The sequence below is a fragment of the Lissotriton vulgaris genome, chromosome 7, assembly GCF_964263255.1.
Source record: "Lissotriton vulgaris chromosome 7, aLisVul1.2, whole genome shotgun sequence".
NCBI classification, from domain to species: Eukaryota; Metazoa; Chordata; class Amphibia; order Caudata; family Salamandridae; genus Lissotriton; species Lissotriton vulgaris.
In genome coordinates, this window is record NC_141695.1 from 1056152953 (window position 1) to 1056225041 (window position 72089).

Consider the following 72089-nt stretch of genomic DNA (forward strand, 5'->3'; position numbering starts at 1 on the left):
CACCCACACAGCTGAGCATAAAACCAGCCCCTTCACTGACCACAATCCTTTGCAACACTCCAGAAGAGAAGGCCATACACCACATCTGACAGGAGAGGCAAAAGAACACAGCACACACACCACCACCACCACCACTACCACCATCACAACCACCAACACACCAGCACCAACAATCCCCCACCACACAACACACCTCACACCACACCCACCGCACACACCCCTGCACCCACAAACACTTCATACACCACGCACCATGGCAGCACAGAAAATGCCAACATTCACACAGGGTGAGTTGACAGTCATGGTCGATGAGATAGTGAGAGCGGAACCACAACTGTTTGGTGCCTGGTCCAACAGACACCATTAGCCACAAGGACACAAATGTGGGAAAGGATAGTTCAAAGGGTCAATGCAGTAGGGATCACCCCGCGAGTCAAGAAGGAGATCATGAAGCGGTGACATGATCTCAAGAGGGTTGTCAAAGAGAGGAGAGGCAAGAACAGGGAGCTGGCTGAGAGGACTGGCGGTGGCCCTCCCATTCCACCAAAAACATTCACACCATGGGAGGAGAAGGTGCTTTCCATACTGCATCCTGAGAGTCTCACAGGAGTAGCCGGGGGAATGGAGGCTGGTAAGTACAAATCAATGTCAACAAACACACTGATAAGTACTGCCTTGCACAACCCAAACACCATTGCATTGTCCACCCTCACCTAACAGGTAGCTATCCATCTTGTTTGAGGGCCTGTTTGGGGGAGGGAGGCCTGTACTACTACTACTCCCACAATGCCCCCTGACCCACGCACCAGCAGCATGGAGGTTTCCCCCACCCAGAAGCATGTGACAGCCATTGCATTGTCCACCCTCACCTAACAGGTTGCTAGCCATCTTGCATGAGAGTTCTGTTTGGGGGAGGGAGGCCTGCACTACTACTCCCACCATGCCGCCTGTCCCACAGCCTACCAAGATGGAGCCCTCCCCCACCCAGGAGCATGTGGCAGCCATTGCAGCACACCAAACAAACTAACAGGTAGGTATCCATCTTGCATGGGAGGTCTGTGTGGGGGAAGGGAGGGCTGCACCAGTACTCCCACCATGCCCCCTGTCCCACACACCAGCAGCATGGATGCCTCCCCACCCAGGAGTGTGTGTCAGCCATTGCATTTTCCACCCTCACCTAACAGGTAGGTATCCATCTTGCATGAGAGTTCTGTTTGTGGGAGGAAGGCCTGTACTACTATTCCCACCATGCCCCATGTCCCACAGCCTACCAAGATGGAGCCCTACCCCACCCAGGAGCATGTGGCAGCCATTGCAGCACACCAAACAAACTAACAGGTAGGTATCCATCTTGCATGGGAGGTCTGTGTGGGGGAGGGAGCCCTGCACCAGTACTCCCCCAATGCCCCCTGTCCCACACACCAGCAGTATGGATGCCTCCCCCACCCAGAAGTGTGTGTCAGCCATTGCATTGCCCACCCTCACCTAACAGGTAGGTATCCATCTTGCATGAGAGTTCTGTTTGGGGGAGGGAGGCCTGTACTACTCCTCCTACCATGCCCCCTGTCCCACAGCCTACCAAGATGGGGCCCTCCCCCACCCAGGAGCATGTGGCAGCCATTGCAGCACACCAAAGAAACTAACAGGTAGGTATCCATCTTGCCTGGGAGGTCTGTGTGGGGGAGGGAGGCCTGTACCACAACTCCCACCAGGCCCCCTGTCCCACAGCCTATCAAGATGGAGCCCTCCCCCCACACGACCCAGGAGCATGTGTCAGCCATTGCATTGTCCACCCTCACCTAACAGGTAGATATCCATCTTTCCTGGGAGGTCTGTGGTGGGGGGGAGGCCTGTACCACAACACACAGCCGCAGTTGCATGCAATGCATCAATACATTACATGTACCAGTTATTGATGTTCCTCTCCATCATGTAATTACCGCCAGTAATGTCATTACTAGTAATAGTGAAGATCTCTCAATTGTGTAGTGTACAGACAGTTGATTACATGCAGCTAACAGAATACTTGCACAGAGACCAACACTGACTATTCACAATCTAATCCATAGGTGATGAAGAACTTGCTGCTGATGACAACAACGACCAGCAGAGCCAGTCTCCACCCCAGGTACATGGACTCTCGGATGTTGACTCCCAGGATAGTTTGGACGATGAGCTCCAGGCCGGCTCATCTGGTGTGTCAAGGCCCAACAGGTCCCAGGACCCCATTCTCCCCACCACCACATCTTCTGCACCAACAACTGCACAGCAGACCCCTGCAGTCACGGTCTGTGCCTCCACTGCTGCCACTTTGGCCACCACCACCACCAGCACCCTCCCTGTCCCAGGGGATGACAAGGACACAACACCAACTGTGGAGGGCAGGCAGAGTGTGTGAGGACCCACCGTGGCGAGGCAACAGGTCCGTGGCTGCAGGGCAGGTGGGAGGGCCAGGGTCCCCCCCAGACCTCAGGAGGTTGGCACACCATCCCTGGACCACTTCACCAAAGTCATCGGTGCATTTGACCAGGTCCAGGGACGACGTGGCCGGTCAGATGAACTTTTATGTGAGCTCATCCTGCTGATGGGGTCCATCGACACACGCATTGGTCAAATGGTGGACCTCATGGCCCAGCAAGTGGCGTTGCTGAGGGAAAGGCCTGCATCACAACCAACACCTCCGTCCCCTTCTGTTGTGCTGCAGGATGACAGTGCACCATCCTCCCCTGCGCCAACAGAGAGGGGCGAGTCCTCAGACGCCACTGGCCATTCAGCAGGCTAGCCAACGCCAAAAAGATCAAAGGGGCATCCAAAGAAGAGCCTGGGAGTCTCCAGAGGCAAAGCACCAGCCACACGCCAGTCACGGAGCCAGCTCTGAAGGCAACCCTCTTCCCCACTGCATTGACTGTTTGGACTGTCCTTCCCCACACTGCCTTGGCAATGGCACTTGTCTGTTGGACTTAGTCACCACATCCATGTGGTGTCTACTCTTGCATCTCATCTACCATGACTGTCAAATCACTGCCCACTCACCACCTTCATGTAAATATTCCCGCACCCCTCACATGTCCACTTTGCAAATAAAAAACCTGACGCACCAGATCTTGTGCTGTATCGTTTTTAGTGCAATATTTACAGTTTTGAAAATGTCCATGATGTGTCTAAATGATGTACAGTCTGTAGGGCAGGGTTATTCTGAAGCACCTAGGGAGACACAACAGAACAACAGTCACTGGTGTCATTGTGGCATCACAGACATAACACTACACAAAACATACACATGAGACTACAGGCATACAAGACTATATGTCAATGCCACCTTTCCCACACACAGGTGACTGAACATGTGCCTGTCTGTACCATCCGCAGATAGCCCTGCACAACAACAACAACTACAACAGACAATGTACAAGTCATACATCTTTACACACCTTCAAGTGAAGTAGCTGTTGATGAGCTGTTGACACATGTCAACTCCTTCCTCCTCCCCACTTTCCTCATCACTGGACTCATGGCCCTGAACAGGCGGGGGTCTTGGGTCCTCATCATCGTCCAGGAGCAGGGGGATCCCCTTGTGAATGGCCAGGTTGTGCAGCATTCAGCATGCCACAACGATCTTGCAGACCTTCCCAGGCGAATATGCAAGTGTTCCTACTGTCCTGTCAAGGCAGCGGAATCTTGACTTGAGTAGTCCAAAAGTCCGCTCAATGACACGTCTGGTCCTGCTATGGGCCTCATTGTACCAGATGTCAGTCGGGGTCCTGGGATTCCGTAGTGGGCTTAGCAGCCATGGCCGACTGGGATATGCAGAGTCACCTAGGACAGACAAAGACACATTGCAATGTTGCACAGGCAGCGGGCAGCAGGGCACACACACAGCACACCATACCACTAGGCATACTCACCCACAATCCAAGCACGCTCGGGTACCAGATTTGCCATCATCCGGGGCACAATGCTGTTCCTCAGGATGTAAGAATCATGGGCAGAGCCGGGGAATCTTGCACACACATGTGATATGGTCATGTCCACAAGGCCCACCACCTGCACATTGATCGAATGATAATGTTTTCGATTTCTGAAAATGTGCTCACTCGCCTGTGGTGGCACCAGACCTACAGGGGTGCAATCGATGGCACCAACAACATGTGGGATGTGCCCAATGGGATAGAAGTCACCCTTCACACCGGCCAATTCTGCTCCCCTAGGGAAATGTATGTATCTATCCTCAAATAACATCATGGCTGCAAGTACATCCCTCAGCACCAAGCTGAACATGGGTTGCGACATCCCTGCAGCACTGGCCACAGTCTCCTGGAAGGAACCAGTTGCAAAAAAGTAGAGGCTGCCATCACTTTGTATGTGGGTGTGAATGCTGTTGGGTAGTGGTGACGAGGCTGCAGGTGGGGCTCCAACAGATCACAAAGGGTCTTCAGTGTCGGTCGGTCGAGGTGAAACTTTCGAATGATCGCTACACCCTCCATGTCCTCCAGCACTGTCAGGTGACGTATGAGATTAGGCCTCCTCCTAGTTGAGATGTAAATGGACAAATGTCAGTGACAGCCATCCTGAGATGGACACTGCACATACATGTAAGGATGTGACGGTAAAGCAAAGACTGCCATGAGATATGCGTGGCACACCATGTCACATGGGTGGACATATAAGACACACCGAAGGCACACCTATCCATTAGCAATACACAAGTGCCACAAACAACACATTGGTCAATGTGAATGCACACATACAGAAACACACATTACACATTAGTACGCCTTGTACCGTACCATCCAACAACATGTGTAAAATGATCATGACTGTCTCATTCCCATCTGCTGTACCTGTCACACATCAATACATTGATGTAACTTGGCACACATCCAAAACACAATGATCAGCATAGCTGTAAAAATGTTCCTAGTGTGCATGAGCTGAAATGAAAGCACAAGTAAGTGACAACACCATACAGTGGGACAAGCATTTCCAAGGCCAGCACTGACACACACATTGATTCCTAACACATTATTCACACCAGCTTAACACTGTGTAGCATCAGCAACCATCAAATGCCTAAGTGACATGGGAGGGACCACAGACCAATGTGCCTCACACATAACGTGCGTCCACCTGTGTATCATATGTGATAATGCCATTGTGTGCCCTATCATGTGCTCTTAACCAGGTTGCTTCTGTCTACTGATGCAATGTTCACGATGGACATTGCCATTGCATGTGCCTCAAATCGCGGTAGCTACCGCCTGGCCCTGGCGGTGCGACACCAGCACCACCCCTTTCACAAGTTCGGTAGCCATTGGCATATGGACATGTTTAGATGGCAGTGGGCATGCTCTGCCGCCCAAGTCACGGTAGCTACCGCATGGCCCCGCTGGTGCATCATCTCCATGGAGCATTGCCTCCAGCCAATGGGAGCGACGATCGCGGTGGCATGATGCAGTTTTGAAAATCGCGGTGTTAGACCTGACATCATTGGCCTGAGTCTCTCCTCCATTTTTTTCTGTTTGCCTCCTCTGTTTTCGATGTTTTTTCTGGTATATTGCTTTGGGCACTGTGCCACTGCTGATCAGTGCCACAGTGCAAGTGCTCCCTATGTAAAATTGCTGTATTAATTGAATTCCATGTTTGGCTTATTTGGTTTACTGTCAGTCCCTAGTCTAGTGCACCAGGAGTGCCAGGGCTTGTAAATACAAATGTTGCTCGTGGGCTTGCAGCACATGTTGTGCCACCCACAAGAGCGGCATGGTAAAAGTATGACTAAAGGTCTGCCATTGCTAGACCTACGTGCAGTCTGGTACTGCCACGCTGACTGCGCAAGTACACCTACTTGCCAGTCCCCAAACCTTCCCTTAACTTCATGTTAGTCACCCCTATGGTAGGCCTGCGGGCAGGGTGCATTGTAAGTATAAGGTAGGACAAGCCTGACCAAGTTGGCATGTCCTAATAGTGAATTACAGCCATATTCGTTTTTCACTATTGTGAGGTTACCTGCTCTCCATTAGTTAGAATGGGCTGCCGGGGTTATTAATGCTATAATCCTAGCTGGCTCGGGGAGCATGGTGCAATGTCGAGTTTGGTATCCCTGAACTCGGGGTTTAATAACGCATCCGTTTGTGTGGATTGTTTTGGACTCTGGGTTTGAAAATAGCACTTTTAGAAAGTGGCTATTTTCTTGACTAACTATTTCTGGTTTCTGCTGGTTTGGTGTGTGTGTGACAGGGGCTGGGTGGCTCCAGAGTTCTGAATGAGTCAGTGTGGGGTGAGTGGTGCATTTGCATTGAGAGTAGGGGGAGAGTAGTTCCTGATAGCCTGCCCTGCCTGATACATGCTGGCTCCACCTCCTGCCGGGCGACTGATACCTCTGCTCCTGCCAGTGACAATACTGGCTCCACCTCCTGCTGGGCGTCTGAGGACCCAGCCCTGCACAGTGAATAGGCAAGGTGCCTCTACCTGGCTACACCCACAACAAACCCAGGATGAGGGGAATTCCCCGGCATGGACAAAGGGATCAAAGCCAAAAAGGGGTATATGAGAAGGACCCCTGAACCTTAAATTTAGATCACTTCTGACAAGGAACCCTGAACCAAGGACAAGACGCCTGCTGATCCAAGGACTTGCCTACCCCTTCTGCCAGAGTGCTGTTTGCTGGGGGGAATCCTGCAGTTGCTTCTTTATTTTTGCCAAGGAACCAGGAGAGAGGAACTGTGTGTGTACTCTCAAACTTTGCTAAAGAAAATCTCCAAGGGCTGGAAGAGTGCCAGCCTCCTGTTGAAGTCACAGGGCTAAAGGACTTCATTTATTTGCTAAAAGTGCTTGTTGCGGGAACCTGAAAATCCAGCACCTCGGAAAGAATCCAGCAATCTCGACGCCGATGGACGCCGCAGAATCCAGCTCGACATCTTGAGTAATGGCTCCAGTGTCCCACTTCCTCGATGCCGGCCGCAGGGCCCGATCGACGCCAGTAGCGGCGCCAGTAAGTAGTAAGTTCGGCTCTAGCTCCAAGTGACCCTGTGTCTGCACCGCCGCTGATCGCATCGACTCCGAGCCCCCTCGACGCCGTGAGCGCTGCTCACTCTTGCAACATCATCATTGACATTGACGACGACGCCATATCCTGCTTCGCCTCATGAGCGCTGCTCCTGCCTGACATCTGTCGACGCCGTTGCAGATCGCCCCAGCTCCGAGGCTCGATCGACGCCGAAGACGCGACGCCGGACATCTCAATGCCGCTGATCATCGTGTGCTTCGCTTTTCCAAGGTACTGTGTTGTGGGGGTCTGTGCGACTCTGGGCTCGACGTAGCGCTCCTCGCGGTCGACGCCGAACCTTTGGATTAACTTTGCCTCGACGTCGTGTGACTCCCATGTGGGTTACATTGTTGCCAAGAACTGTGTTTTAAAGAAGAAGAGTTGCTTTTGTTACTAAAGACTTTGTGCTAAGAAGAAACTACACTTGAACTATTATTTTTCCTTCCAAGAGTATTTATTAAGATTGTGGTATATTTTTGTCGTTATTTAGTCTTGTGCGAAGCCTTATATAAAAATCCCTATTTTTATAATACTACTGTGTCGTGTCCATTTGTAGTGTATTCACTTTATTACTGTATGTGGTCATAAATGTTTAACGCACTGCCTCTGAGATAAGCCTGTCTGCTTTGCCAAGCTACCAAGGGGGTGAGCCGGGGCTATCTAAGTGTGTGATCCCCTTACCCTGACTAGAGGAGCTGTGTCCCTATTTGTCAGAAGTGTATACCTCTGCCAACTAGAGACAGCCAAGTCTAACCTTGGTGGGTCAGCGGTGAGGATTTGAACTTTGCATTTATGACCCATGTGCTTGTGATTAGTGTGCGCTACATAGTGAAAGCAGACCGTAGTACAGCCACAATCTATTTTGGTAGGATTCTATTTTTGTTCTCCGCTTTTCTGAAGCTTGATTTGTTTTTAACACTGCCAGTTTTGACCATGAGTGATGCCGGAGTCACTACCCCTGTTGTTGTTGAGGAGGAGTTTGATAGAAATAAGATAACGAAGTACAGCAGAAAGCAATTGGATCATTTTTGCAAGCAGTTGAAAGTCCCTACCAAAAGCTGCAGAAACAAAGAGGAAGTTATCAAATCTTTGGAAGCCTGGTTAGAGGCCAGTAGTCCCACTGATTCGGTGGTGGTACCGCCAGTGTAAGGGGATGAGGAGGTGCCAGTGAATGGGCCCGTGTCCTCTCCCGGTAGCAGTGTTTCCTCTAAAGGTCTTTCCCCTGGAGAAAGAGAAGAAAGGGAGAAGGAGCGAGCATACAACATGGAAATGGCAAAACTTAAGATAAATGGGCAGTTGGAGATAGAAAATGGAAGAGGTAGGAGAGAAGCTGACATGGAGATCAAAATGTTGGAGTTTGAAAGAGAAAAGTTAGCTTTGGAGCATGACACAAGGTTGAGGGAGATAGAGCTCCAAGCTAAAAGTTTAGAATTGAATCCCTCTGGTGGCAGCATCCCATCTTTCCTGCAGAAAGTAGGTTTTATTTTCCCAAAGATGTGATCAAAGATTATCATAAAAATGAAGATATTGGCCAATGGTTTAAAGCGTATGAGTTAGCATTGTTGGCCCACCGGGTCCCTGAGAAGGATTGGGGAACGGGGTTGTGGGGTCGCTTTGTGAATGAGGGGAGAGACACCCTGTTAGATATTCCTGTGGAGGGCAGGATGTCGTATACTCATATGAAAGATGCTTTAATGTTGAGGTACGGCCTAACCCCAGAAAAGTACAGACAAGCCTTTAGAGAATGTAAGAAATTGCCTGGTACGACGTGGGTTGAATATGTGTCATTTTTTTGCAGAGCCATGGATGGTTGGGTAAAGGGCAGCAAAGTGGAAAGTTATGAAGCTCTTTATGATTTGTTTGCTTGGGAGCATTTGTCTAATAACTGTTTTCCAGAGCTGCACCAGCACCTTATTGATAGCAAGATATCTAACCCTAGAAAACTTGTTGAGGAGGCGGACCGCTGGGTCAGTACCAGGGTCCACAAGGGTCCAGTGGGAGACTCAGCCAAAGTTGGGCAGGGTCCCCAGCAGAAGAGTGGGGGGGACAAGGGTAAACAGAGGGAGTTCCAGAAAGGGCCCCAAAGTAATCCCCAAGGGAACCAAGGGAAAGGTTCCCAGCCTCCCCCTGTGAAGAAGCCAGGGGCCCGACAGGTAAACCTGTTCATAGGGGCCCAATGACCTGCTATGTTTGTAAGCAGGTAGGACATCGTTTTTATGATCCTCAGTGTCCCATGAGGGACTCTAATGCACCACTACGTGCGCCCCCCGTCAGTTGGCGAGTGTAGCCCTGGGAGGGGAGGAGATGGTTGCCCCTGGTGGGAGGGGTCCCGCAGAAATGTCCCTGGTCTCGCTAGGAGACATGGAAATGGTCCCTCCACCCCCTCTGCTTAGTAACACTAATAAATATAGGCAGTGGGTGACCATTAATGGCCATAGAGTGGAAGCTCTCAGAGACACCGGAGCGAGTGTGACAGCTGTCAAGTGTCACTTGGTGTCCAGAGAGCAGGTGGTTCCCCACGCATTCTACCCTGTGATAGCTGCTGACAACTCCCAAAAAGAGTGTGAGGTAGCTCAGGTTCTCTTTGAGTGGGGGGAAGTTTCAGGTACTCTTCAAGTTGCTGTAAGGCCCGCCATGCCTGTTGATTGTCTCCTGGGCAATGATTTGGAAGACTCCCCTTGGGCTAAGGTGGAGCGAGAGACACATTTGAAAATGTTGGGTGTGCCAGAGTGGGTGTGTGCAACCACTCGTTTGATGACAGCAAGTAAGGGTGTTGCTGGGGTCCCGGAGCCTGAAAGTATGGCCCAGAACCAAGCTGTAAAGAGAAGAGGCAGGAGGCACAGGAAACCGGCCCCCACCCTTCCCGTGGTCCAGGAGGAGGTAGACCCTGAGCGGGATGCCCTGGAGCCCACAGGGGAACAAGTTGCTGAACTGGGAGACCTGCCCGAGCTGACCCACTGGCAGCAGGATGGTGGTCCCTCCAGGGAAGAATTTTGTGCAGAACAGAAAGTGTGCCCTTCTCTTGTGGGTATGAGGCAGCAGGCCTCAGCCCAAACCGCAGGTGATCAGTCAGGGACACATTTTGTCTACTGGGAGAATGACCTCCTGTATAGCGAGCCTAAGGCTGCTGAGTCTGGGTCAGCCCATGTGCTGGTGGTACCCCAGCGCTTCAGAGCCTTCCTACTGGGTTTGGCTCATGACGTTCCGTTAGCTGGACATCTGGGGCAGGACAAGACCTATGACAGGCTTGTCCCCCATTTTTATTGGCTTCAGATGAGAAGGGATGTAGACATCCATTGTAAGACCTGTCACACTTGCCAGGCAAGTGGGAAAAGCGGAAGGAAGCAGAAGGCTCCCCTCCAACCTTTTCCAGTCGTCAGTACCCCCTTTGACCGGGTGGGGATTGACATTGTTGGGCCCCTGGACCCCAAGACAGCCCTGGGCAACAGGTTCATCCTGGTCTTGGTGGACCATGCCACACGGTACCCGGAAGCCATCCCTCTCCGAACAGTGACGGCCCCTGTGGTGGGACGGGCACTGATGGGTGTTTTCTCCCGCATGGGGTTCCCCAGAGAGGTGGTGTCAGACCGGGGCACCAACTTCATTTCCAATTATATGAAGTCTCTGTGGAAGGAGTGTGGGGTAGCCTACAAGTTCACCACTCTTTACCACCCTCAAGGTAATGGGCTGGTTGAGAGATTCAACCGGACCCTTAAAGGCATGATCATGGGTCTTGAAGAACCAATGAGGCGTAAATGGGACGTCCTCTTGCCATGCCTGCTATTTGCTTACCGTGAGGTGCCAAAGAAGTCTCTAGGGTTCAGCCCCTTTGAGCTTTTGTATGGTTACCCGGTAAGAGGACCTTTGAGTCTGGTCAAAGAAGTCTGGGAGCAATCTCCCAGGAAACCTCCCCAGGATGTATACAGTTACATGCTGGCCTTTAGGAACCAGACTCGGCGCTTCAGAGATCTTGCTCAGGCAAATCTGGAGGCCAGCCAGGAAGAGATGAAGCAGTGGTACGACCGGAATGCCACTCTGGTCGAACTTCAGCCTGGTCAAGAAGTTTGGGTCATGTCCCCTGTGGAACCTTGTGCACTCAAGGACAGGTGGACTGGACCGTTTAAGGTTGTGGAGAAGAAAAGCGATGTCACCTACTTGGTGGACTTAAAATCTCCCAGGAACCCTTTGAGGGTCCTGCATGTCAACCGTTTAAAGCCCCACTTAGAAAGGTCCGAGGTGGGCATCCTCCTAGCTACAGATGCTGGAAAGGAGGAGGAAAGTGAGCCTCTTCCTGACCTCCTGTATGCAAAAGAGCAAGATGGGTCAGTGGATGGTGTTGTCCTCTCTGACACACTGACCCTTGAGCAGCAGCAAGATTGTCGCCAACTGCTGGGACAATTCCCTGATCTGTTCTTCTTCGATTCCTGGTGTCAGTCAGTCAATCAGTCAATCACTTTTATTCGATTTTTGAAAATCATAAAAAGACACAGGATACAGTTCATAAAATACACAAAGTATAAAAAGACAATATCAAAAATATGTACATAATGAATCATAAATCATATCATCAAGGAGAATATTTTTAAAGTGACATGTGCATAAACAATATATACAATCCAAATGTTTAAAAAGACTATTAAAACATTTTAAAACATCATGATATCTGATATCTGTTATCTGTTATAGATACACTTAAGGTATTTCGTTTATAATTAATCCATTGTTACCTTTACTGCGCATTTTGTTGGTACGTACTCCTGCTACTAAAAAGTTAGCAACATGAAAAGTGATTTGTGCATTGTGCAAAAGTTGCAGAAATAGGAGCGCAGGCCTAACCTGTAAAAAGCCAGCCTCTCTAAGGATGGGAACAAGGTATTTTCTTCTGATTTTAGCGTAGTGATCGCAAAACATAATAAAATGTAATGTATCCTGAGTTGAAAAGTGATCACAATCGCATGGCTTATTGTTATCAGGAGTATCCCATCTGTAGTATGTGCCCAACAGAAAATGTATTAAATTCAAACAAAATCTAATTAAAAGAAAGCGGTGAAATGGTTTATTAACAAATACCAGATATGGTTCTGGACCTGGGACAGTTTTAAGCGCAAAATTTCTTCTCACCATTGTTTTATTTAATTCTATTTCCTCCCGCTCTACTGTAAAAAGATTTATCAGTGATACCTTTATCGTTTTGACATCCTCCTTTTGGATGCCCTCAGGGGAGTTAAAAAGATCAATACGTCCCACCTTGGTTAACATTGTTTTTATGTACGTCAACCATGGGATCTTTAAGGCTCCATCCATATTTAAGCAATCTTCGAGGATTTTATGATTTAATGAAATTTCATTGTTTAGCCAAGTTTTTAGCCAGGAAATGACATGGGCGGATTTTATAACGTCTGAGACATACCCAACACCCAGCTCTGAATGGATAGTAAAGGTGGGGGTAGACTGGGGGACAGTGAGTAATGATCTGAGAAACCTGTTTTCTGCCCTTTGAATGGGGACTGGACTTGTATATCCCCAAATCGAGACCCCATAGGTGGCGATCGCCATGCTTTTAGCGTTATACACTTTAAGAATGGCGTTCGTCGGTCGAGACCCCAATTTCTTAGCGAAATTCAAGATGGCTCCAGCAGATCTACTCACTGCATTCGATTTGACCCTATGTTGAGCACCCCAAGTACCTTTATCATCGAATAAGACGCCCAAATAAGTAAAAGAAGCGACCCTATGTACCTCCTTTCCTGTACAAACAAAAGTTATGGGTCTCTTTTTTCTGCCATTAAGTCCCATAATCATAACATGTGATTTTTGCGTGTTTATTTTTAAATCTAAGGAGCTCATGAAGTCCCCGAAAGAGGCCAGTAACTTGTTAAGGGCAACACCTGTTCGTGCCAAGAGGACCGCGTCGTCCGCGTACAGGAGGACCGGAATGTTAATCTCTCCTGCGCGCGGAACATCGGCCCGCAAGGCAGAAAGCACCGGCTCGAGTGTGTTTATATACAGTGTGAAGAGGAGAGGGGCAAGGATACACCCTTGCCTCACTCCTCTCTCAGAGTTAAAGGGTTTAGTGCATCTACCATCCCTGGTAACTCTGACTGATGCCTCCAATCCTTGGTGCAGATCAGCCAAGAAGCCTACTAATGAACTTTCTATGCCTATTTCCAAAAGGACCCCCCACAGCCTTGACCTGTTGACCAGGTCAAAGGCTGAGGAGAGATCCATAAATGCCATATATAAGGCCCCTTTTTTACCTACGGTATATTTGCTGATGATCAAATGCAAGTTAAGGCACTGATCCAGTGTGCTTCTTTTGGGCCTAAAACCATATTGTGCGTTAGATAAGATTCCCCTGCCTTCCAACCAAGATGTTAACCTCCCCAAAATGACTCTGCCCAAGATTTTAACCGCAGAGTCAATGAGGGAAATAGGTCTATAGCAGGCAGGGTCACTCTTTAGGCCTTTTTTAAATATTGGTATGATAATAGATGTAGCCCAGGACTGTGGGATCGTACCTGTCCTTGCGGAGTTAAACACATTCGTCAGGATCCTAGCCCAGAATTTAGGCGCCGCCTTGTACAGGTCCGCCGGGACCCCATCAGCATCCGAAGCCTTATTTTTGGATGTCTCATTCATAGCTTCTTCGATTTCCTCTGGTTGGAAAGCCTCAATTATATCGACATTGGGATGAGTCGGGTTATCCTGTGGTTGCTTCGATTCCTGGTGTCACTCAGTGGTGTATCCATGATGTGGACACCGGGGACAGTCCTCCTGTGAAGTAAAAGGCTTACAGGGTGACTGACAAGGTTAGAGCATACATTAAGGAGGAGGTCTCCAAAATGTTTGCCTTAGGGGTGGTTGAGTCCTCTAGCAGTCCTTGGGCCAGCCCAGTGGTCTTGGTCCCGAAGGCTGCAGCGCCTGGTGCTTCACCAGAACTCCGGTTCTGTGTGGATTACCGAGGACTCAATTCAGTCACCAAGACTGACGCGCACCCCATCCCCAGAGCTGATGAGCTCATAGATCAGTTGGGGGCTGCCCCGTACCTTAGTACGTTTGATCTAACGTCTGGGTACTGGCAGATCGCCTTAACTGATGGGGCAAAAGAGAGGTCCGCATTCTCCACACCAGATGGGCTCTACCAGTTCCGGGTTATGCCCTTTGGGATGAAGAATGCCCCTGCCACCTTCCAGAGGCTGGTCAACCAGGTATTGGTTGGATTGGAGGACTTCAGTGCCGCCTACCTGGACGACATCGCAGTGTTCAGCGCCAGCTGGGAGGAATACTTGCGCCACCTCCAGGAAGTGTTGTTGGCCCTGCGCAGAGCAGGCCTCACAATCAAAGCCAGTAAGTGCCAGATTGGGCAGGGTTCAGTGGTGTACTTGGGGCACCAAGTAGGGAGCGGCAAGGTGGCCCCCCTGCAACCCAAGATAGATACCATCCTGGCTTGGGCGCTGCCCAAAACCCAAACGCAGGTGAGAGCCTTCTTAGGTCTCACGGGTTACTACAGGAGGTTTGTTAAGGATTATGGTAACATTGTGCACCCCTTGACTTCGCTGACTTCCAGGAAGCAGCCACGAAATGTGATCTGGACTGACGCCTTCCAGACAGCCTTTGAAACCCTGAAAACTGCAATGTGTACAGCACCCATAGTTCAGGAACCCGAATTTTCTAAAGAATTTGTTGTCCAGACAAACGCTTCAGAGCATGGCATGGGGGCTGTTCTAGCTCAGGTGAATGAAGAGGGCCGAGACTTACCTGTAGCCTTCATCAGTAGGAGGTTACTTCCCAGGGAACAGAGGTGGAGTGCGATAGAGCGAGAAGCATTTGCTGTGGTCTGGGCGCTGAAGAAGCTAAGACCCTACCTGTTTGGGACTCACTTCCGGGTTCAGACAGACCACAGGCCCCTCAGATGGTTGATGCAGATGAGGGGTGAGAATCCAAAGCTGTTGAGGTGGTCCATTTCCCTACAGGGGATGGACTTCACGGTGGAACACCGCCCTGGTACAGATCACGCCATTGCTGATGGTCTGTCCAGATTTTTCCCCCTTAGTGATGAGGACTCCCTAGGTCAAGGGTAGTTCTCCCCACATTTCAGCTGGAGGGGACACGTGTTAGACCTGACATCATTGGCCTGAGTCTCTCCTCCATTCTTTTCTGTTTGCCTCCTCTGTTTTCGAAGTTTTTTCTGGTATATTGCTTTGGGCACTGTGTCACTGCTGATCAGTGCCACAGTGCAAGTGCTCCCTATCTAAAATTGCTGTATTAATTGAATTCCATGTTTGGCTTATTTGGTTTACTGTCATTCCCTAGTCTAGTGCACCAGGAGTGCCAGGGCTTGTAAATACAAATGCTGCTCATGGGCTTGCAGCACATGTTGTGCCACCCACAAGAGCGGCCTGGTAAAAGTATGACTAAAGGTCTGCCATTGCTAGACCTACGTGCAGTCTGATACTGTCACGCTGACTGCGCAAGTACACCTACTTGCCAGTCCCCAAACCTTCCCTTAACTTCATGTTAGTCACCCCTATGGTAGGCCTGCGGGCAGGGTGCATTGTAAGTATAAGGTAGGACAAGCCTGACCAAGTTGGCATGTCCTAATAGTGAATTACAGCCATATTCGTTTTTCACTATTGTGAGGTTACCTGCTCTCCATTAGTTAGAATGGGCTGCCGGGGTTATTAATGCTATAATCCTAGCTGGCTCGGGGAGCAGGGTGCAATGTCGAGTTTGGTATCCCTGAACTTGGGGTTTAATAACGCATCCGTTTGTGTGGATTGTTTTTGGACTCTGGGTTTGAAAATAGCACTTTTAGAAAGTGGCTATTTTCTTGACTAACTATTTCTGGTTTCTGCTGGTTTGATGTGTGTGTGACAGGAGCTGGGTGGCTCCAGAGTTCTGAATGAGTCAGTGTGGGGTGAGTGGTGCATTTGCATTGAGAGTAGAGGGAGAGTAGTTCCTGATAGCCTGCCCTGCCTGATACAATGCTGGCTCCACCTCCTGCCGGGCGACTGATAGCTCTGCTCCTGCCAGTGACAATACTGGCGGTGTCTCCGCTGCGTTGCGTCTGCTTGTTTTGCCCATCCTAATTTGTTGAGCGGGCGGACGTCATTCCGCACAGCGGTGAGTCTCCATTGGCTCCCATCGCCGCGGTGCCGGGCGCACTTTGATGGCGGTGCGCGTGGCTCCGCGGCGGACGGGAAAAGACCTATGTTTTACTATACTAATATGGCAGACACGAGTTCTGCTGCTCGCAGGCGGAAAAAGGCGTTTTTCCGCCCTGCCAGTACCGCGGTGGTGCCACCGCACATCATCCTAATGGACCCCAGAGTCTTCAAAATATGTATCAAAAACGAATGTAAAAGTCAAAAATACATTGCAAAAAAGTTTCACAAAATCATCACTATATTACAGTACTACAATGACACCAATTAGTAGACTCATCTGGATAGCATAATGGAGTGCTTCTTCACCTGTGGTCGGAGGACCACTGGGGGTCCATGAGGCCTTATCAGTGGGTCCACAATTGTTTAGAAAATAAACTAACAATGCTTGATTAATACAAAATATACATGTAAAAAAAGAAAACATTTAAACTTGATCATTCTGAAACGCTCTGTAAATATGCAGGAATTTGAAATCGGAGGTTAAACATTAAGGGGGTGATTATGATGGCGGCAGATCACAACCACCTGGCCGGCGTTGGTGATATGCCTGTCATCTCCACCTGATTTACTCCCGCCATATTATTATGGTGGGGGTATCGCAGCAGATGGAAAGTCAGTCTGCCTCCTTTCCACCGGTCAGCAATCATTCTGATTGGAGGCCAGTCATATTGACAGTGCCTAGCAGGCACCGCCATCCATATTATGATGCCTGTTCACAAAGGCCTTTCGATGGTGGCGATGCAGCCATAGAAAGGCTGGCAGGAATGTGCTTTGGGGGCCAGTTGTGGGCCCCCAGGTGGGTTGGGGGTGCACTTGGGGGTTACCCGTGGTACCTCTCTGCATTCCCATGCACATGGTGGCAGGCACCGCATGGTGCCTGCCACGTTGTACCTGGGAATGCACAACATGCCTTGTCATCATTGTGGCACCCACTGCAATGTTAGAAATGCAGAATGCAACCGCCAGGGTGGCGGTCGCATCCTAATCAGTGGTGCGGTACCGCCGCACGTTTGGTGACCGGTCCTAGAACCAGTAGGACGGGCGGAAAAAAGTCTGCCTGTCATAGTAATCAGCCCCTATGCGCCTGATTACAATGTCGGGCAGACGCAACTGTCTCGGTCCTGGGACCGACCAACCTCCTGTCAGTCTGGCTAACTACAATGCGACCAAAACTGCATACTCCCATTCCACAATGGGAGCTCATGTTACGGCCGTATACCATCGTAACACAAGCTCCCTTTGAGAAAAGGCAGGTGTTGTTCATTCCTTCACTCCGTGCAGGCACCTGCCACAAGGTGCAGGTATCTCGGCCCGCAACCGGAGGCCCCATGCGCAAGGGTGCCTTGCTGGGGGCCCCCAAACACACTTTCCAACATGGTTCCCATGTCAGACAGGCCAGCATAGAAACCATGTTGGAAACTGTGCATCATAATACCAAGGGCGGAAAGAGTGGGAGGTTGTTGCAGTACCAGTGTTTGGCCATTTGCGGTATTTGACTTAATTCAGCTGTGACCTGAAGTAAGTTGCCAATATTTAAAGCCACTTTATGGCTGTAGTAACTTTATAAGTGCAGTTTGTGAATAGCAATTGGCTTACTCTTTTGTGGGTGGATGCATCACCCTCCCTAAGCCACTCTATAAACCTCTCCCATTTAGGGCCTGATTGTGATGCGGTTAGGAAATCTTCTCGATCTAATCAGTTTGGAAATGGTTCCCGACCAACTCGGATCAGGAGAGTCCGACCGACCGAGTATGATGCATCCGGATGCATCCAGATTTGGTTGGACTCCCATTGATTTCTATGGAAGCCTATGTTCCTAGCCTTATTGTTTTCTGGCATTCGGTCGGGAAAACACGCTCCTGATCCGATTTGGAAAGAGCAAATGCTGTTAGGAGGCCTTCCTAACCGCATCGTAATCGGGCCCTAGGTGGAAATGCTTTCCTAACCGGATCGGTATCAGGCCCTTAATAGTAAGTATGCCCTTTTTACCAGCCACAGCACCTGGTCCCCCCAACATTTACTATTAAGGGTCTCAACAGACTCACTGGGCGTTGCAGTAGCAGTCCATCCACTGCAGCACTGTCATTGAACTGCTGCAGCTGACAGGGAACTGCAGTTCCCTGGCGGCGGCACAGTGGTCAGGGGCTCAATAGTATACTGCTGGTGCCACTGCATATTACGAGTTTCAGGACCGCCAGCGGTGTTATGGACGCCTTTCTTCCATGAAGAGGCTGGCGGTCCTGAAACAAAGAGGGCCCTTAAGGGTCTGTTGCCCATGTGGAATGGGATGCACGCAGGTGGGCACTACATGCACCTACTTTCCTGCAAGGCATAGACTTTACAGCCCATCCCATGCAGGAACTGCTTTTGGCGTTCCCATTGCAGAGCCCATTTTCAGAGGCACTGCCGTGGGACCACCAAAAACAGCCCGCCAGACATGAGGAAACTCATAATCTGGCGGATGGTGCGACCACAGGTTTGGAGGTGAGGGAGCCCGTGAGGCTGTATGCTCCTCCACCTCCAAACTTGTAGTCAGGCTCTAAGTAGTAAATTTACATGTGTGAGGATCTACAAATAGAAATGATAGGGGAGGTGGAGGTTGAGAATTACTCTTGCACATTTATGAATAGTGTTTTGTGGTCCTTTGTGCAGGAATATTGTAATACTATTAAGCATACTACAAAATGTAGTTTGTGAACTGACCTGATAAATCTGTTTGTCTGCAATCACGGACGGTGCACAGGCAGAATTTTGAGTTTTAAATGTTGGTATACACAAATATCGAGTTGGAAATATTGTGATACAGAAATATGGACAGCAAGAATATTGTGGTCAAGAATATCGACTTGCAGGTAAGAAAAATTGTTTTGGGAAATATCAAAGTTATTAATATTGCTTGCAAAAATATAGTTGTTTCAAATATTGATGTTTTAATTAGTATTATGTATTTTAGAATATACTTTTAAAGTATGTGATCTATTTTTTGTATAAGAATTGCTTGTTTTTTAATATGTGTTACATTTTTAGTAGTTATTGTTTTTATGTTAATTACATTTTGTGTTTTTTAGTTCTGTAGCGGGTTGAGGGTTTATAGGGGAATAGGGTGGGAAGTAATTTCATTATGATACATTAATTATTATTTTTTATGTATTAGTATTTATTTAATTTATATTTTATAGTGTTGATTGGGGGAATGCTTTTATTATTAATTATTTAGCAATTGGTTGTTAATTATAATTAATTAATGGGTAAATATGTCAATTGTGTCTTTTTTTAGGAGCGGGTTGTGGATTTATAGGGGAATAGGGTGGGAAGTAATTTAATTATAATACATTTATTCATATTTTTTATTTATTCATATTTACTTAATTTATATTGTATAGTTTTAATTGTGGGAATTCATTAAATATTAATTATTTATTATTTGGTTGTTAATTAATGTTCATTCATTAAGTGGCAATCATGTTAATTGTGTCTTTTTTTTAGGAGTGGGTTGTGGGTTTACAGGGGATTAGGGTGGGAAGTAATTTAATTAGAATAAATGTAGTAATATTTTTTATGTATTCATATTTATTTAATTTATATTTTATAGTGTTAATTGTGGGAAGTAATTTATTATTAATTATTTTCTGATTAGTTGTTAATTATTATCAATTCATTAATTGGTAAATAATTATGTTAACTGTGTCTGTTTTTTTAGGAGCGGGCGGGTGGTGGGGTTTATAGAGAAATAGGGTGGGAAGTAATTTATGTATATTTCATTTATAATTGTTTGTGAATTAATTAATTAATGAAAATTTAAATATGGCAATTGTGTAATTCATTTAGATGTAAGTTGTGGGGTTTATAGAGGGAAAGGGTGGGAAGTAAATTCCTTTAAATTAATTAAATCGTTGTTGTTAATTGATATTAATTTATTAATGTAAAATTAGTTATTAGTATTGATTTTTATGTGTGGGTTGTGGTGTTTATTAGGGTGGAGGGTGGAAGCAATTTATGTTTATTTAATTGATAATTAGTTGATAATTGATATTTATTCATCAATTGATAAATGTGTATGATAATTTTTTGTATGTGTTGGTTTTAGTTTTAAAGGGGTAACGTTTAGGGAGTAAAATAATTTTTTATCTCTTTTAATTTGGTTTGTATTTAATAATATTTCTTTAATTGATAATTATTATGTTAAGTATGGAGGTACATTAAAAAAATTAGATGTGTGTTGCGACATGTGCGGTGTTATAGGGTAGGAAATGAAAAAGATTACATTCATGTAATAAATAAGGTTTTTGTTTATAAATAATTTCTATTAAAAATAGTTTTTTGTTTGTAAGTTAAAAAAAAATTAAATAATCTTTTTTAGGTATTTGTTAGATTTTTTAACATAATAATCTGTTTTTCTTTTTTGTAATATTTAATATCTTTATATATATTTTATTTTTTTGTTTTTTAAAATCTTTTGTGTTGTTGTTCATATTTTGTTTGCTTTTAATTTTGAACTGACTCCAGTGGAAATAATAATGTTTACCCCTCTGCTATCCTGCCACTTCCCCTATTGTTCCACTAACTGGAGCTTGTATCCAACATTTTCCATACTGTTGCACTCACTGGAGTGGGAATAGTAATTTTTACCCCTCTGCTATTCAACAATTTCCCAACTGTTGCACTCACTGGAGTGAGATTAGTCATTTTACTAGTCCCCTATCCAACATTTTCCCTACTGTTGCACTAACTGGAGTGTCAATGGTAATTTTTACTCCTTCGCTATCCAACACTTTCCCTACTGTTGCACTCAATGGAGTGCAAAATTTTAGTTGAAAGACTGTTAAATATTTTAATGTTTTAATTTATAGTATAAACTTTTTTTTATATTTTATGTTATAAGTGTATGGAAATATATATATATATATATATATATTTATTTGTAAATTTGTATATGTTTATAAAATTATAAAAACAATTAAAATTAATAATTTAGTAAATATATATATATATATATTTACATATATATTACATTTATATATGTATGTTTAAATATTTTTTAATTACATTTATTTCTTATATTTGTTAAAATGCATATTAAATCTAAATATTTTTTATGTTAATTTTATTATTTAATATATTTAACATTCATTTTTATATAAATAAAAAAATCGATATTTTGTACATCTATATTTTTTACACCGATATTTTTACACTTGCCATTATAAATATAGGATGTTGATATGTTTAACATTGGTATTTATGACTCAGTACTTGTGTATGCGGATATTTTGTGCGTCGATATTCTATTAGTGAACCATCACACACAGATCATCATGGAGCAGTGAGTCCTGAGGAGAATTCGAAAATAAATCATCTGTTTTCAGTTGGGAATGTCAGCAGCTACTGCAGGGGATTGTGGAAGTGTGACTGGGAAGAAACACAGATGCAGAAAGAACTGCTTGAAAAAGAGATTGAACAATGAACATGTCACAAAATCTATTTCTAAACATTTGTAAATAATTATCAGTTTATGTAGAGCTTATACTGGTGTTCAGGAAACTTGTAAGTACTTTTAACATTGATTTGCCCAGGAAACCACAATGTTAATTGGAAATGTTGTCGCTAGTGTAGAGATCTCGGGAACCAAAAAGTGGTTAAGTGCCACAGACCATATTTAATCTCCCTCGATGTGATAGTGCTGGGACATTGACAATTTCAATGTTTTATGATATTTTTACCTTCAGGATTTCTACTTACTGTGAAAATCTGTTTTGAGTGTTCCATTTGTATCCTGAGATTAAATATTTCTCTGTTATATATCTGGGATCACTTTGATACAATTGTGTGAGTGTGATTCATGCCAATTTGAAGTGGCCTCAAAGGGAAGTCAGTGCATATCTCTGAAAATTGGAGTGATGTGCTCAAGTCAAGTCCGTTGACAGCCGGTTAGTGGGCTTTGAGAGGGTCACTGTTGTTTTAGGAAGGTATTTAGTATTACATTACTGTCATTAAAGTCAGACAGAACTAAGGCATAAACATTGGTTCTGAAGTCTGAGAGTGGGATGGAAGGTTTTAGTGTTTTTTCAAAAGGCTGAGTCAGAATGATGTGGTTCTGGTCAGCTTGTGATACGGAACCACAGGGATGTTTCACTCAATGATTAATGTGTAGGATTTGACAGCTGGAAGCAATGTGATTAGATGCTGAGGTCCATGAGATTTAAAAGCCATTTTTGTATTGGATGTGGTGGTTCATGAAAGCAAAGGGGCAGAAATGTTGTTTGTAATAGATTTAGGTTAACAAAGTGAGCTTTCTAGGATTGTTCAAGAAGGCGTTTAATGTGGTAATGTTAGAAGTCTTTAATATTTTAAGGTAAAGTCGGGTATATTTGGCCTACTACTGCATTGTGCTCGAGTTGCTTTGTAGCACTGGCGGTAGCTGCTTGTGGAGGGTGTACCGTGGGGCGATGGGGCGGGGCCGGGTGAAGATAGTAAACTCCAGCTCACGGCCGTCCGGAGTAATGTAAATAAATAAATAAAACGAATTTCATTGCGCGCGCAATGAAATTCGTTTTATTTATTAATTTGTTTACATTACTCCGATGACAAGCCATGAGGCGGAGTTTACTACCCCCCACCCTGCCCTTCCCCCGCCTCACCAAACCGTGACATTCCCTCCACGAGCCGCTACTTAGCCCAGTGCTGCACTGGGCTAAGTAGTTCCACACAAAGGTTGGCTAGAAACAGTGGGAACTTTGAGTTTTATGGTATGCTGCAGTTGAGTAGTAGGTGAGGTCACCAAATATTGCTATGCTTACAAGCTGTGATGTTGAAGTGATGATTGAAAAGAATCACCTAATAAACTAGCCTTCCCTCCTTCTTCAGTCCAGTTACTTTATGAGAAAATATATTACCTTGCTCTATGAAACACCACACATTCCCCATAAGTTATACACAGGCTTTCATTATTCTCCTTATGCTGCTTGCATCACTAAGGTTTCTTTAAACGCCATGGCATTATACACAAGTTGCAATAACTCTTCTGGTAACAGTGAAGAAATGTCTGCTACTTCCTTTGCTGGCGAGATTGGTATTTGGGTTTTGTGACTTGTGCAATCGCACCTGGCCCTGGCCTCAGTGGGCGCTATGTTTAGAAATAACAGTTTTAAAAAGCACCTGCTGCACAGTTCCTTTTGAATCGATCAGTTTTCAGGCAACAATAAAAATGTGAAGATAACTTAGTTGATTAATGTTACTGCTGGAGAGAGATTTGAATTTTGTCTATTGGCAGTTTCCTCTTATGGTAAAGTAGCACAGAAGGTTAATGCCTGGTGCAAAGAACATGTACCACACAGATCCCCAAATTATATTATTCATGTGGACATCTCAGTGGGTTACTGCTTTTGCCACAGAGATCATTTTGTAATTTGCAGTTCACAAGTTACAACCTTAATACAGCACAGTGAGCTATGAGCTGTCTTTCATGATCCTAATTTTGCTAAAAGGGTTTATTTGGGAATAAATGCATTTTTATTAGTAAAGCCAACCACTGCAGTACATTTTAAATCCGGAATTTGTGCTTCTACAGACTAAAGCACACTTAAATCTCATGCCTCCTAGTATGGATGACATGTGACTCCTGTAACGCAAAATCCTCATTGTTTTATGTAACATTTCCTATAGACTGATTTAAATACGCATGATTCTTGGAGCCTGCATAATGTGTGTGTGAGGTAATATGGTCTGACACCTTACACTTGTATGAGTGTTGCTATAAAAAAAATGAAATGCAAGTGAGAGAGGTGCAAGGAGAGATGAGGGACATTGGTGGTGCGTACTAGGGAGGGAATTCGTGGAAACTGAGGTTTTTTGGAGGAGGAGGGGGGCACCAACAAACATTGTTGCACTGGGTGCCAACGGCTCTATAGCTGACGTTGTGAACCTGATTTGTTGTTGCATTACTGAAGTAGGATCATTGTTAGTGACGTAAATGGCGGATTTTGAACATCAATCAATCAATCAGAGTACTTGTAAAGTGCGCTACTTACCCGTGAGGGTCTCAAGGCACTGAGGGGAGGGTGTGCAGCTACTGCTCGAAGAGCCAGGTCTTGAGGAGTCTTCTGAAGGCGAGTAGGTCTTGGGTCTGCGGTAGGTGGGTAGGGAGGGTGTTCCAGGTCTTTGCTGCGAGGTAGGAGAAGGATCTGCCGCTGGAGGTTTTTCGTTGCATGTCGAGAACAGTGGAGAGGGCGAGGCTGGCAGAGCGGAGCTGGCGGGTGGGGTTGTAGAAGCGGAGTCTGCTGTTCAGGTAGGCTGGTCCGGCGTTGTGGAGCCCTTTGTGTGCGTGGGTGAGGAGCTTGAAGGTGATCCTCTTGTCAACTGCTGTCTGCTGCTGACGAGGGCCTGTGTCACCGTTCTTCTTGTTTCGGTCAGGATCCACTTGTAGATCCTGCGGAGCATGTGGAGTGTGTTGTAGCAGTAGGAGGAGACGATGTTGACCTGTTTAGACATGGAGCGGGATTAGTCGAGGGTGAATCCGGTGGGTGTCGAGCTGTTCCCAGTGTGGTCAGCCACCAGGAGTCGTACCAGGTTGAGGGGGTGGGTCCGAGGATGAGTACCTCCGTCTTGTCCGAGTTCAGCTTCAGACGCCTGTTCCTCATCTAGTCGGCGACGGCCTTCATTCCCACGTGGAGGTTGGTTTTAGTGGTGTGAGGGAGAGGATGAGCTGGGTGTTGTCAGCGTAGGAGATGATATTGAGGTCGTGTTGGCGGGCCACTTGTGCGTTGAGGGCCATTTAGATGTTGAACAGCGTCGGGCTGAGGGATGAGCCCTGGGGGACGCCGCAGATGATGTTGGTGGCCTCGGATCGGAAGGGCGGGAGGCGGACACTCTGGGTTCTGCCAGAGGGGAAAGACGTGGTCCAGTCAAGGGCCTTCTCTTGGATTCCGGCTTCTAGGAGGCGTGTCTTTAGAGTGCAATGGCAGACCGTGTCAAAGGCGGCTGACAGGTCCAGGAGGATGAGGGCTGATGTTTTGCCGTTGTCTAGTTGGCGCCTGATGTCGTCTGTGGTGGCGATGAGGGCTGTCTCGGGGCTGTGGTTTCGTCTGAACCCGGATTGGACGGGTCCAAGATGTTGTTGACGATTTTCTCAATAGCCTTCACCGGGAACGGGAGCAGGGAGATGGGCCGGAAGTTCTTGGGGTCCGCCTTGGGCTTCTTGAAGAGGGCGTTGATTTCGGCATGTTTCCAGCTTTCCGGGAATGCCGCTGTTTCGAAGGAGATGTTGATGACCTTCCGTAGTTGGGGTGCGATAGCAGCGTCTGCTTTGTTGAATATGTGGTGTGGGCACGGGTCTGACCGAGATCCTGAGTGGATGGAGTTCATGACCTTGCATGTCTCGTCGTCATTGACGTTGGACCAGGTCAGGCGGTCATGAATTTTTACCAAATCAAGCTGTACTGAGTAATGGATGCACATTAGAGGATGAAAATGGAATAGGGACCTTAAGATGCAATTGTGTGCCTCACAGTCACAAACCTTCAACATAGTCTTCCATCCCTAGTACCTGGGATGACCCACAGATCCTGGACTTATTTATTTTTTGTGCATCAATTAACCATCATATTTTGTTTTCCTCTAATATACTTATTGGTTAACTCCTTTTTTGTACTTTAACTTCCGACAAAAGCAATCTTTGACTAGAGAAGGAATTAAATAAATTATTGAAAGGGTGCTTTATTTAAATACAGAATTTCACTAGTTAATTGTCAGAAACAGGTATGGCTCCAGAGATGTGACTTATGTTATCCATTTCGCAAAAAGACTTGGCTTTTGAGTTACCCACTGCAAGGGATAAATACATAAGGAAGAAAATGCGGAAACCCCTTCACAAACCTATCACCTCTTCACACAACTGTAATTGGGTCAAGAAATAATCTGTATCAATACTATGTCCTAACTCCAAAACTCCTCCCTACCGAGATGGTGGACGGATTGCTCTCTGGAGTGTTTAGAGTTTTGAAAAGTAGGGGATTATTGTAATTTACAGTACAAATGCCTCTCAATAGTACTTTTAAAACCAGTCACATGAAGGCCCCATTTTGCTTGGGACATATCTGTCCAAAGAGTTCGACAGCTATCTTTGGCACCTTTGGGACGGAGGTTATTGTCAATCTAATGGACGAGTGAGGCGACCCTAGGGGACAGCCTTAGTGGAAGTGGAAGAAAAGTTTCCTGTGTAGCACAGACTCGACCAAGAGTATAAACATCATAAAGCAAGGTACTGGCTTTGTTTTTTGTATGCATCAGCGGAGTTTTCTTCTTTACTAGGATCATGGTGGTCCTGGCTGTGATTGGTTGAAGCTGTCCCTGTGTAGCACTGATGCTCCTACGCAGTTGTGGCATCGAATCCATATTGATTGGTGGCTCAGACAAGTGTGCCACTGGACAGTGCGTTCACATTTCAATAGTCTTGTAAGGAAGAATGCTCGTCATCACTTCTGCTCCTCCAACCCTGATCTCTGTTTGTACAATGCTTGCTCTTTCTCTGTTTTTGTGGACTCAGCTATGGTAAACTTCACCTGGCACACTGATGAGCCGAGCCTTTGATAGAATTCCAGCTTGCACAACCTGGCCCTGCATGCACCACTGGGCAGAGAAATCTCACACCGCTCACGGATGAGTGACTAGCCCGGTGACTCACTGTGCGGTGACAAATACAGTGACTAATCACTACCCAACGCTGAGTGTATTGTATAGAAATATTCTCTATGCACACATTGTTTGACTTGTGTAGTGTATTTTTGTTTTCCAAGTGGGTGGAGGGACTGTTGAAGCAATTCTGCCTCACAAAGGTAAAGTAGAAACATTTGTGCGGTCTGGAGCTGTCTGACGGATTAAGGCCACTCCTGGTTCCACATGTCTGCCCTGTCATTGTTAATGCTGGTTTCAAACATGTTTGACTTCTAAATCTTGGCCACGTTTGGTTTCTTTAGACCTCTATTGAATCACTGGCTTTCCCTAAACTCCACTTTGTTCAACACTCTTATTGATTCTGTTTTAACTAAGAACCATATTTGGAGTTAGGCAGGCGGGGTACTCCACCACAAACGTGAACGATGTCCCTGTCCGCCATATTACAAGTGCATTATAGCTTATGGCACTTGTATTTGGAGCACCAGATATCTGCCACATTTGATGGCATTTCCCATCTGTCAAACTCTAAATTAAGCTTAAAATTCAGTTTGCGTATATTTCACAGTATATGGACGTCATTTAATCAAAGTGCAAGTGGTGGCAGACGTTACATTACAAACCCTTTGCCGCTGTTGGTGACCCTTATGGTGCATGCCTAGCCCCTCAGCTCACTAGAATGAATGAATAACTGAAGGCAGAATTATAGCATGGTGTGTGGGTCCCCAGCGGAATGATGTGCTAAACAGTGAATCTGTCAATCCAAGAGCCTAATAAAGAGGCTGTAATGCTTTACAGAAAAGACAATTAAATTTAATTAGGCAAAGAGGTAGTGTTAGCTCCTTTCAGAAAGAGGATGCATTCGCAGAAAATGATCAACTGCCATGACTAGATTTTTTAAAAACACGGGACCAACAACAAGGGCAATGAGAATTGTGGGAGCAAAACATGGTACCGCAATATCTAAATCAAAATGTACCTCAATTAGTTTTACCACTTTTCACTGGCTAGTAGATGATGTTAACCTCAATTGTATGAGGCAATGCGTCCCTGCATTAAGACGCCTCGCAAAATCAGAATATACAATTCATTAAATAATTGGATTGAGATTGAATTGACCCATTCAATAAGTGAGTCTTAGATCAATAAAAAGCTAAAATGCTTTGTTACAGAATAAAAAAATAAGGTAGTACAGAGTCAACACCATGAAAGCTCTTGGCGCATAGTTATACAGAGAATTAAAAAAATCTGAAAGTCTCAAGTGGGCAGCAAACTGAGAAGAAAGACAGCATCCCTGGCAGCATCTAAATCTTCAGGAAAGACTTCTGGCTCACCCCCAAAATCAAGGACTTTTTATACCTTAGTCTTGCATATTAAATTACAGGTTCTGCAGATTTATTGTGATGGGAGCAAATGTAGCATTTCAACAGTAAATCAGAGCACACACAAAATAATTGCCATATTGTCTTAACACCCAAACATTAACCCACTACATGAATGATTATTCAGCACCTTCTATGCTAAGTCTTAGACCTGGCATCCTTGGTGTAGTTTCCCTGTCATTTTGCCTCTACCTCCTGCATTTTTGACTGTGTGCTGGTATTCGTTTTTGCTAGTTTATGTACTCTGGGCACTTTACCACTGCCGATCAGTGCTAAAGTGCAAGTGCTCCTTGTATAAATTGTGATTTTAATTGGTTGTCCATGATTGGGATATCTGATTTACTGTTAAGTCCCACCCTAGTAAAGTGCACTGTGGGTGCCCAGGGCCTGTAAACCAAACGCTACTAGCGGACCTGCAGCACTGATTGTGCCACCCACATGAGTAGCCCTGTAAACATGTCTCAGATCTGCCACTGGAGTATCTATGAGTACAGTTAAACTGGCATGTCGACCTGGCAAGTGCACCCACTTGACAGGCCCAAATGTTTCCTATTATCACATGTAGGGCACCCCTAAGTTTGGTTCTAGGTAGCCCCAAGGGCAGGTGCAGTGTATGTGAAAGGTAGAACATGTACTGGTGTGTTGTACATGTCCTGATAGTGAACTACTGCCAATTTCATTTTTCACTATGGCAAGGAATATCTCCCCCACAGGTTATCATAGGAGATGCCCTATAACATCTTACAAGTGTAATTTTAAGTTGGGAAAAGATAGAGATTTGGAGTTTGGGTTCCCTGAAATAAGTGTTTAAAATTACATCTTTTAGTGAAGTTGGTTTTTAAATTCTGTGTTTGAAAATACCACTTTTAGAAAGTGGGCATTTTCTTGCTTTACCATTCTGTGTCTCGTCGCCTAGTTTAGACTGACAGCTGTGCTGTTTGCGCATTCCCTCTAGACAGTCACAGATCCTATTGGCCCATCACCACACTGATGGGGCATCCTCAGCTAGAGTGGTAGGAGGAGTTGTCACTGATGCCTAAATAGGGCTGTATGTGGCCTCTCACAATGCTGTCTCTACCCCCTGTACTGTGTCTGGAACCAAGGAAGGATCTTGTGGACAACAGAGGCTTTCCTTTGAAGTATGCCTACTTCAAAGGCCAAAAGGGGTATAGGTATTGGGCCTATAACCCAACATCTTTAGAAAACCTCTGGATTGAGGATTCTGCCAAGTAGAAGAGCTGCAGGTGCAGTATTGCCCCTTTTCTGTGTGTTTCTTTGCTGGGTTGGCTTGCAGTTGCTGCTTCAGTCTGTGGGCAGTGAAAGAACTGGACTTTGCTTTAGAATCCTGCTTTTCTAACGTTCTCCAAGGACTCGTGTCTGCTTGCCTCCTGTTGGATGTCTCAGGGCCATCAATGACTTCATCTGCAGCCTCCCTGAACTCCACTGCTGGGAGTTGTGACCTACCAAGAGGTGCCAGTTCCAGTTCTGGGCCTTTGGGGGTGGTTCCTGCTGCAAAAATCTCCAAATCCGACAAATTGCCATTCTAGTGCCTGTTTTTCTGATGCTGCATCGCCTTGCGAGATAAATTTCCACGATCCGTCAGCATGCAGCCAAAGAAATTGACGCAGTGCCTGTCCATGGCTGAAGAAGCCGCTGTCCTGATGTTCAAAATCCCTGCACCGACTTCGGTGCAGGCCCTGATGTGCAGCTAAAAGAATAGATGCATCCCCATCTGCAGCGGGAAGAATTGACGCAGCACCTGTTTCGGTGCCACCACATTTACTCTAGCGAACCCAGATTTTCATTCATCGCACCTGTGCGCCAAGTTTGGCACCGCATCATCCCCAGAGCAGAACCGCCTTCGAATTTTGACATATCACTTCTCCTTACAGTCCAGAACTGATGCAAGATACTTCTCCTGCGTGCAGCAGAACTGATGCATCGCTTCCCTAGGGACTCAAGAACCGGTGCATCAATGTGTTTTCCTATGCTTCTCTCCTCTCTGGCTGTTTTTCCTTGTGGATTATGAAGCATCAAAGGTACTTTGTGCTAAAATCACCACATACATAGAGTTTTATGGACAGAATTGCTTAAACATTTTAAATGTGATATTTTGAGTGATGTTTGCAGGATTTTTGTCATTTTGGTCTTGTTTGGTTTAGATAAAGATTGTTTATTTTTCTAAACTGGTGTGGTGTCCATTTGTAGTGTTTTCACTGTGTTGCTGTGTTTGTTATGTACAAATATTTTACACATTGCCTCTGAGATAGGCTTGACTGCTTGTGCTGAGCTACCAAGGGGGTGAGCAAGGGTTATCTTTGGTATGTAACTCCCTTGCCCTGACCAGCAGGAAGGGTCCCTACATAGACAGGGTGCATACCACTGCCAACTAGAGACCCCAGTTTCTAGCACTAATGTTATGCGGAGATACTTGAACAAAACAAGATACATTAATAATAGCATGTTATGTGAATGAATAGGTCATAGTGAACAAGCAGAATGGCCCTGTAAATGTTTCAAGGTATAGCTAAAATGGAGAGGGTTCATCGAGAGCAGAATTTGATTTGATTTGAGTTTTATAAAGAGCAAACAATTACCCTGAGGTGTCTCTGTGCTAGGAAACATGGAATGAAATGAACAAAGTTAGGGTTTAGACAAGAGCCAGGTTTTTAAAAGCTTACCAAAACTCAAAAGAGAGGGAGCAGATTTCATCTCTAGGGGGAGACAATTCCAATTTTGAGTCATGCAGAGCACAAAGCTCCTGCCTCCCCATGAAGAGAGCTTGTAGGGTAGCTGTTGAAAATGGACCTTTTTGCAGGGTTATCCCCAAACTTTTTGCTTCTTCCTCTTATTTTTTCCTGACCTGTTTGTGTTGGTTTTAGGACTTGGGCACTTTACCTCTGCTAATCAGGCTGATGAGGATGCTGCTTAGGATCCTCTCCCTCCTTCCCTTCCAGGTGATAAGGAACATGATCCAAGCTCTCATTCTTTCTCGCCTGAATTATAGGAAAGCCCTCTACTTGGGAGCTCCTCAATTCACTATTCATGCACTCTAGACGATCCAAAATTGTTCTGCTCGCCTGCTCCTCCAGACTCCTCGCAGGCAATCTGTGAAACCAGCACTGAGGAGCCTTCACTGGCTCCCTATTGAAGAACCAGATTAACCCACTTACTGGGTCTCGGCGGCGGGGGAACCGTCCAAGTCTTCCATACCCTTTATAAGTAGTAAAAGGAGACACAGGAGCCTTCGTCTGCAGGAGGAATCCAGATTTGTTCAAATAGCCCGGGCTATGGAACAGAGTCCCAAGCTCGTTAGAAACAAGACAGAGGAGGCTGCTGCTTTACTTCGCAGCTTACAAGCCTTTTATACTTTTTCATTCTGGTCTTTTGGCTGTTAGTTTATTGTTTAATCAGGGCAGTGTTTGCAGTTGATAACCAGATCCAGACGATGTGTGTAGATGGTGACCGGGTCAAAGCTTGGTACACAAATCATTGTTCACTCTGTTTGATCAAAGCTCGGTCTTTCAGGTCATTGCCCACTCAGCTTGATCAAAGCCCGGTCTTTCAGGTCATTGTTTATTCACCCTGATCAAGGCCCAGCAGTCAGACCATTGTCCAGATAACCTTATCACGGTATCAAGGATGTTTACCAGGCTGGGAGCAGGAGATGGAAAACAAATCATTTACACAGGGTGTGAGTGTCTCGTGGCTTTCTGTTGAACTGCAAAGAACAGGGGGGTTGGGTGTGCGACAATTCCTGGGCAGAAATGCAGGCTGCAAGATGGTTATTGTCGTGTTAGTTAGATTTTCCCATAGATGAAATAGGTGTTGGGGAATGCCACCAGCTTCGGAGGAGATGTAAAGCTTAAGGCTTTTGTGATATCACACGTACTGGTACCAACGTTCTGAGTCCCTAGGCCATGAATGCAGACACGGCCTTGCATATTTATGACATTCACAGTGTCTCATTCATCAGGCATTGTCCTTCTTGTGCAGAATCTGGAAAATGTTTGTCAATTAGTTGAGTTGAATACTACCATCCTACAGAGTTCATCTGGTGATAGTAGCGATGTGGATGAGCTGGTCGGGCAAAAAGGAGCATTGGCATGCCCGGATCTGTTCCGCCAGAAGTCATCCTGAAATGTTCCAAGGGCAGAATTGGCAGTACCATTGACAGTGTAGGCCTCCTGCATCAACATCCACCATGCAAGACAAGACCCAGAGATGGAAAAGGGGTAGGGAAAGAATGGGGCAGGGTGTATCATGGAATGCGGCACCAGTCCACAAACCCAGCAGTTGGAAGTGTTCATGATCAGCTGGTGATGATGCAACATTTGGATAAAGGTGTTATTGAAGAATTCTGCGCGGCGGGGTAATTTGTGGGCTGGTAACATGTAATACTGGTGCTCTGCAGGAGTTGGGGTAGGACTTGGTGAGGTAACAGGATGGTAGATTAGTAACAGCCAACCAAGGATAGACAGGATGCGGGAGACAACCAGTGTCACCACGGTTGCCATGAAGCATTTACTATGTCGGAGACTAACATATTGTTTTTGGATTTGGGTCTTTTGGACAGAAGCCATTGTGCTCAGCCAAGGACCTCTAGTGGCTGTCTGTGATTGGTGGTTGCTTCACTGGGCGCAGGTGCCAAGGGCCCTATGGCGTACCTTAGTCTGACACACCAGCGCTACTCTCAGCCAGGGAAGATCACAGCCGTACAGAATATAGGCACTTGGTGAAGTCAAGGGCAAGCCTTCCCTCGGGAAGCAAGTTATATCGGTCGGACGTAGGGACAGTATGGTGGGGAAACAATTGTTCTTGGTGTTGAGCAGAGTTAAGGGAGGGTTCCACCCTTCCTTTCAGTATGCTGTCACTCTCTGCTTCCGTAGATGTAGAATGCAGTCTGGCATCGCTGAATGGGACAAGCGTCGGGACTGTTTCTGTTTCTGAGTCTCCTTGTCCTTCCCTGACCCACTGATCATAGTGGACGGGCAGTGGCGACGAATTCACCCAATTCTTCTGACCTTCTACTGTCACTGTGCAGGGGTCCAGCAACACCTGACGGGGCTGTGTCTAGCGGGGCTCGAGGCTCTTGGTCCGTTGAACATTTCTCACTAGGACATATTCCCCAGGTTGTATAACGTGTCCTGGGCCCTCGCTTTGGTCAGGTATGGCTTCATGCACCTGGTGATAAAGAGTACGAAAGGTATTAGTCAGACTGTACAGATAATCAGTTAATACAGAGTATTCAACATCAGACAGTTTCTTAGGCTGTGGGACACCCCATATATTGGCAGGCCTCCCGAACACAATATCCTGGGGGGATAGCCTTATCCTGGTGTGGGTTGTTATTCTTGTGGACAGTAGGGCTAAGGCCAGAGCATCAACCCAGTGACACCTGTCTCAGCTACTATTTTGCCATTTTAGTTTTTAGGATGGTGTTGTACATCTCCACTAGACCTGCTGACTGGGGGTGGTTAGCTGCATAACATTTTTGTTTTATACCCAATGCTGTACAGACATATTCCATCATTTGAGCCGTAAAGTGGGTCCCGTTATCACTCCAGACCAAGCGGGGCATACCGAATCGTGGGAAGTACTCTTTTAATAGCACTTTGGCGGTAGTGATAGCAGTGCAGTCTTTGACGGGGTAGGCCTCCACCCATCGGCTGAAGGTACAGACCACCACTAGGACATATTTCAAATTGTTACATCGATCAATCTGGATGTAATCCATTTGGAGGACTTCAAAAGGAAAGGTAGGAGAAGAGAAGCCTCCCTTAAGAGTAGCTGTGCCTTTCCCTGGGTTATACATTAGGCAAATCATGCATGTTTTAACCAGCTTTTCAGCATATGTTGGTATCTTAGAGTTGTACCATGTAGATTCCAACAGTTTACATATCCCTTTTGCACTAATGTGAGCAGGACCATGGGCCATCGTAACTACTGGTAGCACATGACTGTCAGGTAACATCCATTGTCTTTCCATAGTTGTACGGACCCAACAATCATCAATTCCCTCCTTTTCTAATAGCTCCTTCCACACCCTTAGTTCCCCAGGAGTAGTATGAGACTAAATATCAATCACACTCTGCACTGTGTTTTCAACCATGCCCTCTGCCACCCACCTAGCGGGACCTCCTACATACATTCCTTCCCTTTTCCTAAGAGCTGTTTGTCTGGCCGTCTGGTCAGCCAGGGCATTGCCTTTCCCAACATCATCTGTCACTTTCTTATGGGCCTTACATTTTATAATGGCCACCTTTCTGGGGAGTGTCAGGGATTCTAACAATTGGTAAATTAGGGGGCCATGTTGAATCTTGGTCCCATGGGAAGTAAGGAAATTCCTTTCTTTCCATAGTCTTCCGAAGTTGTGGGCCACCCCGAAGGAATATTGTCTGTCAGTATAAATATTTGCAGTCATCCCTTTGCTTAACTCACAGGCTCTAGTGAGGGCCAATAATTCTGCTGCTTGAGCAGAGCACTGCGGAATCTGAGCTGTTTCTGCTACTTGCACTAATGTCGTGAGGGCGTAGGCGGCTGAGGTGTTACCATCTGGCCCTCTGAGACATGATCCACATACAGTGTACCTTCTGGTTCTGCTATCGGGGTGTCCTGTAAGTCAGCCCGTCCCTTCGTCTCCTCCTCTGTCCTTAATATGCAGTCATGTGGGTCTAAGCGGGCACCCTGAGTATCCAGTGGGAGAAATGTGGCGGGGTTTAGTACAGTGCATCTTTTGATGTTAATGTTGCTGGCAAAGAGTGTCAGTTCATATCCTGTTAGTCGTGCGCTAGTGAGGTACAGTGTCTTGGTGTTATTAAGGAGGGTATCTACAGAATCGGGGACCATCAGAGTCAGGGGGGAGTTCATGATGATCCCCGCACTCTGACGGACCATGAGGGCGGCCACAGCGGTCGCCCGTAGGCATCCTGGGAGAGCCCTTGCTACAGGATCTAAGGTGGCTGAAAAATAGGCACATGGCCGATGGTGACCTCCGAACATCTGAGTTAAGACAGCGCATGCACAGCCGTCTGTCTCATGTACAAAAATAAAAAATTGTTTGTTATAATCAGGAGTACCGAGGACTAGAGTAGTACATAGAACCCTCTTTAAATCTTGGAAGGCCTGCGCATGCTGTCCAGACCATGGAAAGGAACTGTCTGATATTTCTTTAGTGGTGAAGGCAAGAAGAAGTTTGACCATGGTCGAAAAATTGGAAATCCACTGTCTACAGTATGAGGTTAGGCCTATGAAGGCTCGCACCTGCTTTTGTGTTCGTGGGGCCGTCAAAGCATTGATGATGGCTACACGATCAGCAGTGAGCTGCTTTCCCTCCTTCGAGAGGAGATGACCTAAATAGGTCACCTTCTCTTGACAAAATTGAAGCTTTTTCAAAGAGACTTTGTGATTATGGAGGGCAAAGTGGCGTAACAAACAGAGAGTAGCTTCTTTACATTCTGGGGCAGAATTTGCACACATAGGGTCAGACTGATTTGCATATGGCCATGTCTGAACTGGGTGGCAGAGTGGGCTAAAGAACGTGAAGGATTAAACCCAGATCTGTTGACTGGGTGTGAGTGTTTGATTGGTTCAGATGATCCGTCCATCACCACCCCCTTTTGTACCGCTTTGTTCGCCATAAGTTGGCTGTGTATGCTCAGACGTGAGTCCCTTGCTCACTTTGCCACTGGATTCAAGCAAGCCTGGCTTAAGACGGCTGTAATGCCAGAAACCGGTCCTAGTAAACTTGTTTCCGGTCCAGGGAAGGCATGGCTTGGCAGTTCAGGCTGGACTGTTCCCATGAGGCACAGGGTCAGACTGATTTGCATATTGCCATGTCTGAACTGGGGTGGCAGAGTGGGCTAAAGAACGGTGATAGATTAAACCCAGATCTGTTGACTGGGTGTGAGTGTTTGGTTGGTTCAGATGCTCCGTCCATCACCACCTCCTTTTGTACCGCTTTGTTCGCCATAAGTTGGCAGGGTATGCACAGACGTGAGTCCCTTCTCACTTTGCCACTGGATTCAAGCAAGCCTGGCTGAAGATGGCTGTAATGCCAGAAACCGGTCCTTGGAAGCTTGTTTCCGGTCCAGGGAAGGCATGGCTTGGCAGTTCAGGCTGGACTGTTCCCATGAGGCATAGGGTCAGACTGATTTGCATATTGCCATGTCTGAATTGGGGTGGCAGAGTGGGCTAAAGAACGGTGATAGATTAAACCAAGATCTGTTGACTGAGTGTGAGTGTTTGATTGGTTCAGATGCTCCGTCCATCACCACCCCCTTTTTTACCGGGGCAGAATTTGCTGCAAAGAGGAGTTCATCTACATATTGTAATAGTGTGGAATTATCAGGGAGTTCCAAGGCATCCAGAAACCAAAAAAATGTCTGCTTTCAGGATGTATAGGAATGCTGAAAAAAACATTCTTCAGGTCTATGACAGAAAAGTGCGTGGCGTCAGAAGGGGCCATCGTTAAGAGGGCTGTAATGTCGGGGACAACAGGATATTGGGAGATTGTTATTTTGTTAAGGGCTCTCAGGTCAATTACGAATCTGTATATTCTAGGGGAGAGAGCAACTCCATTGGTCTTTTTAAGAACTGGAATAATGGGACTGTGACAGATATTGCCACGTGTCTCCTCCACTATGCCCTTGTCCATCAATTCAGATATTATTGTTAAAAGGGCCATTTCTCCTTCCGCGGGTAGTCGATACTGCCGGAGGCGGGGGAAAAATGCACCTGGCTGGATGCGTACCACATGAGGGGATATGTTGAGACACCCTACATCAGTGTCTGATAATGCCCAGAGGGAGGAAGTTAAAGACTGCAACTCTGGTGGGAGGGGACCGGACAGGTACATATAGAAAGCTGCGGTGGGAGTAATTGTTAGGGATACACCTTGGGGACTACATGATATGGTTGCATACAGAGCTTTCAGTAAATCCATACCTAACAAGTTGTCACTGCAACATGTAGTAAGGACCAAGGGAGCGTCAACATGTGCAGGGCCAATATTGAAGGGAAGGGGTTCGGAGACAGGGCTGGCCACAGGTGTTCCTGCAAAACCCACGGAGACATTCATATTGCCAGGAAGGGGTGCCTCCGGGACTGTCAGACATGCAATAGAAGACCTGGTGGCCCCAGCATCCAAAAGAAAATTCCGATCGTTCCCCACAACTGACATTTGAACATACGGGCCCCTTTGATCCATTGGAATTTGCACTCTGGTAATACCCATTTCCTGGCTATCCTATGCTTGGTAGGAAGCTGTCTCATCAACTTCCTCATAATCATCATTGTAATAAGTGCGTGTTGCTTCGTACCCATCAAACCTATTGGCCGGGCGTTGCCGGATGGGAGCGCCATCCCTGGGCCTACGTTCTTTATCCTGTGGATGGGGCAGGCCATGGTCCCTAGTCGACCTCCACTCCCTGGGAGCGCGAGGCCGAGTCTTCCCTGTTCGGATGTTTTCAGCTAACGCCCATACACCAGAGGGTTCTGAATTATGAGATTACTCCAGTGTTGAGCAGTGTCTCTGAGGTGGATTGGGTAACTGGCACAGGGAATCCTTTTCCTGGTAGTGGGAGGGACACTCTACTGACTCTAGATGAGAGTTGCAGGGAGAGGGGCTCCCCCATAATAGAATTCCTAATAAGTGAGTATGGAAACCAGCCAGAAGAGTATGGGTTAAGAGACAGCAACAGTTAGACACTGTCTCACCAGTCTTTTGGGAATGATGTGTGTACTTTTCTGAGGCACTGGATGGTTAGGTGAAGGGTAGTTTGATTAACACCTGTTTGTGGCTGTGTGATTCAATTGTGGTAGAGCATATTTTAAGTCCTTGTTTTCCAGAGCTATGCCAACACCCAGTGGGGGATGAGTTCTCTGACCCCAGGGAGTTTCCACTGGAGGCTGACCTTTTGGTGGATTCCGGTGGGTCTGGAAAACTCTCTGCCTAAGAGATCAAAGGATTTTGGGATATAAATATTGGAGCCCAGACCGCTGAATTTTATAACTCTTTTGGATCAAGAAGACTGCCAAGAAGAAGAGCTGGAGAAGCTGTGAGGAGGAACTACCACTTTACTGTGTGCTTTGCTGTGTTGGCCTGCAGTGGCTGCTTCTGTCTTGGGCAGTGAAAGGACTGGACTGAACTTTCTGCAATCTACTTTTGTGTGTTTCTCCAAGGGCTTGAGGTAGATCTTGCCTCCCTGTTCAAGAAGTCTCAGGAACAGCGAAGACGTCTAGCTCTTCTGCCCTTAGCACTGGGGACTGTGAGTTTTGTGCTGCAACAGAAGAAAAGCAACCCGATGACATCTATGAAACTGCTGCCGACTCCGTGTCCAGAAAGCAACACAGAGGGCACAGCAAGAATGGTGCACCGTGACCCTGGTCTCACCGACGATGCCTGCTGATGCAGCCACCGAGCCGCTGCTTGCACCATGACCTGTGGACACCGCACTCCACACCTCCCCACTTCACGACGACGCCTTGGTATCCCCGACGACGACGCTCCACGCCAAAGTCGACACCACTGCTTGCACCGTGGTTCACGGGCACAGCTTGTAAAGTTAGATGACTCACCACCCTCATCCTGCACTGCAGCCTTGGCCTACCGATGCAGGCACCATCTACTCCAGTTCGTCAGCCGACAACAGCACTTCAGCAACGACAATGCTGCTGCTCACACCGTGACCTGCCATCACCGTGACAAGAACCACCTTCATCTCATACCACGATCCTGGTCTCACCAACGATGCCATCTGATGCCATAACCAAGCCATTGCTCACACCGTGACCTGAGGGCCCCGCACGCCACACTGCAGCACTTCGCACCACAGCATACGACGCCTGCCGATGCCAGCGCTCCTGACTCCAACACAGAGGAGATCGACCTGCAAAGTGTGTGACTTCAAGGGCCCTGACGGTTCCTGCTCCGACCTCCAGAACCTACGCCTGCGGACGCTGTGTGTCGGATGATCCACGACAGGTCGGCGATGCCCTGCATTTCTGAAAGGTACTGTTTGCGTATCTTCCCGACACCGTAGCTGGCCCGCGAGGCCGAGGTTAGCCAGAAATGTGTGGATTTGTTTGTTCACGATGCCATGATAGCCCCGGACACAGCTATCGACATCAAGGAACTGTTTTTAAACAGTATTTTGATCACTGGGGATTTTTAAGTATTGCATTGTGGATTTTTATCGTTTTTGGTCTTGTCTTAAGTATATAAAAATATTGGATATTTTTCGAAACTGGTTTGGTGTCCTTTTGCAATGCTTACACTGTATTACTGTTAGTTATGTGCAAATGCTTTACACACTGCCTCTAAGATAAGCCTGACTGCTCGTGCCAAGCTACCAAGGGGGTGGGCAGGGGTTATTTTAGGAGTGTAACTCCCTTATCCCGACTAGAGTGGTGGTTTCTGCCGGACTTTGGCACATGCTCTAGCTGACCAAAAATCTCAATTCAAATAGTGACACAGCCAGATTCCTAGCTGAGCAAGAACTAAGCATCCTATTGTGAATGTAGCACGTATCCTTTGATGCACAGGGAGCCAGTGACGGCTCTCCAAGGCCTGTGAGGTGGACTGGAACCGCAAAATTTTCATTAGCAGTCAAGCCACTGTATTCTGTAGTGTCTGCAACTTTTTCAAGGGGGCTTTAGGTAAGTTTGCATAAAGTCTGTTGCAATAGCCCAACTTGGACATTACAAGGCAAAGGACTACTGTTTTCAACGAGTCAGGTGGAGGAAACGGTAATATTTTGCTGATCATCCAAAGCATAAACAAGGCTGTAGAAGGTACCTTATTGACTTGTTCTTTATAAGTCAATTTGTCGTCAATCAGAATTCCCAGGTTTTTTACTCTTTTCACTTGAGCTGGGAGTGGACCGAATTCGACCGCCACAAGGAGGGATTCCAAAAGGAGGTGTTTTTCCCAAACGAGATGACCTCTGTGTTTGCACAATTAAGTCTAAGACAATTTGCATCCATTCACTTACTGACGTCTGGCAGAAGAACCATAACAGTGGAAATAAACCAATACATGCCAAGTTGGCTGTGTGTGTGGGAAGAGGCGGTTTGGAGGGGGACCCACAGTCTGAGTGACAGAGATGACTTCCATCCTGGACAAGTGTTTCTATTAAAATGTGACCTAGTAAACATAGGTCAATAAAGCACACTTCTACACATGACAGAAAATGATTAGATACTTATGAAATCAATCATTAAAAATGGATTGTGCATATTATCAAAGATGCACAAAAATATAAACCCATAACATTCTTTCACAGGAGGAGCATAGAACATGCATGGAGAGATATCTAGAAAGGAAAGCCACCCAATGAAGGCTCACGGAGCCTGTGAGACCCACTTTAAATTTCTTAGCATCAGCTGATCTGCCGTATTTTGACCATATGGAATTGATGGACAGATGAGGCAAGAATGCCCATGGAAGATGCGTTAATATAGTCAAGCCTGAATATAATCACTTACCACACATGCTTTGAGCTAGATATGCACAAAGATAAAAACCTTTTTCATTTGAGAGTAACAGGCAGAGACTATGTAGTAGAAATGTGGAATTTTATTGAGTTCTTTGTCTTACCAAAATTTCAGACTCTTTGCAGTTTGGAATATTGTAGAAGGATCATTGACACAATATCAGAACCAACAATATTGTGTAAAAAAAATATTTTCTAAAACAAATTGCTTACAAAAATATTGTTTCCCTATCCTTATATCTTTAACTACCAAAATATAAAAAAAATATTGTTTCACATGAATATCCTTAAAAAGAAACAAAATATTGTTTCTTATGGTATATAGGTTAAAGTAGTAAATCTTAAATATTTTAATGTGTACCATATATATCGAATTACTATTCACACTCCAATCTAAGCAACTTAAGGAAAGCGTTGGACTTCAGAGGGGTAAAATTAATTATTCCCACTCCAGTCTGTGCAACAGTAGGGAAAATGTTGGACTTCAGAGGGGTTAAAATTACTATATTACTATTCCCACTAAGGTCTAAGCAATGGTAGGGAAAGTGATGGAATTCGGAAAGGTTAAAATTACTATTCCCACTCCAGTTTAAGCAAAAGTAGCGAAAGCATTGAACTTCAGAGGGGTAAGATTTATTATCCCCACTCCAATCTAAGCGACAGTAGGTAAACTACTTCACTTCAAACACATTGCATATTTGCATGGCTATATTCATTTAGAAAAATTATAAACTGTTAATATAAACGTTATTACTTAACCCACACTCACACACACACACACACACATATATATATCAATTAACCAATCTACTAATTTCAAAAACAATGTAATATTTTCTTTAATTATTACTTAATTAACTTGCTGCCCTATAGCCTTACAAGCCTAACAACCCACAGCTAAAATACAACTAAAAAATAAGTATAACACAATTTTCATAACTGATAATCAATTAAAAGATTAAATACAAGATTCTTAATCACCTAATTGCAAACTATATTTAAAAAAATGAACACAATTGTACAAACAATAACAACACAAAAAAATCAACATATAAACTAAAACACATAAAAACATTAAAAAAAACAGTGGGCCTGATTGCAAGAGTGGTTGGAAGGGCCTCTGCGGTCCTGTCAGAGTCAGACAAGACCGATACGGTCGCATCAGAAGCAGTCCTCCCAACTGCCATATTACAATAGGCACAGATAGGCAGTTTTCTGACCGACGAGGTCTTTCCGACTCCAACAGGAAATTATGACTGTGCCAGTGTCAGAAGAGGCCAATAGAGACATCCAGCCAGACAGAAAGCTGACCCGACCGCCAACCCTATTTCGATGCGCCTATCAGGCTATCTGACCGAAGCGGTTAAACCAGCTCATCAGAGTTTGTGGAAACAGAGGGACTGATGGCACAAACTATACTCCACGCACCCCTCCACATCCTGGGATTCTGCCTTACAAGTCCTGCCACTGCTCTACCTGCACGATTACTACAAATCCGACGCCACTGCGGACCCCAACCCGAGGTAAGTCAAACACCTATCACTGCATGTATATCCAACGGTCAAGTCTAGGTCCCCATCCCAAAGCTGACCCATACTTTGCTCTGCATGTCTGGCTGACCCTAACATGACCCAGTCACCGTTCTGGGACAACTTATCTGTTAGCCTTGGCCATTGCTGGACATAGGAATCCATTGGCATGGCCTACACTCCAGCCTGACCTGAAGGGCCATTATCACCTCTGCAGCAGGGGTCCATTTTCCGTCCTGACTGCTGGCATGTGGGCTGGCCATGGCGGTCACATTATAGGAGCGATGCAGCAGTGGGCAGAGATGCCTAATCAGTCAGATGGGCTTCTAACACTTTACTGGTCAAAAAGGGGCCACTGTGTCATTCCCCCTCCCATGCATTAGCTGCCATATTCTTGTCAGCAGACGGATCACAGATAGGGGGTCTGAGCACAATTGGACACATTTACATGCTAATGCACAAGCCTCATCATTTCCCAATGTGTCCTGCACAAAAGAAACTCAACTTACATATGCAACATTCACCTCAGTGCACTCAAGAACACCCACTTCTTACACACACATCCTCTCCTGTTATTACAACAGACCACACACATGCACTGGTCTGTGGAAAGGGGCCAAATGCAAACAACACACCCTTCATCCTCATGACCTATTTACATCTCACAACAACCATGGCTGGACATGAGGGGGCCTCACACCCATAAAGGTCCATGGTCGTGCCACCTGACAGCACTGCTTGGACTCAAAGAAATGTGCTGACACCACTACAACCAGGAGCCTCCATATCTGGTGTCACCTTCAGGAACAACAACATCACAACTCACCCCAGCACACGTATCACTCTCCATTATCCAGGAAGTCACTCCAAAGAAGCCCCTTATTAAACTCTCACACTCTCATCAGCTATCAACATTACCACTATCAAACTATCAACAACAACATGTTCCATGACTATTGACCACATGCAACTCATGACCCACAGCAAACAATATTGACCCTGCTTCACATCGCTGGAAGATCACTGCTCTCACAACTGCTGACATTCACAGAACTTGTCCAAAACTGCTGACATGCCACATCAGGATATGCACCCATGCACACTAAACATGTCACTACACCTGAACACCAGCACAATATGGCAGACTATTGAAGGAACACCCACTCCATCTTAGTAGCTACCCACCAAAAGCATTGGCTGTCCTGAAGGAAACTCAGAAAGACTGAGCATCTGAGCTATGTCGCAGGCACTGTAGTTTGTAGGGGTATGTCTATTCCCTGTAGATGAAATCACTGGCTTTTCAACCGCATAGGTCAGAATTGATGTCTTTCTGACTGCTACGGTCGGAGTTTTTCAGTGCATGTATCATAATGGGGCCATTGGCTATTCCCCGGCAGTCTTATTTTCCGGCTTTTTCGAACGGCATCATATTGAGCCCCAATATTATTTAAAACTATATTATTGAAACAATATTAACCACAATTATATTCTTAATAACAATATTACTTATATGATAAACCAATATTCTTGACAACAATATTTCTGCATCACAATATTTTTGTGTCACAATATTTTGTTCCCGATATGTCTGTCTGCAATATTACAAAATCGATATTTTGTCCAATTACCATTGGAGAAATCTCACCCACACAAGAGGCCCCTAATCACATTTCAAAATTATTACTTGCGTTCTGGAGGAATGACCTTAAGGAAGTGGAAATCCATTTAAAGGACCAACACAGAGATAAGCATTAATCCGATCTTTGATATCGCCAAAAGATTTATTAATTTCAATCTGTGTGTTCTCCGCATACAAGATTATTTTGAAGGCAAAAGGCATTACTGATTCTTTCAATAGACCGGGTCAAATCCCATTTGATTAATATCCAACAGCTGCTGGTCTTCTCAAAAGGTAGATAGTTGTCAGTCTATGTGCGTTTTACCAATCTTGAAGACTGAGGGTAGGAAAGAAATTGGCCTGTAGAAAATTTGTGTTAGCGGGGTTGGGGCAGTGTTTTTTTCCATTGTTTCTTTATTGAAACTTTTATAACCTTCTTGCATAACTTTCCAGCTATTCATCCACAAATGTAACAGGTTTATGCAAACATATACTTTAAAATACAGCTAGAATTTAACTGAGGTCCACAAGTTGAATATTCCAATATTTGCTTTGTCACACCGTCTTTGTGCGGATTCTCTGATTCCAGTGATGATGACATATCACCTGCCCATGGTAAGGCTGTGGTTTTAATAAGGGCTTCACTACAGCCTCCTTCAGTTTTTTTGGAGTATGCACCCAGTTATAAAGGAAGTGAATGAGTGTGGTTGTGGTCCTCTCATAAATAGAGGATGTTTATAATATATATTAAGGTATATGGATGATTTATTGACATGAATTTGCTATTGAGTAGTTGGGTAATTATATATATAATATTGTTGTTTATAATTATTTGGGTGCACAAATGCCCTTTGTAATATTGTATATATGTTTTTTACAGTCCTGATGAAGTCTTGTAGTGAGGCAAAACGCGTTGGCTGGGCCGCAGATGGTTTGATTTTAAAGGAGCTGTAACAAAGAATTACATTTGGACAAGTCTTTTAGTGTGCGGCATCTTGATGAGTTTATAACCAGTTCTGAAGGCATATCACCTGCATATAACAAAGAACGTATTGTTAATAATGGTTTCACTACAGCCTCCTCTTTTTTTGCATGCACCCAGTTGAATGGGCGGTGTTAGCAATAGCAGTGGGTGTGAGCGCATTAGTAGCAGCTAAGGATTTCAATACATTGGAGGGCAAACATCACATGGCTATCCTGACGTGAAACATGAGATTTGATCTTTATGGAATAGGAGAAGTTCAAAGAATATACACTACAGAAAATATGCGGGCTATTTGCCCCTTGATTGCTTTTTTATCCTACAGCTATCTTCATGATCCCTGGCCCAAAGGGTAGTCAGGTCAGTGCGAGAAGTAGAAAAGGATAAGCTCAGGGCAGAATTTCGAACTATCCTCAATTGACATCTTTGAACTGACATTGTGGATACTATAGATGATTGAAAGGGCTGTGAAATGGAGAAATAAAAGAAAATTAGGGCGGTATTCACAAGGATTTCTGGGGGAAAGCTCAAATGTCCCCCGATAGGATTGCTTCTATGATTGGAGTAAATGTTTATCATTTTAGGAATTCCAAAAGAATTCCCCGAGAACTCATCGAAATTTGAGACAGTTGCAAATGTCCAGGGGCATTTACATGCATAGCCATTTCTTCATAAGGAAGTGTAAACGTTGTGTACGACCACTTGTGAAAAGGTCATGCAAATATGCACTTTTACTTTCAAACAATTTTGTTTCTGCACAAAGATAAATATATTTGTTCTTTTTAGGAACTCTTTTTCCTACATCCTCTTCAATTTGAGGTGAATTCTCCGAATCTCTTTTCGCCTCACTTTACAGGAGTAAATTCAAAAGTTTTTTTCAGGGAGGAAAATCCTTCATGTCGTTGATGAGTTACCAAGTTTGTACGTGTTTAATAACATTTGCTGGCGGACCCACCCAGGGTCGCCTACAAATCACCTTTGTAACTAAATTAGCAAGAGTATAATTGCACCTTTTTGAGCCTATAAATCACAAATGCAAATTTGCTATCTGAAATGCATTTGTTTGCACATTTACGTTGAATTTGCACAAATTGCTTTGTAAACCAGGCCCCATCAACCCGCAATGACAAGGGCAAGGGGAATGGTTGTTAGATAAATAATGTACTCATTTGAGCAGTTAGACAGCTTTCATATGCGCACAGACATGCATATATCAATTTGGTGGAGACTTGTAAGTTACAGTTTTGGAGTTTATTTACACTTTGATTTTGTGAAGAGCCAAACAGCAGTACATTTACTCAAAAGTGTAAATAACTCGAAAGTGTAAGTTACCTTTGTCAACGAGGCACCTAATGTTGAATATGAAGATGAAAAAAAGCACTACAATCATTATTATGATCGCTTATATTGCTTTGATGTGCATGGGCTATTTAGACTCTCATTTCAGAATCCCGTTTTCCGATTAATCAAATGCCTTTTGCAAAGGGTTAGAAAAAAAGAAAAAAATCTATCCCAATTTTGTAATATGTCACCATGCTTAGCACTTATGTAAAAGGCTGAGGGATGTAATAAACAAAGCTTAACTTTGAAAACAACCGGGTGTTACCGTCTGCTGGCTGGCCATGGCATGTGGCACATGTGTACAGTGGCGACTCGCCGTGGGAGTGCTGCGGGTTGGTGGGGTGGGCCGGGATAGGGGCAGGGATGGGGGTTAGTGGAGTCCGACATACGACCGACAGGAGTAAGGTAAGTAATTAAATAAATAAAACAATTTACCTTGTGCGTGCTGCATCGCCAACTGGCCCGCAGCACTCCCACGGCGAGCCGCCACTGCATGTGTATCAATGCAAACCCTTCAAAGATTTTGTCATAAAAGCAGCAAATGCCATCTTAGCAGGGTGAGAAAGCAAACTGAGCTCTGTTCCTATGGTAGGAAGCATGCTTTACTCTTTTTAACCCCTTCCCTGCTCATGACGAGCTCAGCTCGTCATGAGGCACAGTGGAGCTGTGCTTATGACGAGCTGAGCTCGTCATGAACAATGGTAAATCTTACTATGCAGCCCAGGAGGGGAAAACCTCTAGCAGCCAAGATGTTTGCAAAGTCGGCAATTTCAAATTCTATTGCACACAATACTATACCATGAAAAGCAGAAATGCCATTGAGTCAACCTTACATCATTAGTTAACTCTATCTTGTGGTAAGTCAGCGGCAGCAGGACTATACTTAACAATAGACATAACAGCGACATCGCTACTGTGACCAGGAGCTCTGGCCACGCCTCAGGAGCCTAGCTGGTACTGTATTTGACAGCATGTGGACATGCGTCTTGGGGACTCATGCGGCATGCTCCACCTATTTTAATTGTAATCTACCTCAATGTCCCAGGAGAGCAGGCACCTCTCCATATGTGACAGCAATGGATCCGCTCAGAGTCTGTCACAAACAGAACCTGAAGATGCTGGAGATTTTGACTGAGACAGAGCTTCAGGAAACCCTTATTCTTCAGCCTTGTCTCTAGTGGCACTAGAGAGGTTCCTTGATAATAATAGAGGGGGCAATCAAACAGGTTGCTTTGGGCAGCTTGATGTGTCAATCCAGCCCTGGAAAAGGGTTTGCGAAGGCAGTAGAAATAGAATACACCTTTTAAAGTTCAGAATGTCTAGGAATTGGCTAGGGCAGAAGATGAGAAAGTCATATGCATTGTCCGTCTTCGTTGAGCTTAGCCATCGCCCTGCAAGGGGAAGGAGGAACAAACTTTGAATCTATAAATTAAATGGCCATTTCAGCCCTCATTAATATATTTAACCACTTCAGTATGGTTTCCTGTGCCAGTGCTGTCACCATGGAAGAAGATCTGTAGTTGAATTATTGTGAGCCACTGTGAACGTATTACCAGACAGCTCCTTATCTTTGAAATATTGTGACATATATGTTGTTTACATTTTACATATTGACTATTATTTAGGTATAGCCTCTGTAGTCTGCTAAGAATATTATAGACTCTTTTGAAAAGTCATATTTCTTTCTTTCTTTCTTTTTTTGGGGGGGGGAGTTTTATATACCACTGGCTAGGCCCTTAGGTGTCAGAGCGCCTTACACTGGTGAGAACGTGAATAGTTGTAAGGTTAACATAAAAGTAGATACCAACATCAATTTCCAACAGTTGAGAAGTGCAGCCGAGACTGGCTAAGCACAAGTAAATGCAGCAAGGAGCAGCGCGGTCGGGGGCCAGGTAGAAGGCAGTAGGAATACGTTTCAAGTCCAGCAGACCGGCAGTAACCAGGGCACGTCCAGGGACAGACCATCGCGCCCGAAGCAAAGCCAGACCAATATGAGTTTGTTGTAAAAACCCACAGGAGGGTTGAGGAGGTGGCACAGCAATGCAGGGGAGGGGGGCAGTTTCACTCGTCAAGACGAAGACACGCCCGTCCACCGAGAGGCCATCAGATGAGGCAAAAAATGTCCGCCTCAAACTCACTATCTCCACCGACAGGAAGCAGACAAAAGGCGATGGGGGAGCAAGAGTGAAGTTTTTTTTTCAGTTTAATAAAGTTTTATTTTGTTTAAGAAAGAATACAGCATAATATAACAGTATACAAAAAATCAGAACCAATGTGAAAAGACAAGGAGAATGAGATGAAGAGGAGAAGAGGTTCAGATACTGTGAGAAAAGGAAGAGAGGGGAAGAAGAAAATAGGAGGAGAAAAGAAAAGAAAAAGAAGGAAAGGTTAGGAAGGGGAGGGGGATGATAAGAAGTTAGAAAAAGGAAGCCAGGTAAGATCAGATTTGATTTTTAAGGTGACAGAGGAAGAAGAAGCAATTGCAATTCTATGCTCATCACATATGAAATTCCACCATGTATGAACAGACAGTTTAGTATTATCCTTCCAACAGGACAAAATTACTTTAAAAGCAGTTGCAATGAAAAGATCAAATAGTTTAGCATTATATGAATGTAAGTCTAAAATATCAGATTGGGAGCCTAAAAAAACGTGTAGCGATGAGAATGGGACAGAAAAATGAAAAATACGCATGCAAAAATCCCAAACTGAGTTCCAAAAAGCAAGAACAGAGGGGCAATCAAACAGTAGATGTTTGAGCGTGCCGGGGTGAGAGGAACAGGACCAACAGAGAGGGGAGGACGAGGAGGAGAATTTTGTTATGCTAACTGGGGTAATAAGGGCTATATGGTATATAAAAAAAAGTGACTCAGTAAGTCGAGCTGAAATCGATGTCTTAAACAGTTTGCACCATAAATGATCCCAAACATCAACAGATAATGAGATAGAAAGATCAGTTTCCTAGGCAGATTCAGTAATAGTTTTAGGTCTAAGCACAAAATTATCTAACAAAAGTTTATAAACTAGAGCAGCTTTGGGGATTTGTTGAGTTAACAAAGGGTATAGAGGAGTGGAAGGAGTAAGGGAAGGAAGGGAATCAAAAGTAGGAAGGGTAGATAAATGAGATAAAATGGCAGAAGTGATAATGTCATATTCTTTGCGAAAATGAACAGGTAGATTAAACATGGTTTGCATTACAGGAAATGAAATAATGGATGAATCAGAGAAAAATTGGTATACAAATACAATATCCTTTTCTTTCCAATACTTGAAATAAAAAGATTTACCCTTATACTTAAGATATTTGTTGTACCACACACTTGATGAGAGAAAACATTGCAAGGGGGATACATCTTTCGAGAATACAGTGTGCAACAGAGTGTGTGAGTATTTCAGTACAGGGTGATTAGTCAGAAATGAACAATTTGACATATAAAGAGATTGTTGGAAAGTAAAATCTTTTAACAAGGACCGTTCAATATCAATCCATTTGGGCGGCGAGTGATGGCGCTGCCTCCTTGAGCTCCGAGGCGACGCGGGACCCTTTGAAGTTTTTCGGATGCTATTCCCGGCTCCGGAGACCAGCTACACGCATCCCCGCACGGCGGAATATGGTCTCCGTGTGTTGCGAGATGCAGCAGTTGTTTAAACTGCCGCTTTTGTAACTTTCTGCCGTCTTCTCCTCCTCAGCAGTCACGGGACGTGAGCGGCTGCCATTTTGTGCCGTCGAGCTCGCGTTCCGTTTTAATCACATCTCTGCCTCCTCAGCAACCAGTATTCCTCCTGCTTCACCGTATGGGCTCATATTTACAAGGTATGTTGTAGAGTACACGCAGCATGTTACTCTGCTCTACCTTCATGACTTTTTGCGCCACAAATCCCTTCTGTGCCTGTGACTGTGTCTTTACTTTATAACGGTGGCCATTTTGTGGTGCTCTTCCTGCGCAATGCTCAACATCTTTCTTCCACCTGCCTACAGCCCTCTGTGGATTATCAATTGACCCCTGGGTCTCATATATTATGGACTCTTTGCTGTTTCTCTACTGCCCTATTACTGGATGGTTCTCTGCCTGCGTATTGTACTGATTTCCACTCATTTCGACGCCTGCCCTGTGAGTTTGAGGTATTGCTTCTCCATTACTCCTCTTTACCTCATATGTAACCTCTTCCTTCTACTGCTTCTCCGAGTTCTGCATATAGGGTCTCAGTCTTTTGGTTCTTGTGGTGTGGCTTCCATCCCTGCATCCCTCCTAGTGTGTCCCTCTGTTGGCACAATGTCTCTGGACGTGGGCCACACGAAATCCTCCGTCACTGGTACCAAACCGAAACGCCCCAAGAATGACCCTCCGTCTCCAATTCGTTCCTCCTCGAACCCTGTGTTGGATTCCATCCTAGAAGAGGTTTGTGGTTTACAACCATTTATGTCTGCAACCAACGAGAAGCTCAAGCAGATAGAAGATAGATGGGTTGTCATGGAGGGAAAGGTTTTGGACCTAGAGCAATGCATCAGTGACATCCAGGATGTGTCTACTAAAATTCCCATTCTTGAAAAGGAAATTCAGCAGTTGAAACTACACACAGAGGACCTTGAAAATTGTAACAGGAGGAATAACCTACGTATTTATGGCATTCCGGAGTCCCTTGAGGAGGCCGACATGGTGTCCTTCATCCGCAAATTCCTTTATGATCTTTTGGAACTCCAACCAGAATCTAATCCTCTAAACATCCAGCGTGCTCACCGTCTGGGTCGTCTCACATCCAACCCGACCAAACCTAGGGGCATTATCCTGCTATTTCTTGAGTTCACTGAATTGATGACTGTTCTTAAAGCTGCAAGACTAAAACTTCGCCTCATTTGGTCGGGCCATACCATCTATATTGCAAAAGTGAAGTTCAGCGGTCCGACTCTAGACAAAGACCAAGCCGCCAAAAACAACACCCAGGACGAAGCAGGATGCTAGCAGTGGTTCCCGTTGAAAACCTCCCACTCCCAGGATGGAGGACTCCATCAGTGATCACTAGTCCCACAAAACCTCAGCCATCCAAAAGTAGGGAGGAGACCCCTAAGACCCCAAATGATTCACCCTTGGATGAAAGTGTGTGCCGACTCCTGGACCGCAAGAGGGGTCGCCAGTGTGGTGGAGGGGCGTAACACAGGCGCCAGCAGCCCACGCGGTGCGGGGGCCCAAAGCTCCAGGGGGCCCCCTCAGCACTCCACTCTGACCGGAGAGCTCCTAATTGAACCCTGAAGGGGCTCCTCTGCATACCTTGCAGGGAGGCCCCCCACAATTTTCGTTACACTAGTGGTGGGGTGAGAAGGCTGAAGACTGGAACCCAATGCTCTCTCCCCGCTCTTACCAGGGAAAAGCATCTCAGGGACCAAGACAGCCGCGGCAGAAAAACGTGAAGGGCTGCCATCTGGAAGAAAATGTAAGTGAATAATTGCCAGTGTGAAGAAGTCATGGCGGTATGCATACCAATAGTGGCCGAGACAGGAAGATAGGTGATAGCCGATAGATTATAACCCACAGGGTGATCCCGGGCCCGTGCACAAATAAAATGTGTTAAAATCATTCACCAACTGCAATTCCAAAAACGTAATCTACTGCATTGAATGGCCCTGTAAACTACTCTACATTGGCCAGACAACCCAGCAGATTAAAACCTGGATCTCCCAACACAGAAGCAGAATATGCTACAAGGTTGTCACAGCACCACTTGTGCAACACTTTCTCGAATATGGACACTCATAACATGATCTAAAGTGGCAGGTGATAGACAAGCTGTTGCCCAGCGCAAGGGGTGGCAACCAACAAACCACACTGAATTGTTTGGAATGCAAATGGATTTATAATAGCAAAACAATTGAGAGAGTACTCAACACTCTTGATGAGTGGAACACATGCATTAGACTTGGCTATGCTATACCTGTCAACACGTGACGATGGTCTTCATACACTAATAAATATGAATTACATTATGCGATGCTACTGCCAAAAAATCCCGCCTTTTTTGCTTTTATTGTGACTGTTAAAATGCGCCTCCTAATGTATACTTTGTATTAAGTGGCCCCCAATAATGTGCACACTATCTATTGTAAATGTTTTATAAATTGTATATACTAGACTCTGTATGTATCAAGATTTGCGAAGCAATTGCCACGACCATTCGGTCCGCCTTAACTGCGCCCCTTTAACATGCAGAACCCCACTGATTGCCCAAGTTGTACAATAGGTTGTTAATACCATCATACACAGGGAGCGCTGAGCATAACACACATATTGCAAATGTCTTATAAATTGTATATACTAGACTCTGTATGTATAAAGATATACGAAGCAAGTGCCACAACCAATTAGTCTGCCTCTACTGCGCCCTTTAACCTGCCGACCCCTACTAATGGCCCAAAATTGTACAATAGGGTGTTAATACCATTATGCATAGGGAGCACGTAGCATAACAAATGACCAATTGGAATCACCCCTACATATCCCTTCGCAATATGGTCACCATATGCAATGCATATGCACTGAATCTTGAGCTTGCGCAGAACTAATACTGCTGATCGGTCCTTGCCTGACTAGTATTAGCGGGTGCACTCACAGCGCATGCGCGGGAAAGATGTCCCTCACACATGCGGCTCCATAACAGGAAGCATTTTTAACTCCGCCTAACGCTACTCTGGTTCTTTAACCAAGCAGACCCGAGTGAAGCGAGGAAAGGCTGGACACTAATCAAGGCTGCAGACCGCTGCGATTAACACATGGATGCTGCAGATATTCCTCTGCTGTGCTGGACAGCAATAAAAACGGGTGTGGTCATGACGAGCTCAGAGGTGTATTGTATTGTATTGTATTGTATTGTAATTACACTTATAATGCGCTCAGCTACCCACATGGGGTCTCCCGGCGCCAATTAGAGGTAGCAGTGACATGAGACCAGCAGTTAACATTGAGGGAAAAGCCAGGTTTTAAGATCTTTACGAAATTTAATCAAGGATGGTTCAAGTTCAATGCAGCTGGAAGAGAGTTCCACAGTTTAGGAGCCAGACAGGAGAAGGAGCGTCCGCCCATTCTTGTCAATTTAAAGCGTGGAATAAGAAAGTTCCCTTGAGAAGAGGACGGATGGAGAGTATAGTTGGACAAGAGACTGGAGGTAAGCTGGAGCTAACCCCTGCTTGATCTTATGCATAAAGCAAAGGGCATTGAATTTGATTCTGCTTTCGATGCAGAGCCAGTGTAGATCTTCAAGATAGGGGGAGATAGGGTATCTCCATGGAACTTTGCAGAAAAGACGGGCGGCCGAGTTCTGGACAAGCTGGAGTTTCCTCTGGGACTCCACGGTAGCTCCAAGGTAAAGCACATTACCATAGTCCAGGCGCGAGATGACCAGAGCCTGGACTACAGTGCGCCTTGTCGAGTCCGGAAGCATCCAGAGGATTTTGCGAAGCCACCCTAGGATGGAAAAACAGGAGGCTGCCACGCTTACTACTTGGTGCCGCATAGAAAGCGAGTCATCCAGAACAAAGCCAAGGTTCCGTACCTGCGCAACAGGCAGTGGTTGCGGGCCCATTTCAGGCGGCCAATGTTGTGGGCCCCAAAGATGTTTATGTTTGCCCAGAATGACCACCTCCGTCTTATCTCCATTCAGTTTCAGGAGATTAGTCTGCATCCACTCCGCCACTCGGCTAAGCCCCTGTTTGAGAGCAGACAGGGCACACGACTTAGCCGGGAAGAGGGAAAAGATGATTTGAGTGTCGTCTGCGTATGAGTAAAGGGAAAGACCAGCATCTTCCACGATGCTTGCCAGGGGCATCACATAGATGTTGAAGAGCGTAGGGCTAAGTGAGGACCCCTGAGGCACCCCATACGCAGATGAGCGAACAGAGGAGGATGAATTGGAAGAAAAGACCTGGAAAGACCGGCCGCTCAGAAAAGAGGAAAGCCAGGCCAATGCAGGACCAGTCACCCCAGCCGCCTTCAATGCTTTCAGAAGGATAGGGTGTGAAACCGTATCAAATGCGGCGCTTAAGTCTAAAAGAATAAGCGCCGAGGTTTCGCCCTGGTCGAGGCGAGAACGCAAATTCTCGGTAACCCCCAAGAGGGTGGTTTCTGTGGAAAAATGGGTGCGGAACCCAGATTGGGACGGGTGTAAGAAGCCTGTAGTCTCAACATGGGAGGTGGGATGAGTATTGATGTGCCTCTCCAAGATCTTTGAGAACATAGGCAGCAAGGAGATGGGGCAGTAGTTAGAAAATGTCTTGGGATCCGCGCCAGGTTTTTTTAAGAGTGGAACCACCATGGCTCTTTTCCATTCATCCGGGACAATAGATTCCCGTAATGAGGAATTCAGGAGCTCTTGAATGACCAGGAGTAGGTCAGGAGAAAGCTGTCAAAGAATATCAGTAGGAATTGGGTCCAGGGGAGAGCCTGAGTTTACCTTGGCCATGCAGTCATGAAGCGAGCTCTGATGAAACTGGGGCCACTCTGAAATCTGTACCACATGGGATGGAGAGCCATGTGTGCCGAGAATGGGAAAGTCGTGAAGTGTCCTGGAGGGAGCCAAAGAGAGCGAATTGTAAATCGTATCAACTTCAGAGATAAAGAAGTCGGCGATTTCTTTACATTAAGTTTCCCCCAACGCAGGTGGGGTAGGGGAGGTATTTGAGCCTGCTAGCTTCTTCACCATTGAGAAGAGAACTTTCGGCTGGCTAGTGGCACTGTTGATGGACTCCGAGACGTAGGAGGCTTTCGCCTTTCTGCAGGCTCGGTGGTACTGCCTAAGCGCTGAACGATATGTCAGTTTATCACTTAGGGTGTATGTTTTTCTCCAGGATCTCTCCTGCTGTTTACATTTGGACTTCAGAATTTTCAAATCGTCCGTGAACCACGGAGCTGGAGGGAGATGTGTGATGGGTCGTCTAGAGCTTAACGGCAGATGGCAGTTAATGTTAGAGGTCAGCCAGTGGAAGACTTCCTGATTCAAAGAAGTACACATTAGCTTAGAGTCTGGGCGGCTGGCAAGTAGTGTGGGGTTAAACGCAGGAATATTCAGCTTAGTCCAAGCTCTATAACTGCCCATAGTGCCAGAGAGAGACGCTTTCCTAACACTCTCTACGGTCAGGGTACAATTGATGGCGAAATGGTCTGACCAGTTAAGAGGAAGAGCAGGAGCACTGCAGTCAAGCGAAATATTTGAGATAACTGGGTCAAGTAAGTGACCAGCCTGGTGAGTCAGGCCCTGACTGCGTAGTATTAAGTTAATGGCCTCACAATCAGATAAGAACATGCTACTTAAGCTATTTTGAGTGTCTTCTAAATGGAGGTTCAGGTCCCCCAGATTCATAAAATTGGCTGACTTCAGTGCAAATGGGGCTACTCGCTCGGCAAACGATGATAGCCACTGAGTACATTTATCGGGAGGCGATAGATAAGAATTCCCAATAGTGTCAATTGAGAGGAGACCGTGAGTTTAAATAGAGCAGCTTCACAGTCGGGGAGTGGAAGAGCTTCCAATTGACAGGAGTGAGTGGCCTTGAAAATGGTTGCTATCCCGCCACCTTTCCCAGAGTCTCTGTCTTGTCTAACGATAACATAGCCGGGTGGCAGAGCGCTAGCCTCATCCGGACCAGAACTGGCATGAAGCCAGGTTTATGTCTAGAACAGAGCATCTGGCTGGGCAGAAGTCAGGAGATCAAAAATATGATCTTTATTTTTTGGCAGGGAGCGGCAGTTAATGCTCCAAAACTTGTAGGGTGAAGTTGAAGGCACTGAGGACACAGTATCGTGACTGAATACGAAGTTACAATGTGGACATTTCGTCAGGTCTTTAGCTAATGGGTCGAGGGGCGAGCATGTAGGAGAGTTGCCTTTAATCCGGCATAACTCCTTAGATGAGTATGTAACAGGGTTACGATATTCTGCCACGGTTTGGACAGGGTTTCTGGCCGCTGGGCGCACCGGGGCACGGACGGGCGCAGATGGGCTTGCCTTTAGCGCGCCTTCGGTGCGCCTCCGGCGCCCCCACTGCGCGCGTCCGCTGTGCAACAGCGGCATGCAGTGAGTTTATAGTCTGATTCCCTGCAACCAATAGAGCGCCAACCCTGCCCAAATTGGCCGCTCTAGTGTGTCAGTGCAGGAAGTGAGGGTGCGGTGGCCTAGAGAATACTCCCTCCACTTAACCAGCATGAACAGCTGCGGTGGAACGGGGAGAACGAGTGCACAAGGTGTGTGGGAGACGATGAGAGTATTTTAAAAGGTGAGCGCAGGCTCTACAAAGTCCAAATCACAATGTTTAAAATTAGCGCGGGCTCAACAATATCTTGAATCAGAGTTACAGTTTTTAAAATACAATTTTTGCCGCTTTCTAACAAAAGAATAGTGAAGTGCAGCAGAGCGCTAGTGCCAAGGAACCTAAGCCCTACAATGCTTCAGGCAAATGTAGCTCATGACGAGCTGAGGTCGTCATGAGCATCGAAGGGGTTAAGTAAGTGGGCTCTGCCCCATGCGAGATAATGCCTGACTCTCCCTGTCTCCGAGTTTTAAAATTTGTTTCTCTATTTGTTCCCAGCTCCCGGCAGGATGCCATGTGGCACATTGGTAATTATATTGTGCTCCTAATTTACTCACTGATATAGTATACGCTTGTTGAGTGTGACTAAAGTATGTCATTTTATCACAGGTCGTGGCGCTCAGCAAGATCCCCTTAATTAACCCGAGCACCACCAAAATAATTACCTTGACTTTCAAGTAAGCAAGACAGAGACTGTTTTAACTTATTAAATTGTCTCCATCAAGCAGACACTAATTGATCTCCTTGTCACAGATAACTGAGAATGAATGATCCTTGATATGCTAAAGCGGTGTGGACAAGACCTAACTGCTCTGGTCTCACTTTTATGTAAGAAACACCCCCATCCCTTTTCAAATAAACCAGTTTAACCAGAAAAAAACGGGAGAACAAATATAACTAATTGCATTCTCCCACATAACAGAGCTAATCCCTGATTGAACCCAATCCAAGCCGTAACTACTTCTCCGAACTGAGTGTCTCCTACACTCCCCATTAACTGGGTCTCTGAAAGAGAGGTATACAGACATAATATCGACTCAAAAATATAGAATGGCACAAATATCGAAGTAAAAATACAGAATGGACAAAATATCGAATGGACAGAATATAGTGGTGAAAAATATCGTTTTGAAGGTAATTAGGATATATCGAACTTTTAATAATATCGAAAAAAAATTAAGTGTATTTCTTTATGTTATTTAATTTTTGTGTAATTTAATTCTGTGGCGGGTTGTGGGTTTATAGGGGAATAGGGTGGGAAGTAATGTAATGGAAACTAATTAAATGTGTTAATTTAATTATTGGTATTTATTTTGAATTAATTGTTAATTAATTATTAATTTGTGATTAATTAATTATTAATTGGTAAATCATGTTTAATTGTTAATTAATTTTTCTTAATTGATTAATTGACAATTATGGTAATTTTATTAATTTATTTTCCGTAGCGGGTTGTGGGTTTATAGGGGAATAGGGTGGGAAGTAATTTAATTGTAATTAATTAAATGTGTTAATTTATTTATTGGTATTCTTTTAGAATTAATTGTTAATTAATTTTTTTATTGGTAATTCATTAATTTTTAATTGGTAGTTAATTTTTATTAATTGTTAATTGATAATTATGTTAATTTTAATTTAAAGACATTTTTAATTTAAAAACAATTCTGTAGTGGGTTGTGTGTTTATTGGGGAATAGGTTGGGAAGGAATGTAATTGTTATTAAATTAATCATTTTTGTTTATTTATTAGTATTGATGTTTAATTTATTTTTAATTAATTGTTAATTGGTAAATAATTTGTATTTTTCCCCTATGCTATCCAACACTTTCCCTACTGTTGCACTCTCTGGGGTAGGAAAACGTAATTTTTACCCCTTCGATATCCAATGCTTTCCCTACTGTTGCACCCTCTGGAGTGGGAAAAGTAATTCTTACCCCTACGCTATCCAACGCTTTCCCTACTGTTGCACTCTTTGGAGTGGGAATAGTAATTTTTACCCCTACGCTATCGAATGTTTACCCTACTGTTGCAGTTGCTGGAGTGGTAATAGTACATTTTAACCTCTTGCTATGCTACAGTAAAAATATTGTATATTTTTAATTAATATTATGTTACTATATATATGTGTTAAAAATCAAGTTGTATTTTTTTTACTTAAAATAATTATTTAATAATATTTAAGTTATTTAAGTATTTTTAAGTATGTTTTAATTAATTATAGTTATTTTTTCATTAATTTTAAATTATTTTTAAGTTATTTTAATAAATTCGATATTTTTACTAAGTATATATATTTTTTCGATATTTTTAATTCGATATTTTGGTACTTACCTGTTTGCAGATAGGATTTCGATATTTTGTCTTTCTGTATTTTTACTTCGATCTTTTTTTCGTCTATATTTTTGTATTCTATGTTCTACAACATTGATGAACCTTAGAAGCGCGCCCTTCGGCTCACTGTACCTAGCTTTGAGAAGGCACCCCGCGCTCCCCAACACATTTGTTAGATTATCTTGTAAATTTAATTTAAATATGTGAACAATGTGCATGCAAACTATGCCCATCATGCCACTTGGAGCACTAAGTCACTATGTTAAGAATATTTTGAGTAGGACTAATTGCTCATTTAACCTACCTTACTCCAGTTTCAGGAAGCTCACCCTGTCCTGATGATGATCTTAACTCACTAAAGATCGGAATGTCGTCGACCCCCGCAAGGAAAATCCTCCACCCCATTGTATATATTTCTGTGGATTACCCCTTGTTTGTGTGACATTTCGTCTATTTTCACTTTTTTCACTTGTCACGATATGCACTCCGTCACTCATGTGAGCACCTGAACGTATATCTACATGTTGAAAATATGAAATGATTAAAAATGTTCACATGCAGAGGTCTAGCCCGGGACCTGGGTTCAATTCCCCGCCTTGGCGAGTCTTGGGCTCAAAATTCCACGGACCTGATAATTCTTGCCTCAGTGCCTATTCCAATCATGGAGTCCCACTCTGCAACTCTGGGCAATAGCTTGCTTAATCTCCACAACGCCCCCCACAACGCTAAGGATGCCTGGCCTCCACCTTGGGGGTGCCCAGGAGTGGACGCCTCACAGGGAAAGCCAGGATGGGTTCCACAGCGGTATTCGTACAAGCGCCTTGAGACCCTTGTGGTGAGTAGTGCGCTATACAAGTATCAATTTACATATTTAATATCAAATTTAAGTAGCTCCTTTTGCTATTCAGGACCTAATTAGGCCACCCTTGAACCATTGTTTTCCTAAAATACGTTACAACCCCAGGTTCACTTTATGGGGTACCCTTGTTTCTTAAACTACTCCACATACAGGCAGGGCCGGCTTTACAGCTGGTGGCGCCTGGTGCGACAAACATTTTTACACCTTCCCTATGACCTTCTCCTCACATTCCCTCACTACCACCCAGCAAAAGTGCCCCTTATGTCTCCATAGCCCCTCTTTCACATATATTTCATTTGTTTCAAACCAGTGGTAAAGGCTAGCTTTACTAATCCACTCAGCTATCCACATAAAATACAGATCTGTTCTTTGCAGCAGGCATATTAACCCCCTCAGATAGTTATGGTGAGTTGAAATTGCCACTTGCCAGAACTCTGATCTCTCACTCTAGCAGGAACATTAATCACAAGAGTTATCTTGACATTTTTATTGCTGCCTGAAACCTGGACCCACAAGGAACTCTGCAGCAGGTGCTTTTGAATCATAACTTATAGCTAAATGTAGACCCCCTGAGGTCAGTGCCCCCCCCCCCCCAGGTTAGCGCCCAATGCGGCTGCACCGGTCACATCATCCTAAAGCCAGCCCTGCTTACAGGGAAAGAACCACACATGTTGAATTGAGCATTCTTTTTTAATTTTTTATTGACTGTGTAATTAATTAAAATCATTACAGTAAGATCAACAATAAAACAAATTCTTGTATATAAAAAGGATAAATGCTTAAAAAGCTGAAGTTAAAACTAATGCTAAAATCGGGGCTGTGATTGGTTACATCATTTGCTTGCATAAAATATTTTGTTCAAATGATTGAATCCCGCACAGTTGTCCATTCCCCAACTTATGTGCCTTGGAGTTAGTCTATTACAGTTGGGTGCATATGCTGCTCTACACGGTGCATTAAGTGTCTTACTAGGTGCGTTGATTTCTTGGTAGAAGGCGTGTGGATGGGACACTGTCAAAGATGCTGCTTGGATGGATCCTGTCCACTGTGGTCCACAGCTTTTAAGGCCAGCCTGATTTGATGGATGAATTTCGCCAGTCTTGCCAAGATCATTGTGGTGGTATTGGACAGACATAATGCTGATGCTTCGCTACAAGACTTTATGTTCTTACTAAGGCAAATTGGGCGCAGCAGTCGCCGTCGATCATTGTTGAGGTTTGGGCAGCAACAGAGAAGGTGCAGCCAGGATTCCTTCTTGTAGGTGCACAGTCTGCAAGTTATGGATTCCCCTTTTCGAGCCCAAACGGGATTGAAATCAGCTATCCCCAGCATGGTCAGCCTCATATATAAAATTTTGCTTCGGGTCTGAGTTGTGAGGGACTCACTTAGGTAGGGTTGTGCTGTTCCTGCCCTATATGAGTCATTTAGTGAGACCAGGTGCGGACTTCGGCGAAGAGATTTGTAGTCTAGGTCGAACGAAATTTCACGCACTTGTCTATTAATGGCTTTCTTCCATACACTCAAGGGGATATCCTGCCGCGGCATACATTCTTCCTCAATCTTCAAGACTCGTATTGCCTTTCCCAGACTTATATGCCATTCCGAGCCTGGCCGCTCAAAGATGACTCTCAAATGTTTTTTTAAAGAGTTGGCCGGAGCCCTCAGTATTCTTAAATATAGCTTTGTAATCTCCCCCTGACATATCAGATCTGGTCTTGCTAGGCCGAGCTCCAATCTTAGCCTAGTATTTCTTGCCGACTTTGGGATTAGTAGCACCGATTTGTATGCCTTGGCCTGGGCTAGAGTGAGAAAAGTATCCAGTTTCCCGGGGAATGCTAAGTGGCCATAGCTGATTGCCGGAAGGAGTTTTGCTCTAAGGGCTATCAGGATGGGGCTGGCGGAAGGGCTAGTCAGGTTCTGGCTAAGTTGTCTTAGTGCGTAGGTGACCTTGTTAGCTTTAGAGCTCTGCTGATTTATATGTATGTTCGCCTTGGCCCGTTCCGTGAACCATACCCCTAAGTAATTGTAAGAAGCCACCGAGTTGATTAGAACGTTTCCCAGTTGCCACTTTGCTTTCTTTTTCCGTTTGTAGGAGCCAAAGATGATTACCTTGGTTTTCCCTTGGTTAACTGTCAAGTTGTTTGCGATGTTAAAGCTATTGAGGGCGTTTAATGCTCTTTGCAGTCCCACCTTCGTATGGTCCAGTATAACTGTATCATCGGCGTACTGTAGAACGGGAAGCCTCACGTTTCCTAGTCTTGGGGCTATTAGGCTGGCACCTTTTAGTGCCTCGCCCAGATCCGCGGTATATAAGTTGAAGAGGGTGGGGGCCAGCACGCACCCTTGCTTCAGCCCGTTCTCTGTGCTTATTTTGGGGGAGACTGTACGGGCACTTGTTTTGACCCTCACCCAGGTGTCCTCGTGTAATGAACTTATTGCCTTCAAAAGATTTGGAGGGATGCCCCACTTTTCTAGTTTCCACCATAATCGTTTTCTGTCTACTTCGTCGAAGGCGGTGCTATAGTCCACGAAGCAGCAGAAGAGTGGGGGGTGGTTCTTCAGTGTTGCCTGGGCCGAGATGTGTGCGAGCGTCAAAACATTGTCCATAGTTGATGCCTGAGACCTAAAGCCTGTCTGGTACATGGGAATTATATTTCTCTCTTCTACCCATTTTTCTAGATCATTCAGTAGTAGACGAGCATAGGCCTTTGCTTCCAGGTCTAACAGGGCGATGAGCCTGTAGTTTGACGGTTTTAGGCGATCTCCTTTTTTGAAGATTGGGACTAGTATGGAGCCCCTCCAGGACTCAGGGGTTGTTGCTGTCGAGAAGGTATAGTTGAAAAGCGGAGTCAGAAGTTTAACCCAGAACTCCGGTGCCTGTTTGAAAACCGGTGCCGGAATCCCGTTGGGCCCAGGGGCCCCGTCATTCCTCATGCTCTTTATGGTTTTGATGACCTGTTGGGTAGTTTCCCAAGTTGGTAGGGTATCGTCTACGACGGCCGGAGATCTATTTCCCGTCGGGGCCATGTCTGGGCACGGGAATGGGACTCCTGGTTTTGTGCCACTTTGTTGCGGCGACTCGGCAAGCTCCTCATTATCGCTTGGTGGAGGTTCCTCATTGGAGGCCGTTACATATAGCTGCTTCACGTGTTGAGCATTCAATACTCACCTGCTGCCATGAACAAGAGACAACCCGCACCACTTGACTCCTCACTTACAACAAAGGTCTCTGAACCCATGGTATGTCCACAGCCTCCCTGTCTCTGTCATGAGCCAGCATGTTTGTAATCTGTCTCCTAATCCTGTCACCCTATGTCTTAGGAGGGCCATCCAATGATCAATATGACAATATATCTCAAAACTCCAGCTGGCATCCTCACACAAAAGAACATTCTGGAATGCCTATTGCTAGTGATTGGTAGGGATGCAGGACTGTTGTAAGAGGGTTTTTTTAGGTCTCAGCTAGACAGCGCATGCACTGTCTCTTGAAGACCTTTTGTATTTTGACAGGGGGCCTAGAGGCATGCAATTTCTTACAATTTGTTGGCTTCATTGTCACTCTCATTTGCTTGCATCAGATTCTGAAGGAAGTGCGAAGGGTCTCCTATCAGTGTTTTCTCTTTCTTCTGATGTTGCTTATTGTATGGGCTACAATTAGAGATCATGGTACCTGTGTGGTGGTAAGAAGGATTAGCTTCATGAAACTCCTGTAGTCTGTTAACTAAATCGGTGAATTATGACACTGACCAGCATAAAAAAAGGTCATGACACAGCCAGCGCTGGCTGTGTTATAGCGCTTTTTTAAGCTTTTAGTCCTGCTGCACTGCATCCATGCTGCTGTACAAAGTAGTTAAAAAAACATTGACAAAGCCAATAGCTTTCTCGTAGTCGAGACATATTGGCTTTGCCAATGCTTGTTTTACACCGGACTCCACATTAAGGACCGTGAGACCTATTGAACCTGACTGTTACCCGGTCTACTTTACAACTAAAGACACGTTTTGGCCTGCAAATGTGTTATTCTGAAACTTTCCCATAGGATATCTTTTCAGGTGTGCAAAACGAAACAATTCACCTGTCATGTTCCAGCAGCTCCACGACAAAACAGAAACACAATACTTTAAAGAGGTTTAGATTGAACTGATCATGCCGCTTCCACTTCAAATCAGGTTTTCAGATCTGTTTTAAATGTTGTTTCATGTCGAGCAATTTTCTTCTAAATCTGAGTTGCTGCCCTGAACCACAAGTGCATTTGGTTACGCGCCAATCAGAGTGACAAGTGTCACAGGCAAAGTGTGGTGTAATTACCATATGCCTTAAACTGCATTATGGAGCCATACATTGTAATAAATCACCTTCATAGCCGCGCAGATTAGGATTTTATACACAGTAACTCAGTGCTGTGGCAGTCAACCTTGAAACAGCCAATTCTTCCTGTCTGATAGACAATCTTGTAAACGTGCTACTATTAATGTGTTGCGGCCAGCATGCTGCCTGTCTGCGGTTTTAACACAGGCCTCATTAAATGCACAACAAGGACACATAGGCATGGTTTACTACTACTCGTATCGGCCATTGTGATGTCACAACCAGCACGTGTGCTGCAAAAGCCCACCTATTGGAACAGCAAGCTGACAGGACAAGTGGCTGAGATTTACAATGAAGAGTTTGTACAAAGGTGGTCAGGAACACAGCGTGAAAGATGATTCAAAGTAACTCATGAATCTGAGACTTATCCTGGGACCAGTCATGCGGTGCCCTGATAGCAATCTATTAATCTACTATCAACTTCATTAAGAGGCAGATTACATCTGGGCACACATCCATATGCACATGCTCAGTTCAGAGCCCAATGAGCAATGGAGGCCTGCTAGGGTCAATAAACCTTCCTTGTTCAGCATGGCACACCTTTGTGGGGCCAGTACTTACATGGCCCTTTGTATTAAACGTTTCTCTCATCTTGACTGCAGTGTAGAACAGTGCATTTTACATGACACAGGGAAAGGAGGAGCACACAAAGGTCAGGGTTTCTCCCGAGTGAAATTAAACCAAAGCATGCTGCACCATTCTATTGTATCTGTGGCCCCCCTTTTATTAGCTATAAGTCCTAGGCTGTGCCAAATAGTACCTCCAATGGACCTCACTGTTCATTAACCAAGTCATGAACCACATATGGGTGGATAATCTGTAGAACTACCATTTTCCAAGCAAGTTAAATCTGTGTCGAAGGAAATCTGTGATGGCAAATAGCCCATTTCATGAAGGTATGCGATTGGGAATGTTTGATGCTCCTTCCTGATGTGCATAATCATCCTTCTTTTTAATTCGGTAATAAGCTTAGCTTGGTACGCCGTTCATCCATCATGGGCTGCTACAGGAATAGTAACGATGAAGTCATATATTTTATCAAATGGTGTGGACACATAGAAGAATGTTATTTTCTTCAACTCCGTAAAAAAACACAAGATAATACACATCTGTTAGAACCATCCTGTGAGGTGTGTAAACATCTAGTAATTTGCTATTGCGTAATTTTGTGAAATCTCAGAAAAATCATGCTAAATTAAATATACGTGAAATGGAAAACTGGCATTTGGAGCAACATTTTAGTATGACGTGTCCTTAGGTCCTTTTTTGCCGCAAAAAATGCATTTTACTATAAAAGAAATTGTGTGAAAAACACAAGCGCAACACACATCATCTGCTTGTGCTCTGGTAATTCACATTTTCCCAAAGCGCTCATGCTAAAGTTTTGCCAGGAACGGAGCTTTATCATGCGACATGGCATAATAAAGTACTTTCTGAAACTTACAACCACAGGAGTACTACAAGAGTAAGCCCCCAGCAAAATCTTTGTGGATCAGGCCCATTACGTTTGGGTGTTATGAGAGTAGCAGTGAACTATTCATTGTAAAATATCCTGGCTGAAAAATTGAAAGGGCGGATTTTTTTCTACATTCAGAAGGTCCCATGTGTGAAATATTGTTGGATGACAAGAGATTTCATGTGTGCCTTTATAGCTGAGGCAGAGACATGGAACATAACAATGAGGATCTTGCTAAGTATTCCAGACAGTGGTAAAGTAAAAGAATAGTCTTGAGTGTGCAAGGACACATCCGAAGAAAGAACTCCAGAACTGAGGTGTAAGCATTGCCATTAATCTTCACTCGGGATCTATGTCCATCCATCAGCATCTGGCTGGGACATGGCACTCACTTGTCTCATGTGGTTTCATTGAACAGCAAGTCAGGTTTGGAGCAGGCATTCCACAGCAAAGTGGCTCTCCATGAGCAATTTGAAATTGTCAATGGCATTCCACCTCATTCTCAGGTTAATTTTCCAATTTTTCATTTTTGCCCTCACAGCCGCCAGAGAGGTGTTGACGTGTTGACTGACACGTGCAGTCACTCAAGCAAGGTCTCACCGCAGACGAAAACAAGCTTCTGGTGACTTTTCTGCGAAAGACGACAATAGGGAAGAAAAAGCGAGCCACTCCTTTTCCTAGAGGATTTGTCTACAGAGTCAGGGCCGGACTGGCAGTAGCAGGCATTGGGCATTTGCCAGGGAGACTGGAAGGGTGGGGGGCAGTTTTGGAGCAGAAGGGGCCAGTTTTGTTACTAGGGGCCGATTTTGCACCGATGTTTCAAATCGCTCCCCAGTAACAAAAGCAGCAGTGTTGGGGGCCGGTTTTGTTAAGAAACAGTGCTTCACGCTTGCACCTCCCCGGGGAGTGTGGGCCTGTTTGACAAAATTGCCAGGGCGGCTTTATGTTTCCAGTCTGGCCCTGACAGAGTCATAAAGTAGGGTGAAACACTGAAATGTAGCACGAGAACCACGCAAAATAAAGTACACATGACCTCAAGAGAGGGATCATTGACGATGAGCTGTGCGAGCCACATAGGTCTAAGCTTAGGCCTAGATGTAGGTAATAGCAAATTACCGAATGGTAAATACCGAATTTTACCGATTCGGTATTCACTATTCGGTAATTGCTATTTAGGTAAAATATTCGGTAAAAATACCGAATCTGTAAGATTCGGTAATTACCGATTCTGTAATTACAGAATCGGTATTTGCCATTGATTCCTATGGGCCTTGAAGCCCATAGGAATCACATGCAAATACCGATTCTGTAATTAAAGAATCGGTAAAATTACCGATTTTGCAAGGGTGACAGGGTGTCACTTTGACACCCTGTTGCACCCCTGTTTCTGGTTTGTGTGCCATGTGACACACAGACATGCCCTTAGGGCATGTCTGTGTGCCACATGGCACAGCTGTACATGCACAGATGTGCATGTACACTGGAATTCGTTATTTACCATGGAATAGTATTCCATGGTAAATAACGATTCGGTAAGGGCCTGTGGCACTGATTACAGTGCCACCTACATCTTGATTTACAGAATCGGTAAATTTACCGATTCGGTATTTTACAGATTCTGTAAATTTACCGAATCGGTAAATATACCGATTCGGTAAATAAAATGCCCCCTACATACCAACTCCCAATTACCGGTCGGTAACGGCCGAAATCGGCCGTTACCGGACAGTAATTGGCGACCTACATCTGGCCCATAGTCCTTCCTTTTGGCAGTTTCAAATTATAGCAAATAATCGAAGACCAATTTAAAATTGTTACCACCAAATACATACTAGCTGAAAAGGAGCAAAATATTATGTTTTAGATATTCCTGAAAACTTTTTCCTCACAATAATTTTAACAAAAATAGGCACATTTCCAAATAAAGTTTTATTTTGTCAAAACTTTGAAAATATTTAATATTTTAAATGGGCATTTATTTAAAAAAGTTAAATTGTGAATTTTTTTGTGTGTTTGTGCAGCTTTCTTAGAAAATCAGGCTATATTGTAGAAAAACAAAGGCCAGATGGGATTTTACCATTCTTTCCAAAACATATTTCTCACAAAAGGAGCACACTTTTGCATGTCAAAGATCTGCTGGGTGTTCTTCCCCTCAAAACAGAATACATTATAGAAAGAATATAACTTATGCCGGTTTGAGGTTTCAACCTGAAAAAACTTGAAACTCATGTCTTAGGGCCTGATTACGAGTCTTGTGGTCTTGCGACGGCCAGACTCCGGGTGGTGCAGGAATGGCAGTCCACTGTTTTACCAATTATGATTTACAAAGTCATATCGGTACAAAAGGGGTGGTGATGGATGGAGCATCTGAACCAATCAAACACTCACACCCAGTCAACAGATCCGTCCATCGCCACCCCGTTTTGTACCGCTTGTTCGCCATAAGTTGGCAGGGTATGCTCAGACGTGAGTCCCTTGCTCACTTTGCCACTAGATTCAAGCAAGCCTGGCTGAAGACGGCTGTAATGCCAGAAACCGGTCCTAGGAAGCTTGTTTTCGGTCCAGGGAAGGCATGGCTTGGCAGTTCAGGCTGGGCTGTTCCCATGAGGCACAGGGTCAGTCTGATTTTCATATGGACAAGTCTGAACTGGAGTGGCAGAGTGGGCTAAAGAACAGTGATGGATTAAACCCAGATCAGTTTACTGGGTGTGAGTGTTTGATTGGTTCAGATGCTCCATCCATCACCACCCCCTTTTGTATTACAAAGTCATATCAGCGGTGGATCGCCTGCTGCTCCAGGGAGGAGTCGTTTCCTGGAGGTCGCGCATAAAGCACTACAACGCATTATGCTAAACAGTGACTGGCGCTGTCCTGATCAGCTTATTTTGAGTTCTTGCACTGCCAGCCTACAGGGCCCCCATGTCTCCCATGCCATGGGGATACATTCAGGGGAGCACAATATGTGCCCCCCTGTCTGTATTCCACCTAGTTCCAGCACAGCATGGATGTCACCGTCCATGTCGTTCTGGAACTTTTTGGCCGTTCCCATTTCAGTGCCTGTTTTCAAGGCACCTCAATGGGAACTGCCAAAGGACCACAAACATATTACAAGTTGCACATTTGTAACTCGTAATATGGTTGGCGGTCCTTGCACGACCCTGGTCCAGCGATGCCACTTTTAAACCAGTAAACAACTAAGGGTTGGCTCTAATCAGTATGTCTGAGCCGTCATAGAACATAACAAAAAGAGATTGCCAGTACTGATAACACCGCAGAAACATGAATTCGGACACAGTACTTGAGAAAATATTCAAGACCGGGGGCTAGTCAATAGCTTTTATTTTTGTTTTTGATTTTATCAAAAGATGCTTTTTTTCATATTCAAAACACAAACATGTACAACACATTTATCAAAAAAGTCAAAGTAGGGGGGAATCATTCGTCATATCAATCATATCACAACCATACAACATGCAGTCATTCATGGGGAGAAGGGGTGCACTGGATAAGAGAACTACAAAATTTACCAAAGCATACAATATTTACAGTATAATATCAAACATGAGACAAGAAAAGCCAAAGTTTGCAAAGCATTTAAACAATATTTTCATTTGGTGTGTAATCGATTATACCGTACATTCCTATGGTCCAGTATAGTAATACTTTATAAATCTTTAGAGAAAGGATAATGTACAGGGATTAGTGATAAGCAATAATTATCATGACATTTACGCTTATCACTAAAGCAGACAGTGATATGGCTAGGGCCTACGCGTTTCGAATCCCAATGACTGGTGGGGATTCTCTTCAGGGCCTTTGGAATTCTCTGCAGAAGTAAAAAAGAAAAAAGGGGGGGGGGGAACAAAAATTAGAAAAGACTCAGACAGGCATAGTTAGTTTTAATAGCACGATCAACATCAGTCACCTCACTCAGTTATCACCCTTGTCTCCACAGACTTATCACTAGTCTAGTGTACAAAAAGGCATGGGGGTCTCAACTGTCTAGTCTATGGTGTTACAGAATCTGAAGAAAGTCAGCAGGTGGGGGGGTGGACAAGCGGTCTATTAAAAGAAGGTAGCGATTTATACTCACCTTCTGTATTTGAGGAAGAAATAATCTCAGTGTAGGGATAGGTTAGCGCAATTAAATGGTGATGAACCTATAAGGGGAAATTGAAATGTGTTAAAATGGAAAATATTCTTGGTTTAATGCACTGCCGGTTTTAGGAGAGAATCTCACCTAATAGCGTTCAGGTCGAGGAGGTCATGTGAGTAGTAGCCGCCCGTATTCAGTTGCTAGACACGTCTTAAGAAATAAATGAAAAAGGAGGTTGGAACTTGTAATAAACCATGAGGAACACTAATGGTCGAAAACACAAATGATACTAAACTTTACCGGAAATCGTTATTTGCAGAGAGGAAAAGTTGCACTTGCTCACGGAGCCCCTATCAATGAGGGACGTTCAACGCGGTGCTTATCTAGATAAACAGTACACACCATTAGCCGCTAGTATGCGTTTCTCGTCAGAGAAATAAGTTACAATAAAGACTGTAGCTTACCGGGATAGCAAGTCACAAAACGTGAGGCCGCGGTGGATAAAACACATAAATGTTTCAGTTCAAGGCGCCTTTGGGCTAGAGTGAAAATAAACGCGTGAGTGTCATTTTAGTTAATGGAGCCTCAGAACAACAATACGTGAACGCGTTCGTCTTTTAGCTCGTACAAAAACCCAACGAGGTTAGAACGGTAATAGAACTAGAGGCTTACCGGCAAATATTTTCCAAGCGATCAGTGGTGTTTATTAAACTAAAAGAAAACAAAAGCAAGGGTGAGAATATGTTTTGGACCTAGTAAAACGAACATAGCTAAGCGGCTTGGCAGAGTGGAGTACTTACAGATTTAGATTTTGAGCGAGTTTTTCAAACGACGGCGTCTATGGCAGCACTATACACAGGCTCCTGCGCAGTAGCAGGCAGAGGCTGAACTACTCTACCTATATACCTGGACCCTGAGCAGCAAGACCGCCCACTCAGAGGCCAAGGTTGCATAGGGATACTGGACCTTTTAAACCAGCACCATTGCGCCAAAGTCGCAATCGGGCCCTTAATAAGTAACTGTAAATATTTACAGAATGTCCCCGAAATAATCAAGTAACTTATAGCCAGTTATGTTTTCTGGTCTCCATGGCACCTTTTAGTAGCATGTAACTTCCTTCAAAGTAACCATGAACATGCCCAAATTCTCTTCAGGCAGATTGACCATACAGGTGTCAAGAAGGAATTACTGAAAAAGCAGGTATCTGTACCACATAATGCCTAGACTGCTCGATCTGGAATATATCAAATTTTATTGAAAGGAAAAATTCCATAATTGCAAAAAAATCCCTTATTTTTGGTAAAATGAGAAATGATATGCCTTCACATTCAATATTTGAGTGCCCTTGCAATGCTCATCATAGTGAATCACGGTAATTGTGCTCAATTGTGATCAAGGGTCTTGAGCTCAAATGTCCATGGACTCGATAATTCTCGCTTCGGTGCCTGACCTAATCATGGGTTCACACTCTGCAACTCTGGGCATTAAGCTTGCTTAATCTCCACAACGGCCCCCCGTGGCGGGATGACTGGCTTTCACCTTGGGGATGCCCTGTAGGGGCTATCTCACAGGGAAAAGCCAGGACGGGTTCCCAAGGCAAGCGCGGAGATACCCCTTCAGGCGCTATATAAGAAACATAATAATAATAATAATAATAATAATTATTATTATTATTATTATTATTATTGTAAAGTCCTAAGATCACCAGAATGCTGCTACATGATCATCAGATTTCCCCTAAAACAATAATTTATGTGATTGGAAAGCATGGTGGATTTCCCTCATAGTAACTACCAAAGTACCATAAATCAATACAAATTACTTTCAAAGGTAATTTTCAACATATCTCAACCTAATTTTAAGAGAGCCTCAAAAAATCACATAGCTGCATTATAAAACATTATGGTGCCTTTCAAATAATCATCATAGTGCTTCAAAATAATCTTTGCCTGCCCTTCAAATATTTATCAGAATGCCTCATCCCAGTCCTGCTTCGGCCTGGGAGTGGCTAATATTGAAAGCGACCACCTTTTCTATTCATGAATAATCACAGAGTGATTGTCGGAGGAGGATTCAACTGGTGGGTGACTGCCATGGAATCCCCACCAACTGAAACGCAGTAACAGTAAGGGAGTGTCCTCAACCCTCCTCACAACAGATCAGTTTTTGGCTGGAAGGACCGAGTTTGCTAAATAAATATTTAGTATTGATCCCCCTTTTGGCCTAGTGTCTGATGTGATTTAGGGTTTTTAGGTCTTTTTGGTGCACCCTCCTTTGAAAAATTGATCATCTAAGTTACAGATGGTCATTGGAAACAGTAAGAGAAACTAGCCGGAATCTGAGGAGCAGATGAATTTATTTTGGCGTCATTGATCTTGGATGACTTTAATGGAGTTCATTCCTGTAAGTCCCACTATTGTCCTTTTACCAGTGTCAAGAATGGACAATCTAAAGGATTATACATTCTTTTGATACAACAGCAACTTGCATAAGGAATGACTGTTAGAGCAGATCATTGAGGCGGATCTCTGTCCTCTTTTTCTCTCTATACACCCTACATAATTAACAGAGCATACACCTTAATTGCTGTAGTCACCAAGATATGTTTCTTGAAGGCCTGGTAACCAGCAACGCCTCCTATGGTGCCCCAGAGTAAATCATAGCAGAAAACGAATACAAACAGTG